Source organism: Trachurus trachurus (assembly GCF_905171665.1).
Source record: "Trachurus trachurus genome assembly, chromosome: 15".
NCBI lineage: Eukaryota > Metazoa > Chordata > Actinopteri > Carangiformes > Carangidae > Trachurus > Trachurus trachurus.
Window position 1 is genome coordinate 28,554,051 of NC_139906.1, and position 72,089 is coordinate 28,626,139.

The following is a 72,089-nucleotide window of genomic DNA, read 5'->3' on the forward strand; positions in this document are numbered from 1 at the left end:
GATGAGTTTGATGAGAGAAACCAAGAAATCCCAATAGCCTCCGTAGCGTAGCTCTGAGCAGCTCGAGGCTCTGCTCCGCTGTTCTAAAAATAGCTTGCACTGACAATTAAAGGTAACAAACCTACTGCTATGACTATAGGGATTATGGCAATGGGCCAATTTGCCAAAATGTTGAACTATCCCTTTAACAACGTCTACATCTGTTCCAAGGTAAATCAAAATTTTGTTTGAGGCAACATCTCGTCACTTTGCTGGAAAGAAATCTCTGGCTGACGTTAGCTAAAGTTAGCCTAACGTTAGCCTAACGTTAGCTCCTAGCTGATGTTGCTCATAATGTCACCTTGTTCAGTAGACTATTTTGTTCTACATGTTGTACTGTGGTAATAGTAAATCAGTGTTAGCTGTTGTCCATAGGGCTCTAGTTTGACTAGTTGTAGATGGTGATGGATAGGATCACGTTTGCACTGGGACCTGTACATTTTGGCTTGTAATTCGTCTTTCTCGACAATAAAATGATTATATCCATTCAGTGCACAGTTCAGATCATTTTGGTGACTTCTTGATGTCATCTGATCTTTCTGTCCCTAAAAATCATCAACAGCCTCCTGTGAAATGTCTCGTACTGTGAAACCTGTGGCTTAGCCATAGGTCAGTTGGTCCTTCAAAGTTGCACAGGACATATTCAAATTGTCAGTGTCCATACCAGACCACCTCAGGAGGCGGGGTCAGATCACCTGGCCAGGGCCGAGGCTGGTTGATGTTGCTGTTCACACTGTAGCTTTTCACTCAGGCTGTTTGGATTGGCTCTGATTATCCTACAGTCCCTTTAAGTCCCTGTTTCTCTCTTGTTTCAGATTGACTCCAAAGATTCTAAAGACCCTCATGATCTTTTCTCCTGCACCAGATTGTGGACAGAACATTGGGCTAAAAAGCTGGGAAGGGGCTGATCCAGTGCTAGAAGACCTGACTGAAGAGCAGAAGGTATTATAGCTTTTTCAAAGTGATCCACAGTGACATCGTGGTAACCAGTCCTATACCAAAGCTTCACTAAAGTGGGGCGTAATGGACCTGGCAGTCCCTGCTACTGACTTCAGGTTTTGAGAAGATGTAAAATAATGATGATCCAGAGGAATCAGCACAAACACTGTGTGTGTGTCTGACTGGAAAAAGGCAGCATAAGCACAATGACAGGAGTCTTACTGCGCGCACAGTGGTCTGCCACTGAGAGAAGAAAAAGTGATGGGTCTCAGATTACACAGCTCCGTTTCCAAGCCACTACTTGTGCTGCTGTTTACCATATATGGAGGAAAGCACTGTGTTCATACGATGCCATCATTGGTGTAAAGGCTCAGGGGGCCGACAGTTACAGGCCATGGGAAACCCATCAAGGCAGGACGACTAGCATCACTCAGATGTTATGTGTGTGTAATCAGAAATCTAAGCTATAGCACATAAAAAGCACACAAGCAGAGGCCAGACGCATAAAGTGGTCCATGGCTAAAACCACAAATACACACACATCCTATTCATCAGAATTAGAAAGAGATGCGTTTGCATGGCTCCACTTCATAAATCTCACTCATTGAAAAATTGGCCACATGTGCACACAGCCCTCATTTCCACTCCCACAATCAGACATAAATGGATGAAGATGTTCCGTAGTTTGGATAAAGACACTGTCTGTGACCCAGACACAGGGAAGAAACACAATACAGAAAGATGATTTCACCAATTCTCAAACTGAGGTAAAAACGCAATCACTCCTGTTTCATTCCAAGCTTCACTTACTGGGACTGGAGACATGTTAATGAGGCTCCAGACTGGTTTTAAAACTGTGATTAGTTGATATTCAAGTAGTATTAATCATTCAAATAACAACTTGCATAAAAAATAAATAAACAGAATAAAAATTATAAAAACCATTGAGCACAACTACAAAAGTCAATATTTATAAGCATGAAAAACCCATGAAGTTGGTTATATCTTATGTTAAGTTCCATGTCTTGGTTTATTTTGTATTTTCACTTCACTGCAACCTGGGTTGCTCTGGAAAACCACGTGTTCACCTTTGTCTTCCTCTCTTCCATGTCTGCTCATCATCACAGTCCTAATCCTGATGGGTCTGACATGGTTGACTATATGTGACATTATGAACCAGTTAAACCTGCTAACTCACCTTCTTAAAGGAGAATTTCCGTTTTTTTACAATTTGGACCTTATTTCTAGCATAGAATACGATCATTTACTCAACCAGATAACTTGGTGTCATTACAAGTCGCCCTGACAAAATGAGCTCCAGCCGAGAGCCGCGTATATCCATATAATGCGAGTCTACAGGGCAGCAGAATGCAGCCTCTAAATAACACATTATCTGCCATGAAACTCGTTCATTTCACCAATATTTAGTTCTGATAGGCTAGTGCTATTCCCCTCTGAGTCTGGGCTGACCTGTTATCAACATCCAGGGTCTGTAGGTTGACCTACTGACCTCTGACCTGGATGATGTCATCTCTGACCGTGGTGCGGCACGGCTTGTTGCTACTGCTAATGCTACGGTTCGTTTCTGCGTGTTTCTGACTTGTCAGAACAAAATGAGCAGCTGGATGAAGTTCATCTTCCACAGGCTTCCTCTCCTCAACCTGGACTCACTAAAGCTCCGGCTAGTTGAGATAAAAATGGACCCGAATGCCGAAGCAGAATGATTATTATCAGAATGAGCCGGGCAGCGGTCTGAGATGACATCATCCAGGTCAGAGGTCAGTAGGTCAACCTACAGACCCCGGATGTTGATAACAGCTAACCCTGGACTAGGACCGGGAATAGCACTAGCCTATCATAAGTAAATATTGGTGAAATGAAGGAGTTTCGTGGCAGATAATGTGTTATTTAGAGGCTGCATTCTGCTGCCCTGTAGACTCACATTATACGGATATATGCGGCTCTTGGCTGGGTCTAAGAACGACTTGTAATGACACTAAAGTTATCTGGGTGATTTGATCGTATTTTATGCTAGAAATAAGGTCCAGATTGTAAAAAAATGGAAATTCCCCTTTAATCTACAGACTTGTAATTCAGGTTGCACCATTTAGAAAAAGACCACCTCCTATAATCCCCCCTGGCAGCTTTAAAGCTACATGTCAAACACGGAGACGTTTCACAGGTGAAATCAATGAAGTAACCTTAGTGGCTGTAATTGCACAGCCACTAATGAGACCTTAGTTTCCTGTGATACACTGTCCTGGACTCTGCCAAGAGCTTGAGAGAGAGGGGGGAGGGGGAGGGGGGAGGGGGGCTTTATATAAAGCTGCAAGCAAACCCAACAGTCTACATTTATCACTCAGTATAATTATACACTCTGTGTGGTTAAGCATTCTTGTTTTAGTTTCTACTGATAATATGAACTCATTAGAAAGGTTAACCTTTCACTATGCGTTTTCCATAGTTATATTGAGATCTGCTGAAACTGTCTACTCATTCTTTCGTATACTGATTTTTTATTTCAATTTAATCCAATCTAGTTTCTACATGTATTTTATTTCATTTTTTTAATCTTAACATTTTGGATTTAATGTATATCCATGCCCCTGTAAAGCACTTTGAGTTGCATGTGTCTGAATGAGGCTAAGCCAAAGATTAACTGATAATTGTTACAATTGATGATTGGTAACCTCCACGTTTACTTGTCTTATTGTGCTAAGCAACATATTTTCAAGCATGCATCTTCCACTGACTAATGCTACTTCTGCTATTATATTATATTTTACATATATATTATATTATATTATATTATACTGCTCATTATATTAAATTATACTGCTCATTTATCTAACTTCATTTCTATTTCTATTTAATGACAATATTAGTTTGTGATGAGAAACTGGGGCAGTCTGTCCAACAGCAGCTTTCCAACGTGAAGAGAGAGAAAGAGAAGTGGCTGGGTAGTAACAGAGTTCATGCGGCCGACCCCTGATTGGCCGAGGCAGGTGAATGGCAGCCGGCTGTCCACCAATCAGCTCCCAGCACGGAGAAGACACCACTACAACAGCTGTTCCTTTGTAGCCGGGGCCGAGCCAAGAGCTGAGTGAGCACTCATTCACTCTTTTCACTGGATCCCAGCTCCCTCACTGCCCTCCCCCCTACCCCCCACACCACCACCACCACCACCCAACCTCCCCCCGCCTCCCCTCCCCTCCAGAGGCTGCGCTCCGTTCGTACGCTTACTGCCACCTGTGGTGCTCTGGACGGGGACGCTCTGCTGCTCGCTATTTAAAAAGCTGCCTCTGCTGCTTTTACACACACACACACACACTGGTGGTGTGTGGGTTTATTTTGACCACTCTGCTGACACAAAAATACCAACATATCCACAAAGCCCTCCTCGCTCTTATGAATTATTGATGGATCCGTCTATATTTTGGTCTGTCAGTGAAGTGAGTGAGTAAAGCAGGGGACGTGTGTGCTACCGCCACATATGGCTCCCTGCATCGGTGGAAGAGACACGCTGCTTCCGCCATGCTGTCTTTGTTTCCCTCCTCTCTCACCGGTAAAAAGGTTTCCCCTCCATTTCCAAAACACACACACAGACTCGGGCTGCTCTGAACGGCCTCGTCCTGGTGGGAGGAAATGGAGTTAACGTACTCTTCTCAAAGGGAGAGTTCAGTTACAAAAGGGTTTCTATGACTAATGTGTCTGATATCTTTAGGATTTTTGGTATGACACATCTGTGCAGCACATCCTCATAGATAGATCCTCATACTTTTGCGATGCGTTCTGTTGTTTAAGTCTGTTTTAATCGGTGCTGCTGACACTTTACAGCAAAAAAGGCTCTGGGTTTGAACACATGGTTGTTGATGCTGCTGCTGTGTGGAGTTTGCATGTTCTCGCTGTGTCTGTGTGGGTTTTCTACAGGCGCTGAAACCCACAGCGCTGTCTGCAAACAAATGTGTGAGTGGATGTTTGTTTTTCTGTGATACGTGTCCAGGATGTGTCCCGAGGGGAACTCCAGGGGATCAGGGAGCAGACGCATTAAGAAACGTGCATTTACATAAATGCTGGTATTTATGAACACAGAATTTGGGAGTATGAATCAGTCCTTCCAGAAAAATGTAGAGTTCTTTTGTGATTGTTGTGGGCAAAAATCCTTTTAAAAGATTTCTTTATAACGTGATGGAATATGCAGAGTGTTGATGCAATTTTATGTGTTGAAATTGTGGGAACTTGGAAAAACTGCGTGAGCTGGCAAAAAATGCAATGCGATGAAAAAGAAAAAAAAAGTGATTCCCCCAACACCCTGTCCTCACTAGGCTAATACCTTAAAGGGACAACGAGGAGTTTTGGAAAGCAAAGTGTTTTCATACTACATTTACCATGAGTCTCCGCGCACACTGTGAAATTCTGCAACATGTGGACTTCACCGAACCGAGGCGGCCATGTTGCATCGCCATTTTTTTCGTTGAGTGGCAGCGTGACCGTAGGTAACCATAGAAACTCAGCGGAGCTGTGGGCTCGGCCTGTTAAAACTGTCACCACTGTGTAGTGTGAGGAAGGACGGAGGCACTGGTGTTGCATTCAGGTGCAGTCAGGCAGACGGCCGTCGGCAAACCAACCGGATGTCATTTTACTCCACGAGAGAAAGACGGTAAAACGTGGGTCAGGTGAACAATACGACATCACCATGACAACATATTGTCACACCTGTATTGTTTTGTCTCGTGCTGGCGGACCACTTGTTTACATAGAGGCTTGTTTATCCTGTTACATGCAGCGTCTGTTGTCTGTCTGACGTCTGCCCGGTTTCACGTGAATGCAACATCAAGAATACGTTCCGATATGCAACCGCACCGCTAGATGGAGGGAATTCCTACATACTGGGGCTTTAACAAGTGTGGGTAAACGTAGATTCATCCACATTAATATGATACTTTTTTATTGTCGCGGAATTTTTGGTTCTGCCGGTGGAGAAACTCCTCGTTGTCCCTTTAATGTAAAAAAAAAAAAAGAGTAATTTCTAATCACAGAAAGTGAATATTTAAAGGGGAACTATGCAAGTCCAGTTGCTTTTCCTCTGTGTTGCTAACCCTCCTCCTGGTCATGTCATGTGCATTTGTTTTCAACAAAAAAGTGATGGATAACATTACAAATCATATACACATTATGATGTCTATATTTGTGTAGTCTTATCTGTCATAAACAAGAGACTACAGGTGATGGGGCTCATTTGTGTCGTGGTGCTGCAGAGACGAGAGCTGGGACACCGGGTTGGAGGCTCTGATCTTAGAAGGTTGGTTTTCAGCCAAGAGATGAAGACAGAGAGCCCCCATTCTCCCTGGAACTAGTTACAAGTCATTGATTTAACCATCACAATTACTCTGCAGCTGTTTAATTAAAGTAAAAACGTAGCATAGTTAAGGTAAAAAATCTTGTATAGTTCCTCTGTAAGATAAGACAAACACACCTGCCACCTCTCCAGCATGTTGCTACCACTGTACCACACAGGGACGACAGACTGAGCTACTGTCCAGAAAATGTTTAAAACACAATCACCGATCAGAGCTTCTCATTAAAGATGTGTCTAGTCTGTGCCTGTCCTAAGTGTGTGTGTCCTCATCAGAACATAAAGTTGACTGGCAATGTGGAGTGGATCAGATTGTGTTTGCAGGTTTACCGATGTTGACCAAAACTGCACACAGCTGACATGTTGTTGTGTTGTGGTGGCCTGCTATGCACCAGTGCAGTGAACAAAGTGGGAGAAGGGAACACACTACACTACACAGCACAGAGAGCTTCTCTCAGCTACACACACCACAGGAGTGACCACAGGTTTTAAGGTGATCAGCCAGCTTCTATGCTACACTTTGCGTCATCTTTACTGTTGTGATGAAGCATGTACACATGCATTGTCCAGTTTCAGTCAGATTAAGGCGAATACCTACAGAGGAAAAACAGTTTCTGGTCCCATTAACTGGGTGTTTTAGTCAGATCTGGAGAAGTCCGGCCTTAGCTAGACTAACGCATTTACATGCACTTTATTCATCTAGTTATAGTAGGATTAAGGCCATAATTCCTTTTTTTCCAACTGTCATGTAAACGTACTGAGTGACCAGATGCTACAGATCCATTTGACCCGTCTGCACAGCAGCCAGCTGGAGGCAAAACACACTCCGTTTAAATTGTTCTCATTTAAACGGAGTGTGTTTTTGTTTGAAAAAAAAAAAAAGCTACTTACACACAAATTTTGGTGTATATATATATATATATATATATATACAATTTTTGTAATCTTTACTGCCATTTACCATGTGTTTCAGCTGATCTCACAGCAGCAGTACACCTGCCCATACCACACTCAGTGTTTCTGCAGCTGCTGGGCAGATGGTCAACAGGCTCTGCACACTGTCCCTCAACATGTAGATATGCTCCTTGACTAGTCACTATACAAACTCACTACACCACTTTAAAGGGATAGTAGCATTTTTTTAAAAGTGGGGTTGTATGATCTACAAATAGCCCCTAAGTACTTTAATTGCAGTAGAAGACTCTCTGCACTCCTCCCGTTAGCAACGCCAGCCCATAGCCCTGCCCAGAGATTTACAACATACAGTGTTGTGAACAGACCCAAAGAAACGGCCTATTTTCGCGGCCTAAAAGAGGTTTTACCTGAGAAAAAAAAATACACAGTTCCATTGTTCACTATAATATAATTTTTTCCAGTCCTTCAAAGTGCAGGAAAAACACTGTTTTTATTTGGACCTAACCAACTCACGTATCCCTCCGCCCAGGTTTAGTGCCCGCTGATCAGCAGTGGTTAGGTCCAAATAAAAACTGCGTTTTTCCTGCACTTTGAGGGGCAGAAAAAAATTATATAATAGCGAACAATGGAACTGTGTATATTTTTCAGGTAAAACCTCTTTTAGGCCGTGAAAATAGGCCGTTTCTTTGGGTCTGTTCACAACACTGTATGTTGTAAATCTCTGGGCAGGGCTATGGGCTGGCATTGCTAACGGGAGGAGTGCAGAGAGTCTTCTACTGCAATTAAAGTACTTATTTGTAGATCATACAACCCCACTTTTAAAAAAAAATGCTACTATCCCTTTAACTCATGAACCATCATCAAAAAAAGAAAAGAAAAGGAAAATGTTATGATAACTCTGGGGAAGTCAACTGTGGAATCACCTTAAGCATTTGCATTTAAAAACCAAATCAATGCATGTAATGTGACGGTTGCCATCGGTAGTGACAAACCTGCAAAGAGTTGAGAAGTGAGTCAGGTCTGGCTGTATCTGTAGCATCAGACCAGCCAAAAAAAAACAACATATTTGATAACCTTATAAATACAATTTCTCAGCATTCCCATTTCATAGTGTGATATACAATGGGAAACTAATTAATTAATTCAGAAATATCAATGCACATCTCTGACATGATATATCTGATATTAAAGGGATAGTTCACCCAAAATTGAAATTTCATTATCTACTCACCCTCATGTCAACTAAGGGCTGGGTGAAGTTTCAGAGTCCTCCGTGGCTTCTCTGAGTTACAGGGGGTCTCGGCGTAGCAGTGCATGTCCATATAACGGTTGCAAATGGATACCACTTTTCTTCGTAACAAAAAGACACACCAAAAAACATCCAAATACCTCCATGCTGCTCGTATGTAATGTCCGTCTTGTATTGAAGCCCCGAAATACGAAATTGTCCCGAAAAAAATTAAATACCTCTATATTTCAAGCTTGTTTTGTAGCGGAAGCTTCTCGAAGCTCCTCTTCCCGGTTCGTCAAATTTGGACAAACCGGGAAGAGGACAGACCCTGGTTCGTCCAAATTTGACAAACTGGGAAGAGGAGCTTCTGCTACAAACAAGCTTGAAATATAGACTTATTAAATTTTTTCCGGGACAATTTCGCATTTCGGGGCTTCAATACAAGACGGACATTACTTACGAGCAGCATGGAGGTATTTGGATGTTTTTTGGTGTGTCTTTTTGTTACGAAGACAGTTGGTATCCATTTGCAACCGTTATATGGACATGCACTGCTACGCCGAGACCCCCTGTAACTCACAGAAGCCACGGAGGACTCTGAAACTTCTCCCAGCCCTTAGTCCACATGAGGGTGAATAGATAATGAGTGAAATTTCAATTTTGGGTGAACTATCCCTTTAAAGGGGAACTATGCAAGTCCTGTCTCTTGTCCTCCGTTTTGCTAACCCTCCTCCTGGCCATGTGCATTTGACCCAAGTGTCCTGAAGCTGTGACATGAAAAAGTTGTTTGTAAAAAATGAATTAGATCTGTGTTTTTAGACTTGTTGTAGCAGAGGCTCCCAGTGGCTCTGTTGATGTTTGCGCGCATGCGCGAGGTTTGCTGTGAGATGTTCATTCATTGTTGTTAGAGTGCCTATTATTAAACCATGGATAACATCTCGCAGTGAATCTCCCACATGTGCACAAACATCAACAGAGCCAGTAAGGACCAGCAGTATGGAGGTGTCTGGATGTTTCATAGTGTGTGTTTTGGACGATTCAAAAGTGAGCACTATTCACTACTTTTATGAAAATCCGTTGCCAGCCGAACCCCCCCCCCCAGAACTCCAAAAGTGTTTTGAAGACTACGAAAGTTCTTTCAACCCTTCATTGGCATGACGGTGAGTAGAAAATTGGTGAATTATTGATTTTGGGTGAAGTATCCCTTTAAGGTAAAACTGCAGCATAGTTGAGGTAGAAATCCTGTATAGTTCCTCTTTAAGTTGAGTCTAGAAGTTAAAGGTATCGGGTGTAATCAAGTCAGCAAAGTTACATCAGCCGCCTTGTGACCTTTTCAACTGGTTAAGTTACATGGTGTACATACACTACTGTCATGTTACTGTATCATTGAGGTGTGTTGATTGTGATACTACATAACTTTAGCTGATACTTGCACAACTTCAGTGGTGTTAACACTATAGACCAGGGGTCATCAACTATATTTGTTGAAGGGCCAGAATCTTTCTCAACAGACACCTTGGGGGACGGACATTCAAATAGGCCGAGATTGAAATGAAATTCACCTTTTTTCCTAATAATTTATTTGTTTATATTCTATTTTACCTGTAAGCTCATAATTGTCATTGATACATATCTTTGATGTTTGGTATGATATAAAATGTAAAAATGACAGCTGGACTTTCAGATACTCCCACAAGCTGGAGCTTTACACTGCTGACTTGCCCTGTGATTTTCAGCCTAAATATGAAAGGAGGCTGACAATCGGTTCTGATGATACAAGTCAGTAGTCCTGAGTAGTCAGTACTGTTTCTCTTCTATAATACACATTCTACATCTCGGAGGCGACGTTTTTACACACACAGGCAGAGCTCAGTGGGAAACAGTAGGCGGGACACAACACCGGAGGGAGAGGCAGGTCCGCGCAGCTGTGCGCCACGGACGTGCACAAAAAAACAACCGAGTGGCATCAAACACGCGCTGCTACCGCATCGTTTTTGGGCGTGCATGACACGCATCTATGCTGAATGGGTTTGAGTGCGCAAAAGACGCTACATCTGAACGGTGCACACCCGGTTTAACCAAGGCGGCGGCCAAAACCACCCAGGCAGCTGGCCTCTGCAGACAGGCAGGGAAACCCTGCAGTCCAGCAGCTCCCTAAACTTTCATGCATGGTGCTTTGGGTACCGCGGCTTTTCCTTATCCCAGCGCATTGACTTACAGGAGCACACAAACAGAGACCGAGAAATATAATAAAATAGCTACTTGTAAACTATTAGAACTCAGTCGCTGGCCGGAATGGCCATAGACTGTATATAAACGAGTTTAACACTGACATTTCTGCTAACTGCTACCTTCACATGCGCTAGCTTCGTATTAACATAACAGTGTTTCCAGTGTGGGCATGTCTCTTCCCAGTTAATCAGTTTGGTCAAGAGAAAATTAATCTGACTGTGTGTGATGGATGTGAGTGGGAAACTGTATGCCAACACCTTAGCCATCATCACAACACCCTTCCCCTCCGCCAGCTATTCATGGAATCAGCACAGGCCTCTTCATGAACACCTGCCATTACTACGTCTTCTCATTATCTTTATTCCACCCACTATGTTATCCAATGTAATGACTTGGGCCAAACTCACCAATGCCAATAATAAATGATACTTAATATTCTGCACATCTGAATGAAAGTTGTACTTGACTTCTCAGGTAAATCCTCCAGATGGTGGGAGGACTGTGATGCCCTGGAACAGTCATTTCCCTCTTTATTACTGCAGCCTGTGTAGGATAAGGACACAGCTCTCCCTCCTCCCACAGCACAACACCAACTGTACATGGGAACTAACACACACACACACACACTCACACACACACACACCACCAAAGTATACTCATTCCCTTGCCCTGAGCGACTGAGTTTTTCGTTCTTGCGCCGCTGAGTGTTTCCATGTTCTAAAATCGACAAAATGTACCCGAGTGGCCATCTCCGACTCAAAACAAATTTAAAAGTGCACAGAGGACTAGACAGTGACTGACTGGTAAAGTCCTTGGTGTGCACGGAGAGATTTTCCTCAATGTTTAGTCAGTGGGACAGTTTTAAATATTGCAGGAAGGCTAAAACGCAAAGCTGTGCCATGAGGAGCTGCAGGCGACAGCTGGGGTAAACCTCAAGCCTTTGCCCTGTCAGCTACTACCCACTTCAGAAAGGAGACGCGCCGCACATGACACGGGTTTACAAGCAACACGTCAGAAAGTGTCGTCATTCAACTGCCCCACCTCTACACTTTTTTTCCTGCTCTCATTGCCTTCCCTACCAGTGGATGGTTTGGATTTTTCTGCCCCTTTCCCCACTGTCCTCCTGGAATTCCACTTCCCTCAATTTGAACCACCTTTGATGAAATTTCAAACAACGTATTATTACAAATAGTTTCAGTTTTTTCGAATTTTGTGTGATTTGATGTGTGGGAGACAAAGCACAGACAGGTGAGAAGACCTTTGCTGCAAATCATCACTCAAGGTGATGGTCCTTTAAAGGGATAGTTCAACATTTTGGCAAATTGACCCATTGCCATAATTCCTATAGTTTTAGGAGTAGGTTCGTTACCTTTAATTGGATTTGAACTTGTCAACAAGAGCGCTTTGGAGTTGTTGGATTGTGTATTTGATGAGTTTGATGAGGGAAACCAAGAAATTCCATTAGCCTCAGTAGCATAGCTCTGAGTAGCTGGCGGCTCTGCTCCACCGTTCTAAAAATAGCTTGCACCTACAATTAAAGGTAACAAACCTACTCCTAAAACTACAGGGATTATAGCAATAGCAATTTTCCAAAATGTTGAACTATCCCTTTAAACTAAAGAGGAACCTCCAGGATAAAGCTTCATGTGAAGAGGAGACTTGTTGACAGAGATATGCTGTACTTCTGGTGCGTCATGATTTCAGATGTCAATAAACTTGTCACTATTCTTATCATCAGCTTCTAGCAGGCTACAGAAAGGGAGCGGGCGTACAGGAAGTTGCTCCTTTCAGGTTCATCTCCTCTGTTTCTCTACATGCCTGCTCTCTCTCCATCCTCATCTTTGTTCACTTTCTCCCTTTTTATCAGTGAGTAAATGTTGTTTGTGGCAGCAGCAACAACACGCCTGACAGCCTGTAGATAACCCTGGTCTGTGAGGGCCGGCTGAAGGGCCCCGACTCATTTGGACACACGTCCCACCACCCCAACGCAGGTTTGACGGACATTATTATCCTCTAAGTGTGAACGGGCTAAGAGAAATCCCTTTAAAAAGTACAAGCTCGGTGACAGCAGGGGGTCTGATCCCAGTTAGTTATATAAGACATGCAGCAGGTCTTAGTCATCTGGTGAGACTTGAGGGGATGGACTGCGGCTACATCTACACTGCTATGTTAAAGACATCTCTTTTCCAACTTTCCTCCATCCAAACAACTCAAAAACTTAAACTGTTGGTCTTTGCTGTGATGGTGTGGAGTGTGGACTGAGATTTCTGATACAGAGCTAAAATGCTCAACTATATTGGAGATTGTTTTTTGTTTTAAAACTGTAAATGTCCAAAGGCCCTTACACACCTAACCGGGGGACGTATTTTTTGTGCGGGTAATTCGCAAATCGCTATTTTTTTTTCAAACTCTGGTTTTGATCATGAGTACTTTCACACAGACAGTGAATGTAACGCAGGGGAAGGCTGACATCGGATTTTCTTTCAGAGCGCTGGTCAGTTTTTTCTGAGCTTTCGTCCACTCATCAACCAGTCATGTTGCATGGAACGGAGGTACGTCACAGCCCTACACAACACCATGACAACAATGGGGGACCTATTAATCACCTGTGTCTCTCACCACCCTGTGTTGTTTGACAAGGGAAACAAACAATACAAAGAAAAAACTAAATAAAGGACAACGTGTGGCAAAGCATTGCCGAACAGCTCGGCTGTCAGGATAGTGAGTTGTTTCTTAGCAGTAGGTTTGTTACCTTTAATTGACGGTGCAAGCTATTTTTAGAACGGCGGAGCAGAGCCACGAGCTGCTCAGAGCTACGCTACGGAGGCTCATGGAATTTCTTGAGCCGTTTTCCCACTAAAATTAGCGGGTCGACGCGGGTTTTTTAAACGCGGGTCGACCCGCTAACAATCGGCATTTGGCCCCTTTCCCATTGACCAAAATGAGCCGAGTCTGACCCCCCGCTGAGGGATCAGACAGAGCATAAACCAGTCGCCCCGCTCTCATCCGCGGTGCAAGAGACACACAGTCATGCCACAGCCGCCCGCCGCGGAGTGTCCGTCCGCCGAGGCAGACTCTCTGGCTGGCTGACCTGGAGCACCAGGACCGCGGAGGACAGAGAGTCTGCTGCGGCCGGATGACGGACGTCCGCGGCACAACACAACACATCAGTTAAACAGACTGTCGCTTCTTTTCTTTTCTTTTTTTCTATCGTTTTTGGTCAGTGTTCTCTGATGTTTTGATCCCAGTCTCGGATGAGAGCAGAGCGGAGCAGAGCTTTGTTTTGGTACGTGACATGAGACGCGACCGGCGCGATGACGTAGCGTCACGTAACGTTCAGTGTCATCACGTAAATTAGCGGGTTGACGCGGGTCCGGCGTTCCCACTGCAAGCCGAGCCGAGCCGATTAAAGGCGATTTTAACCCGCGTCGCTTGCCGAGTCGTTTGACCCGCGTTGACGCGGGTCAACGCGGCTCGGTGCGCCTTTCCCACTGCCACCAAAAGCCGATTGTTAGCGGGTTTAAACGGGTTTTTTGGCCAGTGGGAAAGGGGTATTGGTTTCCCTCATCAAACACACAATCCAACAACTCCACAACGCTCTGGTGGACAAGTTGTGACCTGCACATTCACCACGCTATGAGATAATAACAGAACGTTATGAGATGGAGTTGTTTTCGAGGCAACTGCAGAGACTGCTTGATGAAAAACTGCCCCCGACAGGAACGTGCAGCGGTTTTGCATGAATTTACTCTGAAAACAACTCTAATGTTCCGTTATTATCTCCTAGAGTGAATGTGCAGGTCACAACTTGTCCACCAGAGCGTTGTGGAGTTGTTGGATTGTGTAGGCTATTTGATGAGTTTGATGAGGGAAACCAGGAAATCCCATTAGCCTCCGTAGCGTAGCTCTGAGCAGCTCGCGGCTCTGCTCCACCGTTCTAAAAATAGCTTGCACCAACAATTAAAGGTAACAAACCTACTGCTAAAATTATAGGGATTATGGCAATGGGCCAATTTGCCAAAATCTTCAACTATCCCTTTAAGTTATCAAGTGAGACTGATAGTGACATGCATTGTGTATATCCAGAAGAAGTGAAGAACTGTGAACATTAAAGTTGGGCAACAGTACGATATATTGTGACACTATAAGCAAGAATATATAGCGATTTTTTTTCCATGTTTGACTGTGCTAAGTTAGCTAACATCTGAGCATGCGATGAGCCACAGACCTGAGTCAATGGATGAATGACTGCTACCAACCAGCAGTCAGAGTTTTAAATGCAACACAAAAATGAACCAACGCCGTGAATGTTTGCATGTTAAATTGTTAATCGATACAGTGCTTTTGGATATCGATACAGTATTGTAAAACGAAATAGCATAATATTTCCGTATCGATATGTTCTTACATCCCTGATGTGTGGACTTTAGTACCTGCAGAGGGAATTCACTAATGTGATTGTAGCAGTCAACCTTTATTTGGCACTTCAGTTGTGCAAAACAAAAAATTCTGGGGCTGATGATGGGCCAATGAATTATCTAGTTAATTAATCTGTTGTTCAGTCAGGTGTATTTTTTGTCTCATCGACTGTTCAAAATCCAAAAGTATTCAGTTTGCAAAGATGTAGAGCAGACAAAAAGTAGGAGTTGGTTTTTTTGTAAATATGCAGATTTGCCTTGAATGAATGAATGAATGAATGAATGAATGAATGAATGAATGAATGAATGAATGACCCTTTGTTACATGTTTTGTCATAAGATGCCTGCTGTGACATCACTGCAGTGTCATTTCCTCCAAAAAACTCAAGACCCCACTTCAAGATCATTAACACTACGTGGTGTGATTGGCCTGTTTAAGGAAATGATTGTTTCTAATGTCATGTTTTCATTCTCCATAAGAGGCAGAACAGCTCTGTCTTAGCTGTTGTTGGACTACTGGTGTGTTCTCTGTTGAACAATAGCTTTCATTACACTTTTACACTTCACCATACGGGCGAGTGCGGGCTGACATAAAGTGCGAGAGAAAAGTTAATAGAACAAATTATATTTAGCTGCTAGTATCTTTCACTAAGGCTCTGCTTCATGGTGGGTTTTAGTAAACAAGAACATGGAGGAGTCTCTGGAGAATAGAGAGGAGCATAACACACACACACACACACAGACTGAAGGGAAACACATCCACCTGTAGCCTGTGTGACTTCTACATTGCCGGTATCCACACATCCATTAAATTACAAGACATTCGCAGCAGCAGCACTCTATCAAAAAGGTTGTGACTGGGGCAGCAGTTTGTTGTGACTAACTTGCAAAAAGTAATCTGTGTCTTCAGTGACTAATATATGCAAGTCCTGCTTTGGAACACATGCACAGTGCTGAAGAGACCCGACCCGGCTCAGTGGACCAGATGGACTGGAGGACATGTTCACTGATAGTAGCTATACAGCCACAACCTTCCTCACTAACTAACAAAGATGTTTCTTTACCCAACTTGTGTCTCTTATAATAACACAGAATGGGTTTCCCAGCAACAGGTAAAACTACTATTGTCCTTAACTAACTCCAGCAGAGCCTTTTCACATTCACTATGAAGATTAATGGAGATGTCAAAGTGTTCAGAATGAGTTATGTGTACGTGTGTGTGTGTGTGTGTGTGTGTGTGTGTGTGTGTGTGTGTGTGTGTGTGTGTGTGTGTGTGTGTGTGTGTGTGTGTGTGTGTGTGTGTGTGTGTGTGAGTTCATGTGTCCTTCTCCAACCTTTAATCTTGACAGTAGGGGAGTTGGGTCCGGCGGACTGCTTCCTCCATCCCCTCCAGTTCTGGCAGAGGCTCTCGGCCTCTGAGATGAAGGAGCACAGAGAGTCTTCCTCGAACCGGTCCGAGTCTTCGAAAGAGAACCTCTCCCCGTCCTCCCACTCGGCGAACATCAGTTCCATTACATCCACTTTTTAACTCGCCTCAGAGCCCAGAGGACTGCGACGTGAGGCCACGGCCTTTCCACAACAACACAACAACAAAAAGTCTTTCAAAAAAAAAAAAAAAAAAAGCAAGTGGAGACCGGGTGAAGAGTGTGTCCAGTCCACCACTCGGGGAGAATCAAGAGTCTCAAGACTGGGGGAGGGGAGGCAACGAGCAACCAAAACACAGCTGAGAGGCTTACCGCTGGGCCCTCACACACTGCTACATAATACACACTCTGACGAGGCGATGGGCTGAAGGAAGGGTTTTCACAACCACCAAGTGTCCCCACGTAACTTCCCCCTTGGTTTTAGGTGCGGTTGTTAAATATTCAATCAACTTGGGATCGATTTAACAACTCAGTCCACGCTGCGGGGCCGAGTTGTGGCTCCCTACCAACGTGAACGTGAAGGGTCCTCTCTCCTCTCCTGTGTTTGACCGCACTGCCGAGCCCGACTCACCGGGATCAGCTCGGTTTACTGCCAAACACACCGAGGGGGAGCAGCGTGGAAAAACCTGAAATGTCCCTCTGAGTGAGGGCGAACACGGCACGACGCTGAAGTGGGAGGAGAGGAGAGGAGGGGGGCGATGCGATTAGATCTTTAAGTCATGAAGTTGTTTTCCTTCATCCCGACGTCCTCCTCTTTTCAGCCAATCAGCTGGACTGCGCTGGATATTAAGATTATCTATTGTTGCATTACACCAGTCCCAGTTACAGTGTTTAATCTCCCTCGGCAGCTGAATGTTTTTTGAGGTTAAAAACCCACGTAGCGTTGACGCCGCTGCCAATTTTGTCCTCTTTGTTCTACATTTACCGAGCTGCTTGTAATGTTATTATGCTGGGCAGCTAATGCAAATAACATGTACCCGACGTTAGCCGAGCGGCTAATTGTGCTAATAACAGCATACTGCGCTACCACACGCAGCTGTCATCCGCCGAAGACGACTATATTGAGGTTGAATTTGGTTTCCAAACCCGAAGCCAGGGGTTGTTTAGCTCGGTTTAGCTCGGCTTCAGTCCGGTCCCACTGCCTGACATTAGCTACATGTGCTAGCAGCGGAGAGCTAACCTCAGTCGGCTAACTTCAGCTAGCTTGAGGAGCTGTTTGTTTACATTTACCGCTGACGCCAAACACCGGCGGACTGCGCGCTCATTTAAATCGCATACCTCCCGGACTTTTGCATTTACACATGTCACAGACGGTGGATATGTCGATATTAATCCTCGCAGTGTTTTCCGCTCTTTGTATCGGGAGTCTTGTCTCTGCCGTTAAAAGCTCGTTTATTCCTCCGTCGGCTCCAGAGCAACAACCTCCGACCGGTCCTCCAGGTGTGTCCCTCTCCGGCTGACACCGGCTGTCCTGCCGTCTTTACTCTCGTCTCTTGCCTCCGACTGACACCGGGATCCCCCAGATGATACCCCCGTCACCCGCTTCGCCCAAGCTCTATCGGAGTGTATCAGTCTGCCGGGGGAAGATGGCTCACCTCTCTCTCGACTCCTCCTCCATCAGCTGATCACCGCTTCCGGCTGCCAGCTCCGCACAGGCAGCGGCTCCGGTGTTGTTCAGCTCGGATGAAGAGCTCAGGAACACCGGAGAGGAGAGGAGAGGAGAGGTGAGGTGCCGGAGAACCGGACACGCCGGGACACACGGTCCTGTTTTAGACCTGATGGTGATCTGTTATTGCCTTATTCGAGTGTGTCTCTGCAACTCTACGACCACTTTGTTTTGACCCTCCAAAAATGAATAAAATAACCTCTGTGAATTGACTGAACGGAAATGTGTAGCCAGCCTATATCTTCCTGTAAGTGACATATGGCAACATCTTCCTTGACATAGGGCCAAATGTAAAAACTTATTTGGCCCTGTGCTATATCAAGGTGTTGCCATATATCTCTATTATACGGATATGTAGGCTATTGTGATAATAGCCTACATAAACATCCACATATGAAGATACAATTTGGCATGGTATGGAATTACATTAGGCCTACAATATTTAACACTATGTGCTTGTTTTACTAAATGCAAATTCATTTGAGCCACATATAAACAATACATATTTTTCTTGTCAGTTTTAAACAGGTTTATCTTTCATGTTTACCTTTATTTACCCAATTTATATGATTGAAATGTTAATTAATATATACCTATACCTACCTACCTAATATATACCTGTTGCTGGGCTTGGGTATGGATAGATGAGCACTTGACACATAAAGGTACATAATCTATATGTACCTGTAAATCAAATAGGCTACATACATTTTTATTAAAAACAAATCTCCTAAAAATCTGTATGACACATATATACTGTAGGCTATATAATGACATATGTCACATAAATGTGAATATTATAAATTAGTAAAACTACTTAAAAATAAAACTATGATATGATATACATACATGATATATATGTTGACGTATGTATTATACATACATAAACATACATGCTCTTAATATATATCCCCACATAAAATTATTTCAGTTTCTAACAGGTTTCATATTTATTATGACACATGTACGTGTAGGTAGATATGAAAATTCTATGTAGCCTATGTATAACTTTATACATGAACTAATTGTTCCTACCAAATTTCCTTTCTGCAAAATTAATTTATTATATGTATTTATTGTTTATTTATACAATTCATTTTTTTTCTCCATTTTTTATTTTAAAATGATTTTTCATCAAAACACATTCCAAAGTCGCTCATTCATCCAGCTGTTTGTTGTCCGTCTTTATCTAGTTATCCCTGTAGCCTAATGGGTTGACAACAAGTCCACCCAACTGCTCTTGAAAATCATTCAACTCCTTGATTTTGATCTTCAATAAGATTTCAGAAATTCTTTAAAAAAAACAAGACAGAATCTCTCATTTTATCTGTTGAGAACTTTTCTAACTTTTTGATAACTGAGTGGCTCCAACAACAGGCTGATCGGCCACAACTATCATCGCCTGTGTGGTTTGCAATGCTATTAAACCTGTTGAAAAGGCTTACTATCCAGCTAACAACAGTGGTGGGTATACCTCCACCAAAAACGTCAATGTGCCAATAAGTTATCCAAAGGACGTCCACTTGTCTGTGTCTCTGTTCAACCCGCTGATGACACTCTGTGACACTCTGAGCTCAGTGGACACTTCCCTCTGACAACATCCCATCATCTGAAGCCTCCACATGTCCAGGTACTGTTGATGGATTGTTATACAGGAGTGTTCTTGGTCTGATGATGTCAGAATGTGAACAGCAGGATGAAGAGGACTGTTTTAATACAAACTGTCATTGAAGCAGAACATTAAGTGGTCAATTCATGGATCAGATAGGCTACTTGTGATGTTTGTGGGTCATCACCTTGTTAGAGAACAGCGTGTTGTGTTATAAAAACTGAAACATTGAACAGTTGGACATGAGCATTCAAACGTTTAGAGAAGGTCAAATTAAGTTCACCTGTAAAGGTTATAGTGTATTATAGTGCATTCTGAAATTCAATCTGGAAGCCAAATATCCCAATTTTTTTGTGAGTTATTTTTTAATGATATTCCAGACTACAATGCTGGTCTCACGCCAAAAATCCTCACCCTGTTTTTTGTATTAAGCTGTTTGAGATTGAGCTATATAAAGAGAAAGCCAGACGATGTATAACTGAAGCATCAGGATATATGCCCTCAGAGTAAATCAGCTGTTGGGTGTTTGATTATTGACTGATGTTTGATTTGCTGGAGGCAAGAGCCTCAGCTATCACTACTGTCACCGATATTGTTGTTAAATGTAGGTTTTAAAACACTCAAGGTTTTTTTTTTTTTTTTTTTACATGTAATGCACAGAAGTTAAGCCATTGTTATTATTGTTTTTGACTTTGCTGCTGGAACACAGTTTTATATGAGGGAATGAATGAATAAGGACAGGTCTTGTTTTTAGTCTTCAGTTAAAAAAAGGTAGTTTATTAAGACAAAACCAGGAAATATGGAAATGATTCTGCTATTGCTGATTATGTACAATTTATCATTTAAATTGTGTTTGCTATATTTTCAATTCCAATCCTGAATGGACAGATTACATTAGGAATGATCAACATATGAAAAGATTATGTTGTGTTGGAGTCCAACATGGTTCCCTGTTTTATGTTGGTAGTTTCAGTGCTGTTACCCTAATGTGTTATTGTCAGTACAGCTTTGCTTCGTTTCTGTATTATTGTGGTTGAATAAGGAAAGGAATAATAAATATATTGTTGAAAGAAAATCTCCCTGTATTCTGTTGTATTCAGTCCATGTCTATTTTTAATGCAAATGCAATATTCGCTCAATTAGTTTCAGATTAAGAGCTTTCTGCTAATTTAGGCAGCAATCCCTGTGTAAGGCTTTGGGAGTGTTAAGTGCCATTAAGAGCCATTAAGAACAACTGAACAATGAGGGAGAACAAAGTACAGCCATCAGAATAATAAGTGAGTCAACCAATGAGAAAGTGAATTCAGCAGAGAGACACATGAAGAGAGGAGCTGAGAGTTACATACATTAGACTGAAATTACCATGTCAACCTTTGATGAGTATTTTTATTCCTCAGGCAGAGCCATGTTGTTTTCCTGGGGACTCTCGGTCACATTTGCATGGACATGATATCTTGACAGAATTTCTTCAAGTTTGGTACAAACATTCACCAGGAGTAAAGAGTGAACTTATTATACTTCGGTGGCCAAAGGTTAAGGTTGTGGTGATCTCACAAAATGTGTTTTTGGCCTTCTGAACACAATCTCCAAAACCTCTTCAAGAGAAATTCATCACATTTGGCACAAAACAAAAGTTTAAGGTTATGGTGACCTTACAAAACTTGGTTTTGGCCTAACATCTCCTTAATGTCTTGAGTAAGTCTATTGAAATTTGTGAAAAACATTCAATTGGACTCAAGGATGAACTTATTACAATGTGGTGTCAGAGGTCAAGCTCACTCTGGTCTAACAAGACAGTTGTTACCTTGTGAATGTGATATCTGTAGAACTCCTCCATCCTAACATGGCCCTTCACATATAGTCTGGTTATACTTTATATGTATATAGATAATGGATATATAACCTGATGAAAACGTATCAGTTTTGAAGAGCATGTATAGGGTTGTCAAGAAATGAATGAATGGTCTTGAGAGATTTAATGAATGGATTCAAAGGGCTTCAATAGGGACAATTAAGCTGGGCTGTGTTATTGATACATACTGTACATCAAATGTCGGTGCAGCATGGTTACCTACAGCAACGTTATCGTATCTCTAGTGTCATAGTGGAATGTGACCATGTTCAATTGAACACAATTTAAATAAATACGTCTTAACAAAGTCAACATTGATGGTTTCTTCAAAATAAATTACAATAAAAAAATGCATTGGCCAAAGAGCACGAAACACTGAAAAAAAATATACATTGTTGTAAACACCAGTTGCTCATACACACTGTGACAACACATAAAAGATAAAATACTGTTAAACGATATGTACAAGCCCCGTGACAAACTGCCTGCTATATATACAACATGCTCTATCCACTTTCTACTGAGGCCCTGCACACATATCTGCTGCAGCAGACTGAAATCAGATTAACCTGCTGTTCTTTTGCATGTCTGTGCAGTATGTACATTATTACAAACATAAATCCTTCCTTCTGAAATGATAAAGCAGAACCCCCCTCCAGGCCCCTCACCAGTGGTACAGTAACACAAATGACCACAAACTGTGACCTTGAGGGGCCACACCAGGGAACCACAGCTTATTGTGGACTTGAACTTTTAACACCTTTTTACTGTATAGCACAGTAGTTGACAGTAATGTTATCTAGACCTGTAATTAGTTTAATATTTCATTTAGCAAACATTCGGCAACAACAATGTCATTAAAGGTTAGAATAACAATGATGAACAAATGGTTAGAGCTGCTGACTGAATCCTCTCTTCAAAGGTTTTACTTCTTCCGCCTCAGGTTCATTCACGTTCTCATTCACAGGTGACAATGTGATTGTAATACGTGCAGTTTAGTGCAATGTCATTCAATGTCAACTTTTTACATGACTGGCTGAGTGCATCACTATCTAATCGTGTCTTATAGTAACAGGCCCACCTGACTCCTATTGGTCAGATCCTGTTGCCTCAGCTTTCTGTTGGATGGCTTCTGCTCTGCTTAGAGGACAGTACATAAATAAATGTTGCTAATGGAAATGTATGTATGCACACTGGGCTCAGGCAGGTTTTTTTTTCTCCTTGTCCACTTTGGATCAGGTCCAAGTTCTGGAGCCGTGAACATGTGCATTTCCATGTGGCCTCCCAGCAGGAACTGCTGCTCTGCCAAACAGCATAGTAACAATCTGCACCCTCAAGCTGCCGCTCCTCCACATTAACAGCTTTCCACAGGCAACCACTGGAAGGTGAGTAATGTGAAGCAGAACAATCTGATAGGCCAGTTTGTATTGCAAAATATAGGCACTTTCCCGTGCTTTTGTATTGGCTGATCAGTTTTAAAGGGATAGTTCACCCAAAATTGGCCCTCATGTGGACTAAGGGCTGGGAGAAGTTTCAGAGTCCTCCGTGGCTTCTCTGAGTTACAGGGGGTCTCGGCGTAGCAGTGCATGTCCATATAACGGTTGCAAATGGATACCAACTGTCTTCGTAACAAAAAGACACACCAAAAAACATCCAAATACCTCCATGCTGCTCGTATGTAATGTCCCTCTTGTATTGAAGCCCCGAAATGCGAAATTGTCCCGGAAAAAAATTAAATAAGTCTCTTTCAAGCTTGTTTTGTAGTGGAAGGTCCTCGAAGCTCCTCTTCCCGGTTCGTCAAATTTGGACGAACTGGGAAGAGGACAGACCCTGGTTCGTCCAAATTTGACAAACCGGGAAGAGGAGCTTCCGCTACAAACAAGCTTGAAATATAGACTTATTTAATTTTTACAATTTCGCATTTCGGGGCTTCAATACAAGACAGACATTACATACGAGCAGCATGGAGGTATTTGGATGTTTTTTGGTGTGTCTTTTTGTTACGAAGACAGTTGGTATCCATTTGCAACCGTTATATAGACATGCACTGCTACACCGAGACCCCCTGTAACTCAGAGAAGCCACGGAGGACTCTGAAACTTCTCCCAGCCCTTAGTCGAGTAGATAATGAGTGAAATTTCAATTTGGGGTGAACTATCCCTTTAAAACAATGCAGAAGGTGAGGAATGAACTGGTTAGATGAAGAGGAACAAGAAACAGGCACATATATGTATAGCAGTTTGAGCAAATGTATGTTTTACCAGTTGCAGTGTGTCCTCACTGGCTTGGATCATGGTCCCTTGAAGTGTGACACAGCACAGGTGTCTGCTGCTGTATGATGATGAGTTCACACTGTGAAACTATTATACAGTGTTATTTACATGCTGTCTGAGATGATATGGGGAAAGATGAAACAGATGATGTGAAGAGCTCAGAGTAAAGAAGTCCAGGAGGCTTCATTCTCTCCAGCGGTCGTCAGGTCTTGTAGGGTTTGTTGATGACCTTGTCGATCCACCGCAGGAACCTGCTGACGCGGGTGTACACGCCGGGGAAGGAGGGATTACCGCAGCCGTGACCCCAGGAGATGACTCCCGTCAGCACCCAGCGGCCCCCCTCCCCCTGACAGACCAGCGGACCCCCGCTGTCGCCCTGGCAACTGTCCACGCGGTGGCGCTCAGACAGGCTCCCGGCACACAGCATGCGGCTGGTGAAGCGATCGCCGTATCGCTTCTTACACTTCCAGGCTGGAAGCAGAGGGACCCAGGCCTGCAGCAGGGTCCGGGAGTACTCCATGTCTGGACAGAAGGACAACACATGTCTTTTAGTGTCTCATAGAAAGACACCGTCCAGAGAGCTGTTAGGCTGATGCTACTTTAACACAGGGAGGAGGATGCATTGAAAACCTTCATGCTGCTGTAAATTAGAACATGTGTAGTTTACAGGGTTGATAAATGTGACAGAGAAATGGTCAACACTGCTCAAAATGTGAAGGGGGATGCTGTATCAATGTATTATGAGGGGAAGCTATGGTGCTTATTTTGATATGTCTTTGCAATTTTTTTTTTAAAGGTAGGCTATTTATTTATTTCATTTTGATTATATATTTACTTAACCGATTGTCTTTTTCCTCTCTGTTTTCTTTTTTTTGCTCTTTGGGGCGGTGGATGGGTGGGTGGATATGAGGTTGAGGCGGGGAAGGTATTTATTTATCTATTTATTTCTTGAATGAATTTGGAGCTGTATAAGATACTCCCTGCCTTGAACTTTTTTCTCTTCGAAACTAAATGTATAACCCCATCAAAAAACAAAAAACTCTCAATAAAAAGATATATATATATATGTATAAAACACTGCTTAAAATGAATCTGAAAATTTGAGAATAAAATCATAATATTATGAGAATAATGTTACAATATGAAAATAAAGTCAGGTGTTTTAGAGGCTAAATAGCAGAAGCTTTGAAATGAGGAATATGAAGAGCTACTTTAGCAGAGGCTTCACCATTCTTCATTATCATCTTCGTCATCATCATCATCATCATCATCATCATCATCATCATCATCATCATCATCATCATCATCATCATCATCATCATCATCATCAAAAGAAACAAAGTTTGTTCTGTTTGTAACTAGACAAACAGCAGCTCCCAGGAGCATGCCTTTTATTATGACTTTTATGTAACCCATTAATTTACAGGCCATTAATTACATGATGATGTCAAGAAACAGCCAATAAATTACAATTAATTGCGTTATAATGTCTAGAAATAGCCTAGAAATAATGGTCAATTTCATAGTAATGACAAGACATAGCCAAGAAATAACGATTGATTGCGTATAGCCCAGAAATAACGATCAATTGCAAGGACTTAGTGGAGAAAAATTGTGGCCTTTCCCTAAGCATAAAAAGCATAAAAAAAGCATAAAAGCATAAAAAGCATGTGTAATCTTTTGCCTTTGTGAAAAACATGATATTACTCTGAAATTGACGGTTATTTCTAGACTATTTCTAGACATTGCTACACAATGAATTGTTATTTCTTGGCCATTTCTTGACATTATCGTGTAATTAACGGCCTGTAAATTAAAGGGTTACTGACCTTTTCTGGAAATAGTGTTTTATTTTGAAAATTATGACTTTATTCTCGAAATTTCTAATTTCTTTGTTTTCCTCTGTGTTGCCCTAATACTTTGTCACAGATAAAACCTGCTGCACTGGATGGACAGAAATGAAAAATGTGTTTTTCTCATTGTGATCCAAGCAGCAGCGTTACCTGTGATGCCCCAGCCGGTGATCACGCAGGCAGCCGGCCTCTTCTCCCACCTGTTCCCCGGCTCCGGCAGACACACTGAGCCCGTGTGAGGGTTGAAGGCCACACAGTTACCATCGGTGCCTTTGAGCCTCAGCAGGGCGATGTCATACTCCCAGCCCTGGCTGTGATACTTCCTGTGGATGACGATGCTTTCGGGGGACAGGGTGCGTTCAAAGTCATCCTGTTCCTCGGTGTGGTAGTCGCCTAGGCGCAGGACGTAGCGCGTTGGGTCCCTGCCAAATCTGGAGGAGCAAAGAGAGAGGGGAAATGATGTTAATATACCTATCTTTTAATGTGAATTACAGAAACAGAAACAGGTGATAGTGCAGATGAGGAGGGCTTTGGTTTGGTAACACCAGGCACTGTTAGGCCAGTTCATATGTCACAGTCTAAAAGATAAATACAAGGGAAGAGATAGGATCTTTAAGTACTTTAAGTACCATTTGAGTGACTTAGTTAGAAAAAGGATTTTGACTTCTTCATTTTCTTTCTCTCTATTTGCCTCATGATAAGTTGTATTTATCGAGGTAGTAGAGGTGTACGCTGCCAATGTGTTGGTGTGGGACGGCCCCTCGGGGTGGGGGGGTGGGTGGGAGGTAGGAATGTTTTCTTTGTTTTCATTTTTATTTTTATGATTATGTGTGTGAATGTTGTTTGTCATTTGGTCTGTTATGATTATGAATGAGAATGTTGGAAAAAATATATATAAATCTGAAAAAAAGAAAAAGGATTTTGACTTTCATACCTGGTTTTTATGTTCATTCATTTAGCTGGAAATATCTCAGTTTCATGAGTGAATTTAAGATTTCATCTTAAATATACAGAACATTTTGATTAATTATTACATTGAGGAAACGAAAGAGAACATTTCAGGATAAAATCATGATAGTAAAAGATAAAAAGTCACTTTGTGATTTCAGAAGAAAAAACTAAAACACACATGGGAATAAAGTCTTAATTCTAGTCTAGTTAGGGTTATATGGAAAATGTAGTTCGAAACAGCAGCTGCCAGAAGCAGCTGAGGCTGCACTGACTGTCCTTTCACATGATTTATTGATTACTTGCAATATTGCTGTGAATTATTTAATTTGACAGTAATGTGAAAGCACAAATATTAGGATTTTATTTTCTAAAATATGAGTAAATTCTTATAATGATATGATTTTATTCATGAAAATTGCAGATTTCTTTTCTCTTCAGTGTGGTGCTGAGGGACTGTGTGACATCAGTAATGTTTGTGTGTTGCAGCATGTGACCAGTAGAGGGCGCTGTCTCCTACCTCTTGAAGCAGTGAGCAGCCGTCACCACCCAGCAGGGGTTGATGAGGGATCCTCCACACAGAGGGTGGGTTCCTTTAGACTGAGACCTGAGCCACAGAGACACCTGCCAGGGCCACTCACCTCTGAAACCACACACACACACACACAGACACACACACACTACATTAATTACAATAACATGTGTGCTGGTGTTCCATGGCTGCACCGGGGCTAAAGAGACTCACTATGGCAAGCCATTTTAAAAGCCAGACTGGATATGTGTTGTAGATATCCGCAACTAAATTCTTCCTATCCACAATTGTCATTTCAGATATCCACAACTACGTTCTTCCTAGGACAAATGACGTAACTTTTGCCATTCATGTGTATGGGGTTTGTCATTACAGATATCTACAATTCAGTTGCGGATATCCGCTATGTGAATTACAGATATCTGTAACTGAATTATGACTAGTACTAATTCCAGTTTGAGATATCTACAATTTGATTCTGACTAGTCATAATTCCAGTTCAAGATATCTTTAATTCACCTCAATTAAAGATATCTACATGTCCCTTTTCGGATATCTTAAATTAAGTTTTGACTATAGGCGAAATGACGTTGTAGATATCTGTAACTGGAATTCGTACTAGTCGTAATTCAGTTACAGATATCCGCAATTAACATAGCGGATATCCGCAACTGAATTGTAGATATCTGTAATGACAAACCCCATGGTGACATGAATGGCAAAAGTGACGTCATTTGTCCTAGGAAGAACGTAGTTGTGGATATCTGAAATGACAATTGTGGATAGGAAGAATGTAGTTGCGGATATCTGAAATGTTCTTTTGACTCTGCAAAACTGAATTACAGATATCTTGAATAAAAAATCCAACTATTCAAAATGTAATTACAACTAGTCAGAAAGACGTTGTTGATATCTACAATGTTAATTCCGGATAGTCAAACTTAGCTTTTAAATGTTAAATCCGCTTGCCATAGTATGGACTCACAGTCCTCAGCAGCTACCGACCTCAGTGACTTGTCTCCTCCTATGATCCTGCGTCGGCGACGTTGATTATTGAGCCTGAGGCCGCAGGTCTGCAGGGCCGTGGCGCTGTCTCTCATGGGATCCAGGGTGTAATCGCAGATGACGCCGGCGTCCTCGCTGTGGCGACAGTCGTGCCCGTCTTGATCCACGGCCGTGCACTGGCCTAAGGCCGTCTCTGTGCCGGAGCATCGGACGTTATCCAGGTGGATGGGACCCTGGCCCTCACCGAAGTACGCCATGGATCGAGCTTTGGCCCTGCCACTGAGAGGAAAACACAGAGACACACAACAGCATTCATATTTCAGAACTAGACAACAACATTAGAGCTGCAACAATTAATCGATTGTTAAATTAATCGTCAACAATGTTGATAATTGAGTAATCGGTTTGAGTAGTTTTTTTTCAAAGGGATAGTTCAACATTTTGGCAAATTGGCCCATTGCCATAATCCCTATAGTTTTAGGAGAAGGTTTGTTACCTTTATTTGTCGGTGCAAGCTATTTTTAGAACGGCAGAGCAGAGCCGCAAGCTGCTCAGAGCTACGCTACGGAGGCTATTGGGATTTCTTGGTTTCCCTCATCAAACTCATCAAATACACAATCCAACAACTCCAAAACGCTCTGGTGGACAAGTTGTGACCTGCACATTCACCACGCTATGAGATAATAACACAACGTTACCAGACAGAGTTGTTTTCGAGGCAAATGCAGAGACTGCTTGCCGAAAAACTGCCCTCGACGGGAACACGCATCAGCGGTTTTGCATGAATTTACCTCTAAAACAACTCCGTCTCTTAACGTTCCGTTATTTTCTCATAGCGTGGTGAATGTGCAGGTCACAACTTGTCCACGATAGCATTTTGGAGTTGTTGGATTGTGTATTTGATGAGTGAAACCAAGAAATCCCATTAGCCTACGTAGTGTAGCTCTGAGCAGTTTGCGGCTCTGCTCTGCTGTTCTAAGAACAGCTTGCACCGACAAATAAAGGTAATGAACCGACTGCTATGACTATAGGGATTATGGCAATGGGCCAATTTGCTAAAATGTTGAACTATCCCTTTAAGAAAAAAAGTCAAAATTCTCTGATTTCAGCTTCTTAAATGTGAATACGTCTGGTTTCTTTGTTCCTTTATGACAATAAACTGAGTATGTCTTTGGTTTGTGGACAAAACAGGACTTTTGAGGACATCATCTTGTGGTTTGAGAAACACCGATCAACATTTTTTAACATTTTATTGACCAAACACTGGACTGAGAGGATCCTGAGTGGATTTCCATCTTGGACACTCTTGAGTGTTTGTCTGGAAAATATCTAGTGAGAAATCATACTAACGTAAATCCCAGCTGTTTGCAGACTATGGCTGCGTTGACATCGTTCCAGCCGTCGTCACACACACTCCCCCACTGGCTGTTCATGTAGACCTCCACCCTCCCCTCCTTCCTGCTCTCTCCAGCAACCAAACGCACCAGAGGACCTGTGGACAAACATCACGGAGAAAAAAAACGTCCATTACCGTGTCGATCCTGAGAGTTTTTCAGCTGCCGGTGAACTTTCTACACATGGATCATGTCTCTTTGACTCACCAGCAGGAGGCAACAGGCCGGGTATCTCGTTGGCGTCTCCTCCCCTCTGGCAGCGGACGCCTACGTCCTCACTGTGGGAGCAGTCGTGTTTGCCCCACTCCGAGTGGACGCAGTCCAGTAAACTGGTCTCCCGTCCCTGACACTGCACCTCGTCCAGCAGGATGGTCCCTCGGCCCTCTTCATACACCCCGTCAGGAGCCACCTCCGCTCGGCCCCTGCACACACACAACACAAGGAAACATGCCATTTCTGTGAGGCCTGGAGTTCGGATTATCTTCCATAAAACAAACCGCTAATACCAGAGCAGTGGTGTAGTCAGGTCCTACATGACTGTATGTGGAATAACTATGTAGGTTGAAGTGAGGAAACAATCTTCATTTCCTCACTTGAACCTGCATTAACTAAATGGTAAATCAAAACACAAAGTGTGTCACATATGAAATGTACGGCATGTGAGCAGTTCTGCAAATACAGTCACGTGAAAAAATTAAGACACCCGATGAAAGCCTGTGTGTTTTTTGGGGGGTTATTTTTTTTTACACATTTGGACATATGGATATTTAATATCAATTTTGACAAAACTGGGAGATTTGAGTAATATAAGTAAACAATTAAAACTAAAGAAAATACAAAGGAAAAAGTTAGGAACCCCCACATTTATTCCCACTTAAAAATCACACACAGGTGAATCACATCAGGTGCATATGATCTGAACATTGTTACTCAGCTTTCTGAAGGAGGGTTTAAACCTTTAGTTTGAACATTTAGTTTGGTGAGCTCCTGACTGTTGAAGTTGGAGTGAACACCGTGGTGAGAAAGAGCTGTCTGGGGCCTTCAGAGAGAAAACTGTAGCAGCTTATCAGTCTGGTAAAGTATTTAAAAAACTATTTGAAACCAGCCATTTCACGCTCTGGGAAATAGTCTACAAATGGAAGAGGACATTCACAACAACTGTCCAACATGTCCAGGTCTGGCCGTCTGAGCAAGTTCACCTCAAAAGCAGACTGCAAGATGCTAAAAGAAGTCTCCAAAAAACCTAAAATGTCCTCAGGGGACCTATAGCATGCTCTTACTACTGTTGAGATGAAAGTGTATGCCTCTAAATCAGAAAAAAGACTGTACAAGTTTAACTTGCATGGGAGGACTGCAAGGAGGAAACCTTGCAGTCGGGGCTGTTTTCGAGGTAAATTCATGCAAAGCCGCTGATGCACGTTCCTGTTGGGGGCAAGCAGTCTCTTTTCAGCACAACACCGGCTTTGCATTTACTTCGAAAACAACTCTGTCTCGTAACATTCCATTATTATCTCATAGCGTGGTGAATGTGCAGGTCACAACGTGTCCACCAGAGTGTTTTGGAGTTGTTGGATTGTGTATTTGATGAGTTTGATGAGGGAAACCAGGAAATGTTGTTAGCCTAGTAGCGTAGCTCTGAGCAGCTCACTTCTCTGCTCCGCCGCTCTAAAAATAGCTTGCAACAAAAATTAAAGGTAACAAACCTACTCTACTAACTGTAGGGATTATGGCAATGGGCCAATTTGCCAAAATGTTCAAATATCCCTTTAACTATATCAGATCCTTATTTGAAAATTAGCACATGTGCTAAACACAGCCAAGCAAAGCATCTGGTCTGTTCATTGGAACAGTCTCAATGTATTTGTGATGTCCATATCAAATAAATAAACATAACATAACATTAGAGCTGTGAGCAGAGCAATGATTAGTTCGAAGTGCGATTCAATCACAAGTGGACACTGAAACGCACATGGAGACGCATTTTAAATCCTGGTGTAAAGAGACGCACATATGTCTGACCACTTGTGATCGGATAATTGTAGGTTAATGTATAACTGGGTGGGGCCTTAGATTCTCTTGCATGGTTTCTTAGGGTCAGATAAGGAGCTCAACTGCCTCACGGGACCTCAGAGAGAGTGGGTAGGAATGCAGGGAGGGGGGAGTACAACTGCAGCTCTTTAGCGTTGGAGCTAGTTGAGGTGGTTTGGGTAATAATCCAGGCCTATAAACACACTGAAGGGTTTATATTTAAGTATAGTCAGGGATTAGATGGATGATCTGGACTATACTTCACTGTCACCACAACCAGGACCACAACAGTATACAGAAAAAAGACAGAAAACTGGAAGAGCTGCCAACCAGGTCAGGACTCACTCACGCATCGTGAGAACAGCCGAAAAAATCACCAGTGCCCCTCTCCCCTCCCTCCATGACATATATCACACCCGTCTCCTCCGCAAAGCCCTTTGCATCGCCGGTGACCCCACCCACCCATCACACAGCCTTTTCAGCCTGCTGCCATCAGGGAGGAGACTGCGGAGTCTCCGAGCCAAGACCAGCAGGCTGGAGAAAAGCTTCTTCCACCAGGCAGTCAAGATGCTGAACTCTCTCCCTACACTGCCCCCCCTCCCCGCTCTGGCCCCTGCCCACACAACCTGAACACTGAACTACATGCACACATTCACTACATACACATTCATCTTATTCCAGTACAGTACAGTACTAAAAAAATAAAAAAAGACAATACTTGCACTACTGTCTTTTTGCACTTGACTGCTGCTGCTACTGCTATTGTGCCTTCTATGTATTTATTTTTATTATTTATTTTTATTACTTGTTTGGCTTAGTTTTTTATTCATATTTATTTTAGATTGGTATTTTAGATTCACATATTGCTTTATTGTTTTTTAAAATGTTTATTGTCTGTCTGTCTATTGTTTGCACCGAGGGTCTGAGAGTAACACAATTTCGATTCTCTTAGGTCCCGTACATACTGTGGAATTGACAATAAAGCTGACTTTGACTCGGATGGAGTAATGCACTGACCTGAAGCCCAGCTGTCTGCACACGACCTGGGCGTTGAGCTCGGTCCAGTTGTCGTCACACACGGTGCCCCATTCTCCGTGGTGGTAAACCTCCACACGGCCCTCCCAGTGGCTGTCTGCTCCCACCAGGCGCACTGCACCGTCTGCAACCACACAGGAAAACACTGACAGAGCTCTACACAATACATCACATTCACATATGTCTCATGTTTTAGCTCAGTTCAGATCACAATGACATATCCTGGAATACCGTCAGCCTTCCACCAGAGGACAACTAGAGGGGTTAAAGGGATAGTTCAACATTTTGGCAAATTGGCCCATTGCCATTGGGCCATTGCCATAATCCCTATAGTTTTAGGAGTAGGTTCGTTACCTTTAATTGTCGGTGCAAGCTATTTTTAGAACGGCGGAGCAGAGCCGCGAGCTGCTCAGAGCTACGCTAGGGAGGCTAATGGGATTTGCACCTGCACTGTTCACCTCCATTTGGTTTGCTGAGCAGCTCACGTCTCTGCCCCGCGGATTTCAGAACAACATGCACTGATAATTACAGGTGAACCTACTCCATACGAATGATCGCGATAGGCAAATTTGCCAAAATGTTGAACTATCCCTTTAACAAGGCAAAAAATTTGATTTTGAACAGTGTCTTTAACATACATACAGAGTGTTAACTACGTCTAAAGGACAAGGAGGACAGCAGTGTATACACAGTGGAGGTCACCTACGTCAAACTGGAACAATTTCCATAGAGGACACAACAACAGCAGAACAAAAGATGAGGCTGTCCTTCATAACACACCAATACAAATACAAACACTGATAGGCAACACAATGCTAACATGAGTCAGCGTGTGTGTACTGTATGTGTGTGTGTGTGTGTTGTTTGCTGGCTCTGACCTGTGTGTGGGTTGCAGGACACTCCTGCATCTCTCATGTGGTCACAGTTGTGTTGCTTCCAGTTGTTGTGAGGACACTCCTCCAGAGAGAGCTCATTGCCTGTGCACTGGACCCTGTTCAACAGGATGGGACCAACACCAGGACCAAAGTGGGACCAGCGCCAAGCTTTGGCCACGCCCCTGTTGGTCAGATCAAACACAAGCTCAGTCACACACAACACAGTCATATTTTCATTGATAACATGAAGATGAATGCTATTATTTGTGCCAATGAGCATGTTACATGTTATTCACAATATTGTATGTTGTTGTTGTTGTAGCTGGTGGTTCTACTTTCAGATCATTAAAGGGATACACCAACATTTTATTTTTTCGTGTCTTGCCTCACTCCTGAATCCATGACTAGCAGATAGACACCATCCTTTCGACTGTGCGTGCAGTAACAAGGGAGATATGGGCAGAGCTGGAGCACCTCTAATTAGCTTAGCTCAAACGCTGGAAGTGTATAGGTAGTGTTAGCCTGTCTCCACCTAAAGTCATCAGAGAAACTCTTCAGCAACTCTAAATGGAAAACGGCGGGCCGATCTTTGTCTCAGAGCTGACAAAACTCTCCGGTAAGGCATCTTGAGTGCAAATTCTATCGTCATGGTTTTCTGTATGTAAAGGGCAACAGGTGTTTTATTTTGTGAAAGTAACCGGAAGTGCGTTGGTCACAACGGCTAGCTTGAGTAGCACCGAATTCGTCCGAACAAAATTGTAAACAGCTGGGGTCTCATTTATAACCGTTGCGTACGCACAAAACGGGGCTGAAAGTGGCGTACGTGACTTTTCACGCCAAGGTTGTGATCTATAAAAAACTAACTTGACGGGAGAATGTGCGCAGCTCTAAGCAAACTCTGACCCATGCGTACGCATGGTTTGGAGGAAAAGGGGAATTGGCGACACAGACGGTGTGGTGGTGAACTGAAGTCAGACTCAGGAAATGTAGAGTGAGAAGAACGATTATGTTTTTATTATCGGCCGTCACACATTTAATTTCAACCCGTATGCCTTAGATCCATGTTGCCACGGTGATTTAATTCAACAGCGCCCTTATTTTGCATCGGACTGGTGTTTCAGAAACACCTTCTTAGAATCTAACTTAAAATTCAAAATCAAAAGTCCTTCTCTATATTTAATCACCACCGTCTCTCCCTCATATTGTCCACTCCCAGAGCGCAGGAGGAGGAGAGGACGGCGCGGCTGCATGGGATAAATACATGGTGTAAATAACTATATGTTCCTATGATACTGTGAACGTATGATCGAGAGTCAATTAAATCTCAAACCCTGGGGGAAAAAATCCAGTAATCGTTCCCACAATTGTTACATTCTGTTTTCTTGTTATCAAGAGAAGTGTCATGTTTGATCATTCCTCAGAATGTAACTGATTCTGCTAATTATTCAAAGTTTTATCGATCAGTCTAATTACTGTAAATAATACAGCGGTGCCCCGTGCGCAATGCTGCACCACGGCACCGCTGGAGGAGAAAGGAGGGAGAGGGAGACCATGATGACTGGTTAATAACTCGTTTCAGATTAAAACTGTTGTCATTGTTGTAACTATGTGCCGAACCGGGTCCAGCATGTGAGAGGGCAGCGCACTGAAACAACACCGCGTGCGCTCTGAGCCGCTGACGCCGTTAACAGCTGCAGCAACACGTCACGTCGCCACTTTCACACCTGCAGCTAATTCACAACAGCGACAGAACAAGAGCACGTCAGGCTCATTGACATGCAGATCGCATTCATGTGGTGGTTTGCATTGACCATCTACGGTTAAAACAGGGCGTGTACAGGGCGGAACGTGAAGCGGATTCAGCTGCGCACACTTGTAGGAACTCTGTGATTTATAAAGGGAAGTTTGCTTGCAAGTGTGCGTACGCATGGTTTTATAAGTCTGAATATTTACTGGCGCACGCAAAACCTGGCTTTTGGGCGTACGTATACTTTTAGTAACAATCCCACTCACAGTTTTATAAATGAGACCCCTGGTATTTAGACAAATTAACGACACACTGCTGATCTAAACGGCTACTTTCTCGCCCAAAAATGTTTGAAATGTGGATAAAGTGATATATTTACAGTTTAGAGCTAAAATGAAATCAGCTTCTGACTGCTGATTTCGGCTCGGGTAGGAGGCAGGCTAACACTACCTATACACTTCCAGTGTTTGAGCTAAGCTAATTACGGGCGATACAGGCTCTATCTCCCTTGTTACTGCACGCACAGTGGAAAGGATGGTGTCTTTCTGCTTGTCACGGACTCGGGAGTGAGGCAAGACACGAAAACATTTTTTGGCGTATCCCTTTAATAATACCATAAAACACACAGGGTTATTTCTTACCCGAGGCCCAACTGTCGGCACACCACCTCAGCGTCGGTGTCGTCCCACTGGTCATCGCAAACGGTTCCCCACCTTCCGTCGCGGTACACCTCCACACGGCCCTCAAAGTCCTCCAGGCCTCCCACCAGCCTCAGAGGGATGCCTGTACCTGGGAAACAAACAGCCAAGCAGCAACTGAGCCCAAAATATGTTTACTGATCGTATCATAATGCTGTTTATGCAGACAGTTTCATAAAGAACAGGCAGATACTCTGTCCTCAACATCCTACAGTTAATCTCTCTTTATTTCTTATTTTCAGTTTTATTTTTTGGTGCAGTTTTCTCTCCCATCCTGACATACAGCGACGCAACAGTGACACGCTGCTTCCTGTTGACAAGCTAGTTAGCAGAGAGAGGAGAATATGAAAGAAATAAAATTTAAAAAATACACCAAGATGTGAAAAACGGCAATCAGGAAATGTCAGGAATCTAGAAATAATGCCAAAAGTTTGTTTACGTCCCTTGATAATTTGATTGGTTTGGATTCTGAACAAATAGAATATAATCGCAACAAAATCGTCACGCTTCATATCAGGACACCTTCATGCGAGATTTTGTCGCCTTTTCACTCGCTCACTTGCTTGCTAGACTGTACACAACAATCATTGCATTTCAACAGTAGGCTACTGTGGTCTTATCATAATGAAATTTGACTGAAACTATACGGAAGAGGATTAGGGCCACTGTGGAAAAAAAATGAGTTTTGTCTTTTTCCTCAGAATTCTGACTTTAAAGGGATAGTTCAACATTTTTGAAAATTGGCCCATCGCCATGATCCCCCTAGTAATAGCAGTAGGTTCGTTACCTTTAATTGTTGGTCCAAGCTGCTTTTAGATCGGGGGAGAAGAATACCGAGCGGCGCAGCTACACTACGGAGGCTAATGGAATTTCTTGGTTTTGCTCATCAAACTCAGCAAATACACAACCAAAAAACTCAAAAACGCTGTGGTGGACAAGTTGTGACCTGCACATTCACCACGCTATGAGATAATAGCGGAAAGTTGCGAGATGGAGTTGTTTTAGAGGCAAAGTCGGACTTTACACTCTAGACGGCTGCTCGGCGGAGTGATTTCAAAAGCGCCTGTTTACTGCAGATACGTCCGTATACTACGGCACTGGCTGAGGTGCGCACACTGTGTCCCTCCGACCAGTGGTTCACTGAAGAAAGTAGTTCCGAGTATTTGCTTCACTTCTCTTAACTTTCCGCTATTATCTCATAGCGTGGTGAATGTGCAGGTCACAACTTGTCCACCACAGCGTTTTTGAGTTTTTTGGTTGTGTATTTGCTGAGTTTGATGAGCAAAACCAAGAAATTCCATTAGCCTCCGTAGTGTAGCTGCGCCGCTCGGTATTCTTCTCCCCCGATCTAAAAGCAGCTTGGACCAACAATTAAAGGTAACGAACCTACTGCTATTACTAGGGGGATCATGGCGATGGGCCAATTTTCAAAAATGTTGAACTATCCCTTTAATCTCAAAATTTTGACTTTACACCCTGAATTTTGAGAAAAAAGTTTGTTTTTTGTTCTGTACAATTACACCGTATATAAAAACCCAACAAGAGACAGGGGTGAGGAAGTGGGAAAAGATATAAACTGTGTGCAACATGTCAGTTTCATGCTTTACATTGGAACTATTGTCCTGTTTTAAATGAATAGCTAAATAAAGTAAAAGTACAAAAACCAAATAAAAACGACTCCTGGCACTAACTGAGAGCCTCATTAGAGGCCGGTTAACAACAATAGGCTACTGTAACCTTACAGAGTCTGAGGTGACACGCTGGTCTCACCTTCCGGTTCAGCACAAACCGCTCCTGCTTCATTGCCATGGTTACAGTCGCCGGTGACAAACCTCCTGCTGCGGCACTCCAGCAGGGATTTCTCATTACCACGGCAACCCAGGCGCTCATAGTGGAAGACGGATCCTGGACCAAAGTAGGAATGCTGCAGGGCTGTACCAATCTCACTGCACAGACAACACACACACACACACACACACACACACACACACACACACACACACAAAGACTCTGCTTTTAAACACACAAATGCACAAACACACACAGGCTCTTCAAAGCAAACATCCCATAAGGTCAGTGATGAAGCCACAACAAAGTGCAGAGGGAACACAGAGAAAACACAGTGGGAGCTCACTGACAAGAGCAGCTGGTGACGTCCACAGTCTATAAGGTCAGTGGTGTAATCACCTTCAGTGTATTGAGCTTTAAGTCTGGGCCCAGTCCAGTCACTGTGCACTGTGCCCCCCTCACTGCCTGGAGCTGGGCTTCTAGATGATGCAAAGGATTAACAAGAGTCCTGTGGTTTTGACTCATAGATCAGATAGAACCACCACTACTGTGCTGCACAGGATCAGGATGTGTCCTGCTCTGAATGATACTGAGCTTCCAACCATTCACTGTCATACCACACAAGAGTTACATCCATGAAACATTTTATTTCAACGTGTGTCAGTGATTATATGATATGAGGTTATATATTTGTATACAGTCGCAGGCCCAAGTCAGAAATACCATTGTATTATAATTCTGGAATATGAACAATGAAAACTACAGCATCAGCATGTATTATTTATAGCTAATGTACAATTAATTTCCTGTGAAGTAATATAATGCCTTACAACCCATAATATTTTATCAGATGATCAAGTTTTCTGTATTTTCTATTTAGTCTTCAAGTCCTGTGCTGCTACATTCTACCATTGCAATTTGGGATCAGATCACAGGGAGTGCCACTGTGTTAAAGGGATAGTTCAACATTTTGGCAAATTGGCCCATTGCCACAATCCCTATAGCAGTAGGTTCGTTACCTTTAATTGTCGGTGCATGCTATTTTTAGAACGGCGGAGCAGAGCCGCGAGCTGCTCAGAGCTACGCTACGGAGGCTAATGGGATTTCTTGGTTTCCCTCATCACATACACAATCCAACAACTCCAAAACGCTCTAGTGGACAAGTTGTGACCTGCACATTCACCACACTGTGAGATAATAACGGAACGTTACCAGACAGAGTTGTTTTAGAGGGAAATGCAGAGACTGCTTGCTGAAAAACTGTCCCTGAAGGCAACGCACATCAGCGGTTTTGCATGAATTAACCTTGAAAACCACTCTTGTGTATTTGATGAGTTTGATGAGGGAAACCAAGAAATCCCATTAGCCTCCGTAGCGTAGCTCTGAGCAGCTCGCGGCTCTGCTCCGCCGTTCTAAAAATAGCTCGCACCAATTTGCTAAAATGTTGAACCATCCCTTTAACAGTGTTAATCTGCAGACCAGCATCAAATAATAATAGCAGACCAAAGTTGTGAATACAGATTGATAACCCTAACACCCACCTGCAGATGGAGTTTACAGCAGCATCTCAGACAGAAAACTACAAACCAATTCTTAAATATCTATGTGTGTGTGTGTGTGATGCACTCCTTACCCCAGCCCCAACTGTCTGCATATGACGCTGGCATCACGGTCCGTCCAGTGCGTGTCACATACTGCCCCCCACTGGCCATTCATGTAGACCTCGAGACGCCCGCTGGTGCCTGATGACCCCCCCACCAATCTGGCTGCACCTGCAGACCACACAGGAAGAATCTCCTCTAACGAACCTCTTCTCATATATGTGAAAAACAAATCACTTACACAACATTCTGTCGGCACCTTGTGTTTTAAATATGTTATAGCTCACCCTGATGGCAGTCGCAGTAGGCCCAGCTGATGGCCCCAGAGCTCTGCCTGAAGAAGCACCAGGGGTTGACCTCTTGGTCCGGGTTGCGGCACAAGTTGTGGTCTCCGAGGCCTCGGCCCGGGTACTGGCGCATGTAGTCTGGGAAGTCGGTCCACTTCAGACAGGGGGAGCCTGAGTCCGTGTGGGAAACGGAACCATTATAGAATCCCAGTTCCTCGAAGCCGCCTGAACAGGAGAGAGGAGCTGCAGACACACAACACCAGTTCACTCAATCACATTACACAACACGACACGACAAAACACTGAGCTCTATGTTACAACAAATGAAATTAAACAGACAAGACAAATCTAGTAAAGACACGTGACTGTTGCTACATCACTGATTTCATCAAATAAGTAACACACACTTCATAAATTACTTTACTCTCTTTGGAAACATGTACACAAAGTGTTAAAGGGATGCTTCACCCAAAATCAACAATTCACCAATTTTCTACTCACTGTCATGCCAATGAAGGGTTCGGAGAACTTTTGGAGTTATCAAAACACTTTAGGAGTTCCAGGGGGGGTCGGCTGGCAATGGATTTTCATATAATGGCGGTGGATAGAGCTCACTTTTGAATTGTCCAAAACACACACTATGAAACATCCAGATACCTCCATACTGCTCGTCTGTACTGACCCAAGTGTCCTGAAGCCGCCACATGAAAAAGTAGTTTGGAAAAAATTAATGTGATCTCTGTTTTTAGACTTGTTGTAGCAGTAGCTCCCAGTGGCTCTGTTGATGTTTGTGCGCATGCGCAAGATTTGCTGCAAGATGTTCTTTTGTGTTTACATCATACATCCAATGGTTTACAACGACGAATGAGGGTCAGTATGGATGAGCACTGCAGTAGGAATTTGGATGTTTCATAGTTTGTGTTTTGGACGATTCAAAAGTGAACTCTATCCGCCACCATTATATGAAAATCCGTCACCAGCCGGACCCCCCCTGGAACTCCTAAAGAGTTTTGGTAACTCTGAAAGTTCTCCAAACCCTTCCTTGGCATGACGGTGAGTAGAAAATTGGTGAATTATCGATTTTGGGTGAAGCATCCCTTTAACAGCTGTGTGGAGGGAGGATGTTTGTGTTGTACAACAACAAGGAAAAGGAAAAGTGATGTGTGTGTGTCTGTGTGTTCATCTGTGTGATGCTGTCATCTTTGTAGGTTTCAAGTTATTTGCATTTGTGTGTGTGTGTGTGTGTGTGTGTGTGTGTGTGTGTGTGTGTGTGTGTGTGTTCAGCCCTACAGGAGGGTCAGTGGTCAAATGTCAGAGAAGGTCACAGTTACCTCACAAAATGAGGTTTGAGCCTCGAGGGAAATTCTTCAAATTTGGTAAGAATGTTCACCTTGACTTGAGGACCAATTGAGCAGATGATGGCCTAGTTTTTTATTTTTAATTTTATAAATGACAAAAACTGCAATCTGAGAATAAACTGAACTGAGAATACAATTTTACACAAATCTTCCATATAAAAATCCAAGTGAAAACCAGGTTTTAATTGAAGCGCAGACGGGGACAGGAGCTGTCAGCTGTCAGCTGGGTCTCTTTAACCTCACTGACCTGCTGCTGTGTCTGTCAGGGTTTTGCATTTCAATCTGCTCATTCATCCTCTTGTTTGTGCACACATGGCCCATCTCTGCTGTCATGTCACCTAGAATCAGCTGTCCTCCCCCCCCCCCCCCCCACATCCCCCCACCTCTACGCTCACCTGCTCACCTGCTTCCCATCCCCCCATCCCCTCATTAGCTCCCTTCAATCTAACAGGGCAGTTTCCACTTGCTCATTCCCACATTGGCTTTGCACCATTTACCTTGGCTTTCCTGTTTTTGTTTTTTGCACATATATGCAGTGATATAATGTGTATGTGCACATATTGTATAGATAGATAGATAGATAGATAGATAGATAGATAGATAGATAGATAGATAGATAGATAGATAGATAGATAGATAGATAGATAGATAGATAGATAGATAGATAGATAGATAGATAGATAGATAGATAGATTGTCTGCCCCAAAGGGTAGCAGAAATTTGTCTTTGACAGGGCTCATCACTTTACATACACTCAATAAAACACAATAAGGCAATAAAAACATTTACAAAAAAGGTATTAGGATATACTATATTGGGTTGAGAATACCTGTTTTTTTTCTGATATTTAGACAAAAAAAATGTCAGTGTTGGGGGCTGGTACTGGCTGGTACCAGAGCAGACAGGTTGAGACAAACAACCATTCACATGGGAAATTTAGAGCCACCAATTAACCTGCAGGTCATTGAGCCGAAGGAAAACAGAGCACCTGTCATGAAGGGCTCAAATAATACAGTGATGTCATAAGAAATGGGTCTTGTTTTAAATATTTCACTAACTAAACATTATGGAATCAAATATTTATGAAACTGTCAGACAGACAGAGACACGGTTTTAATGCAGCTTAAGGGGGAACAAAAAGGGTGTGGGTGGGTTAAAGGGTTAAAGATCCTGACACTCTGCTGCCACACACAAATATTGAATTAGCAACTGACTCTGAAATGTCATTATAAATTTCACCCAGATCTCATGGCAGAACCTCTCTGCTTTGACCTCATGTTCCATCCATTCATCCATGGTCTCCACTGCCTATCAGTGCAGGGTCACAGGGGATGGAGCCAGACCAGCTGACACAGGGCGAGGTCGCCAGTCTCCCTTTGAACATTTTATTTGCTTTTACTCGTGTCACAAGAAATCAGAGTTTCACATTGTGGTTGTTTTCAATTCAGTAAAGGATGTGAGTGTTGACCGGTCAGTGGTTGTTTGAAGGTAAGGCGAGGCAAGGCAATTACATCTTTACAAACAGGTTGTCTCAAAGGGCTTTACATGGCATCATAACAACATCCTCTGCCCTTAGACCCTCACATCCACTGAGGAAAAACTCCCAAGAAAAAAAAAACAGGAGAAACCTTAGGGTGAGCAGTAGTAGTGAAGAAATTCTGATTGGGTTGGAGGAAAACCTTTAAAAACTATTAAAGGTACATTGTGTAGGAATTACTCCCATGTAGTGTTGTGGTTGTATATCGCAAGCAACTCAATCATATTTTTCCTGCTGCATTCACGTGAAATTGGGCAGACGGCAGACGGACGACAGCCGCTGCACGTAACGGCATAAACAAGCCTCTATGTAAACAAGTGGTCCGTCAGCACGAGGCAAAACAATACACATGACAATATGTTGTCATGGCGATGTCGTATTGTTTACCTGACCCACGTTTTACCGGCTTTCTCTCCACTTCTGTGACTAAAATGACATCTGCTTTGTTACCGACGGCCGTCTGCCCGACTGCAGGTGAATGCAGCATCAGTGTAACGCTCCATTCCTCCTCACTGCGTTACCGCGGTGACTTTTCACAGACGCCACCTCCACCTGAGCCGACAGTTCCGGTGTCTCCGCTGAGTTTCCGTGGTTTCCTACCGTCACGCTGCCACTGAACGTAAAAACATGGAGACACCACATGGCAGCCAGCACCGAGCTTACCCGCTCCATGTAGATATGAATGATATGAACGGCTAATTCAGAGCTGAAAGGAACACTTCACTTTGTTGATGGGGGGGATTACTGATTCATGAAAAACAGACTTTTGAACCAAATAATCGATTTTCGTGAACAGATAACAGGAAAAGTTACACAATATCCCTTTAAAGTTGTACTTACTACATCTGCCATTAGTACACAGTGTTGGGGGTCTTCACACAGTGTGTCTCTGCTCCATAAAGACAGAGCAAAGACACAAGGACCAGACCTCATCAGTGGTTAAAATCTGACACTATTACTGACACTTATTTGTATTCTATTTGTGATCAATTAAAGGGATAGTTCACTTTTTTTTTTGAAGTGGGGTTGTATGAGGTACAAATGGCCCCTAGGTTTAATATCTGCAGTATCCAGCTCTCTGCTCTGCCTCTTGTAGCCACACCAGCGCATGGCAGCGCATAGAGCCGGACAAAGACACAGGAGATAAATGACCCCACTTAAAAAAAACTGAACTATCCCTTTTAGGTCAGCTTGGAGAGCTTTGCCTTCACTTTGACATTAAACTCTGTCCAGGTTGAACTGTTTCTGCTCTCATCCGTCCATGGGCCATACTTCTATCTTCTACTATCCTTTACCCTGAGCGGCCGCTCTAATCTATAGGTGCCTACAGTCGAGCCTTTATGCCGCTGGTCTTTGCAGCCGTCTCTGTCTCACCACCTCAGCTTCCTGCCCCTCTCCCCTCCAGTCACGGCATGCTTTCACCCTCACCACCAGCAGCAGCCTGAGAATCCATATGTGCCTATAAGTCAGAGTCACGGTTAAAGCGGCGGAGGCCCTGAAGAATACCTGACTGTTTTTGCTCTGCGGCTTATGGCTCTGAGGTTTTAAACCACTAATGGGAAAAGTTCCACCGGCTTTATAGCTGTCAGACACTCTCACTGGGAAATGGATGAGCTGACTGTTGAGTATTTTATGCTCTGGCAGCTGCAGTTAGCAAGAACCTACATGTGCCAGTGTTGAGGAATTGACTGTATAGGGCTCTGAGTGAATCAAGCAGCTCCTTGTATGTGAACCAGTCACAGGAAGTGGTTTTATAGATCAGTTTTACAGTCGGCAGTGCTGCTGGTTGCTATTAAGTGTCTTCCCTGCATTTCAGCCACATTGTCTTGTTAAACCACCATCTGTCCGCCAGACCAGCATGTCATGTTTTACATGTACAGGTCGTGTTTAGACCAATCAGTCCAATCAGTCCAGTCTCATTACCTGAGGAAGAATTCTGATGCTGCTTGTGATCGCTCGGATTAATTGTGAACACTAGCAGACAGATAATGAAGATCCATTTGATGCATAAAGAAAAAAAAATCAACATTTTCACTGCTGCCACAGAGAAGCAGCACAATGTGAGACTCTGACCAGTACGAGTCTTTTCATGTTTGTTTTTAACACTACACTACACTACACTACTCAGACTGCAGACTGTCATTAGAGTGAATACATTACATTAGGGCAGTGTTTTTCAACCTTGGGGTCGGGACCCCATGTGGGGTCGCCTGGAATTCAAATGGGGTCCCTTGAAATGTCTAGTAAATGATCAAAACAAAACAAAACTAATTGTTATTCTTTTCAAAATTAGTATTACGGACACCACACACAGTCTTAAACACATGTATTCTACACTTTCACTTTCTCAAATATACTATATTGAGCATCTTGATCTTGATTGACAGCCAAGAGATTTGTGATGTCAATTTGGGGTCACGAGCCAAAAAAAGGTTGGGAACCACTGCATTAGGGTATAATGATAATAATGATAAGAATAAGACAGAGATTTAGAAGAAGAAGAATGTGATGATATACACATTTATGACAAAAACTGTAATAATTATAACAAAAGAGACTAAGAATTAGAATAAGAAGAAGTAGAATGTAGTGATATATAACACACACACATACAAAAACTGTAAGTATAAGACGGAGAAATAGAAGAAGAAGAAAAAGCAGAAGAATGTGATGATATAAAACACACAAACACACACATATGCAAAAACTCTTACCTGTACTCTGCACAGTATTCAAGTATCCACCTTCAGAGACCTGGAGGAAACAGAGCATCAGAGAACGGGTCAGGATTTATGAGAAGAAAAAGAAGAAGAAGGGAAACACATCATGTTTATTATGCTGCAAAAGCTTTTACACTGTTTCCCTGCAATAAATCCAACTTTCATTGGAGGCACTAAAGACCCTGCAGCTAACATTACTCCATGTTTCCTTGTTGTTCATCTTGTTGTACAACTGATGCCAGCTTTTAGCCAAACCATAGTCATGAGCTGGCTTCAGTTAGTAATGCGTGTGAGTGAGGGGTTCATTTATAAAGCTGAGTCTCCTGTCCTCACCCTCCACATGCCTGTGTCTGAGCTGTCCCTGTCAGTGCCGGGACATGTGATGAAGATGAGACACAGAAGGAGATGGAGTTTATATCTGTCTATATTTAGACCTTGGGGGACATGTTGTGGCAGCAGCAGACTAAGCAAGTTATAGTCCAGACGCTCCTGCAGGATTTTAAACTCCTGCAGGATCCCGATGCCTTCAAAGACCACATATAATCCGTCCACTGTGTCTTACAGACTTCCTCTCACATTCCTAGAAAAGCTGTGGTGAGGTGTTCAGGAACATATCGATAACCCAGATGAAGCTGGTCATTCTGCAGGAGGTTGGATGTTTTGCTGAGAAACCAAGCAGACTACAGCCGACAGATTTCATGCACAGGAGGAAGTTACAAGCTTTTTCAGAGAGCCATCTGTTTAATGTTTGCGGTTGTTTATTCCTTTAAGCTTATTTCCTACTCACAGCAGAAGCAGCTGCAGTTTTGCTGACGAAAACCTTTTTTTTTTTTACTTGGTTGTGTCTTCAGGTCTGGTCTGAACAAGGCTCAGGATTAATACAAGTACGCACTGTTCAAGGTGTGGTGGTGAACAAACACATCTGTAACCTTTGGGTGAAATGAGTCAGGCAGTTTTTTTTTGCTGAAACATTAAATTCAGAGCTCAGAGCAGACCAAAACACAGACAAAAGACAAACACCTTCAGAGACAGCTTCATCAATTTTACAGCACATGAGCTGTGTTTCAAGGAGACAGTAAAAAAAGTCATGAACTGGACTGGGGCCTGTTGTGCAACGGTGCGTAACATTTGAAGTTAAAGGGGACATATTTTGGAAATATCACTTTTTGAAGGCTCTTTCACATATGTGACCCGTTCTATCAAAATGAGTCGGAAGTCGCAATGTTCTATTTTTAGATAATCAGCTGATAACGTGGAAAACCCATAGAAAAAAAAAATGTTTTACCCTAATTTCAAAGCAATGACATTCAAAAACAATCTCCCAAAGTTTCACAGTCCAGATAATTGAGAAAAGCCACGTAAATGATGATTAAAGTTGACTTGCAACTTAAACCCTCTGAAAATGAGTGCTGCTTCGGTGCAAAACATGAAATATCTTCTGAACCGTTCATGATAGAGACGAGCTGTAAACTGCATCTGAATCGCTGGATTCTCCGCTTTCAGACGGTCATTGAATGTTGCCTCTATGACGAGAAGGGACGGGTACAGAAACAGATGCTAAACCGAGTAGCATCGACGCTAACAGAGCGTAGCATCGATGCTAACAGAGCGTAGCATCGATGCTAAACCGAACGTAGCATCAATGCTAAACCGAACGTACACGCTTGCACATGTTTTACAAAATGTCAACAAAACATGACAACTTCTGAACCGTTTATGATAGAGACGAGCTGTAAAAAGCATCTGAATTGTGAGATTCCCTGCTTTCCGAGGGTCATTGAATGTTGCATCTATGACAACATGGGACCGTATAGGGTGCGTGTAATCACGTGGTACAGGAACAGATGCCAGAGTCACTGGCAAAAACTTTAACTGCAATTTTCTCAGATTTTAGAACGGAATAAGAGAGTGAAAGATCGTAATTCAAATGGCCACATCTCGAAAACCATCAAATGTATGACTTTGACTAGGGTATCATTTTAAAGCTTATTTTCTAATCTTTCCATTGATACCAAAATCTCAACTTTGAAATTTGGGTCACTGTGACTCATTTTGATGGATCAGGTCACATATATTTGGGTGTTTGTCTTGACTTATGGCCCCAAAATGTGAAAATCAAAAAAAAAAAAAAATCTGTAATTTTCAGGCTGAAATCCATGTTATTTTAGGAGCTGTTCCCTCAGTTGTCAAACAATGATGTAACTAGGATTCGAATTTGCATAATCCCACCCCTACCTGCTACCAGTAGAAGGGGCGGGGCAAGCAGTGGTTCATTTGCATTTAAAGGGACATACACTGAAACCAGCCGTTCTGAAAAGGGCTGTTTTGAGAGGATGAAAAGAGCTGAGATGTTTGATCCTTGAGGGATTTTGACCAAAGCTTGTCACAGACATGTCTTTAAGACACCTGGGAACTGTTTTAATTTGTGGAAAGGGGGCACAATATGTCTCCTTTAAAACATTGCCTCCATTCTGAGAGAGAGAGGATGATATGCTGCAGAGGCCCATAGGTTGGATTCCAACCTGGTTAGCTCAGGACCATGCATTTATGGTACAAGCTGTACCAGGTGAGTGAGATGATCACTCTGCAGTGTCCGCTGAAACCCTTCTGTTGTGTTGCGAGTATTTGCAGTTCACGTGTCGTCTGTTTAGTCTGTTTGCTGTGTTTTCCTGGGCTGCAGTGTATTGTGCTCTCAAGGCCACCGTACTGTTTTGGTTCCTGTGCAAAAAAAGTGTAATGCATCTAATAAGACTTTAACTTACACAAACATGAAGAGCTGTTTTTAGTTTGTTGGAAATATGCATGTAGTATGACAGAGCAGGACATACAGGAGGGGTAATGAAGTCAACTCTGAGTGTTAGCGATGCTGCTAATCAAAGCAGGTTCATCAGCATGGGGCATCTGGGAGATAATGAAAGTGAGAGGCTGCTTGAGGCTGCAGGGCCACCAGAGGGCCCCCAAACTAGAAAATGAGAGTCTTGTGATCACTTCATTTAGGTAACCTGCTGAATTAACCTGTCAACGTGGCAGGACCGTTTCTTATACAGCATTTCACTGGATTCGATCAGGAGCTTGTGACAGTCAAGTCTCTGATTCCCCCTCGGAACCTGAGAGAGCTCTTCAACTGTGTGAGTCGGTGACACACTTATCTACAGTGATGGTATTGATAAAAAAAAAAGAGCGTAGACTTTGACCTGCTGATAATGTGAAGCCAACGCACACCCACCAGTGAGGAGAAGTATAGCTATTCTCTTGTTCTGCAGCACCTTATTGGACCAGTGAATGAAATAATGACTGTGCTCTTAAAGTGCTGACTCACAGCTTGAAATGATCAACCTTGAGGTAGAGCTGCACACGTATTATTAGTATTAATAAAATAAAGTTTAAATTATAAATGCAAATCTATAGCCACATTATGTATATCACTAATCATTTTTTTGATCAAAGTAAAGTGGGTCACCATTTTTTCAAAGAAAATGAAAAAAAAATCCTATTCCGACTGAAATTATGATATTATCTTCTTTTTATTTTTTATTTTTTATATCATGCAGTCAAACCTTGGGGTTGTTTACATACACACTAGGTGATTGTATTGTCCTCCAGCAGAAGAAGGGGGACATGTCCTACACTGTTGACCCATATGGGCGTGAGTGAGCATCTTAAAGCTGACAGTAAACATTTTAAAATCCATGCAGACTGCACTGTAAATGTTATAGATGTTGTGTCATCCCCACAAAGACTAAATATACCTGCGGCCCATGAATCCTCTTTAAATGCACATACACATCCCTATATGCATAGTTGCTCCGTCTGTCTGTGTTAAATGGCGCACACCCATCTTTACAGTATACGTTCATTTTCCTCTGAGTCCGGCTCATCTGATGCAACAAAGACCAACTCAAAGACCTGATCCAGAAATGTTTCGGTGTGTTTATGCAGAGCTCAGGCTGCTTGGCACTAACAGTGGATGAGTCAGAGTGCGACAATCAGCTCCTGGAGCTTCACAAACAAAACTGTGAGGTCTGATTCCACCTCAACAGCAGATTATGTTTATTTTCAGGTAAACACTCCTTAATGTGTTGTTGTCTGTGGCTAAATAAAAATTCCTTATAGTGACAGGAGTTATACAGAGAGAGGCATGTGTGAACATAAGTGAGCAGGGGACTTTATCTCTATGTTAAGACTCTGCAGCATCTTGAGAAAGCAGCTCTGTGTGTGAGATGTGTGGTGTGTGTGGGTCTATGGATCAGTTTAGGTGTGTGCAGATTTCTTTCAAAAGCTTCCTGAGTGGTGGGGCTGCCTTTAGCTCCTCACTGCAGGCGACCCCGGTTCGAATCCCGCATCGGAGGGCCCTTCACTGCATGTCCATTCCCCCTCTCTGCCTCCCCATTTCCTGTCTCTCTCGACTGCGCTATCAATTAAAGGCAATAAAAAGCCCCAAAAATATACTTTAAAAAAAAGGAGAAAAAAAGCTTCCTGAGTGGTGATTAAAGTCACATCAAACCGATCAATACCGACATACAGCTTTGTACCTATAGGTTGATTTCCAACAGGCCTGATGGTGATGAACTCTGGTGAACTTATTGCCTCTGGAAATCAACAGCTGTTACTGAACACTTCTCTGTGATTGTGTTTACCTTCTGTTTTGAATCATACGGCTGAAGAGTTATTCAGAGGAAACCTCCTACAGAGTGTTGTTGTGAAATGTCAGAGCCCCGAGGTGTCACACTTCTCCACTTCACTTATAGCCCACGGCGCTCAATCACATGTGCGCACAAAAATCCTACCGTGACACGCAACCGTGACAAAGCATGGTCCGACTTGGTGCTGAATGTCTGTCAGCCTGTAAATAAAACATCCAGGCGGTGTGTGTGTGTGTGTTGGGCAGCAGCCTCTTACCTCCACACAGACGCACAGCAGCAGCAGCAGGCGGCAGGGCGCGAGCCCGGGAACGGCTTTCCTCCGGTCCATCCTGCCGAAGGAACCATCTCCTCCACACCTTCCACACACATGCACACACACACTTACACTTTCACCTCCTCCTCCACCCGCTCTCTGATAGTCTGTTATCAACTTACTAACTAACTAACTAACTAACTACCAAACAGAGCGGGGAAACGCGCACTCACACACCGCGCGCAGCTCCGCTCCAGACATCCAGCCCGCTGCCCGAGCTAAAAATGACGCTGTTGTCGAGCCAGAGACATAACTCTCTCTCTCTCTCTCTCTCTCTCTCTCTCTCTCTCTCTCTCTCTCTCTCTCTCACACACACACACACACACACACACACACACACACACACACACACACACACACACACACACACACACACACACACACACACACACACACACACACGTAAGCCTACTTCCCCAAACTTAAATTTAAACCAACTACCTTTACAAAAAACGTAAACTTAAACTGAACCTCAATTAAATATTCTAATTTTAATCTAAATTAAATCTAAACCTGAATTTAAACCTAAACCTAAAACCCTAACCTAGCCCTAACCACTAAAGACACACACACACACATGCTCACTAGTATTAGCTGACTTACTTTAAAGGGATAGTTCAACATTTTGGCAAATTGAGCCAACAACTCCAAAACGCTCTGGTGGACAAGTTGTGATCTGCACATTCACCACGCTATGAGATAATAACGGAACGTTACGTGAGAGAGTTGTTTTAGAGGCAAATGCAGAGACTGCTTGATGAAAAACTGCCCCCAATGGTAACGTGCATCCGGGGTTTGGCATGAATTTGCCTCAGAAACAACTTGTAACGTATCTCTCTGAATGTGCAGGTCGCAACTTGTCCACCAGAGCGTTTTGGAGTTGTTGGATTGTGTATTTGATGAGTTTGATGAGGGAAACCAAGAAATCCTATTAGCCTCCGTAGTGTAGCTCTGAGCAGCTCACGGCTCTGCTCCACCGTTCTAAAAATACATTGCACCGACAATTAAAGGTAACAAACCTACTGCTATGACTATAGCGATTATGGCAATGGGCCAATTTGCCAAAATGTTAAATATCCCTTCAAGCATAACCTAACCTAATAATCCTAAACCAATCAAAACTGCTGGTGTTGGCCAGATAGGGGGAAAATGTGTGTTGTTTCTGACTTCACCTAACCTTAAATCCTATAACACCTCTTGACAAACGATTTAAATTGGCTTTCTTGCGCACATGTATGCACATGAATGAAAAGACCCCAACGCTTCAAATGTCATTTAAAGGCATGTCAGAAAGTAGAGAGCAACTAACCAAAGCTAAACACACACACACACACACAGGCACAGACGTGTAGCTCCAGAGTTGCGTCTCCTTTAAATCAAAGGTGTCAATCCCTCGTGCTGTATCAGTGACATGTAAATTGATCTTTACACCCTCTGCCAGTCTGTGTTGTGGTGCCAGACGAACAACAGCGTCAGTCTGAACATAATTGAATGCGGCCGTGTGGCAGAGCACAGACGAGCCCTGGGGTCCTTGTAGACCTCATGGAAAGCTGTAAAGGAAAAGTTCAAATAATGAGTGTGACTGAGTAAAAGCAGTAACACACACACACTCACACATGCACACACACACACACACACACACACACACACACACACACACAGCATGTTCAACCACAACAACAGCTCTCAACTTGACTCTGACTTAAAAACACTGGTGAGTCATGACTTTAATTGGACAGATCTGATTCCTCCTCAGGCTAAACATGTCAAACAGCTCTTCATGATTCTGACAAACTACGTAGAGTCCAGTGTGTTCGTTACTGCTGTTATCACAAGTCTGATGCCCTGCCTCACCTGATATCTGCCTGCCATCCCACCCAGAAAGCTGTATAACTCCACCCTTCTGTCTGAATAGCCCTCGAAACCTCTGAGCACAAAGAGAAGCAATGAGAACGAACAATGTCCTTTTGAAACCTTCTGCTGTATTATATGGATAATGATATAGCAGTTCATTGGTTAGCCTTTTATTATTGCATGGCCTTTGAATGTTTATTTGTATGTTTCTTCAGATGTCTGTGGTCTGTGGTTTGCTCGGGTACACCTGTTGAAATGAATGTGATAAATCCTCCTTAGTGCTCTCCTCACTAGGATGTTCTACTGCTGGATAATTAATTAAAGGGATACTTCACCCAAAATCGACAATTCACCAATCATCTACTCATCAGTTATCAAAACGCTTTAGAAGTTCCAGGGGGCTGACAACGACTTTTCATATAATGGCGACGGATAGTGCTCACTTTTGAATCGTCCAAAACACACACTATGAAACATCCAAATACCTCCATGCTTAATTGGTCAATTATCGAGTATCCTTTTAACCCTTCTTTTGTGTTCAGGTCACCAGTGACCCGTTTTCAGGTTTTAAATGCATAAAAGTACCACATAGATTTGTTTATAGCATCAAGGCTTTTTGACTTTGTCAGGAACCTCTATTTAAACAAAATAAAACCTTTTTTTTTTTGCCACAAAATTATAATTAACCCTAAAACGGTTAAAATTACGACATTTGTGGTGTTAGGGTCAATTTTGACCCGGTTATAACGATAAGAACAATAATGAGAGTTAAAACTGAAATCATAAGTGCAAAACCAACCTTGGATAAAGAAGCCTAACAACGTAACCAAGAGATGAGAAACAAATGGGATGATAAATAATTGTTTTAGTTTGTTTTACAGCTGATTTAAGACTCGGGTCAAAACTGACCCTAACACAAGAGATGGAAGCAGAAAGCTGACAAGAGGAAGGTTACATTAGAGACAAGGGGTATACTGACAAAAAAAGACCCAGAGGCCCACACCAAAAAATAGATAGATGGTAGCAGAAAGCTAACACAAGACGAAGGTTAATAAATAATGATTAATCCTACACCAACATAATGTCTCAACACTGAAGGTCTAGTGGAGACAACCAGAGCAGAGCCATGGCTTCTGTCCGGACAATAAGGCCCGATGTTTTGCGCTCCGACAGGTCACTTCTGAAAGACTGATTGTTTTCTCTGCTAATCTCAATCTAAACACAGATGATCATAAAGCTCCATCTCGATTGTATTATTAGAGCCTTTCAGAGAGCCTCTTGGGGCTACAGCTCTCAGATGCTTGCTCGACTCAGAGAGATGGACGTCAGAGATAGCGACATTTTCACAGATCCCGCACAAACAGCTGAGAATTTTTTCGGAGACTCAATCTGGACAAGGCCTCTGCAGGGGCCCTACAAAAACACAGCATAGCTCCGGGCCCTGACATGGTTGTTGTTTTTTTTTTTGAAAGGCCAACAGTGATTAGCTTCATGTCTTGTTTACTGAACAGTTTGGAGGAAAAATCAAATAAACAGTCACTGAACAACAGGAGTCAGAGAATCTATCTTGGATAATGCTGGGTAGATGTAGATGAGGTGTGGTAATTTTTTTTTTTTTTTTAATTTTATTGAAGTATCTTCAAAATACAAACATTAAAGGGACATTGGTAATAGATAAATGCACAGTGCTGAATCAGCTATCTTGATCAATCAAGAACAAAAAGAAAAAGAAAAAGAAAAGAGAACGTGAGGGTCTCAGTCCACAATAGTAAATAAGTCCAGCAAAGAAAATAACTTTAGGGCATTTTTGCTTTTCATGTAATGCAAAGATTTTTTATACATTCTGAGTTCATTTATCCATCCATTGAAGTGGGGTTTCACTTTGAGGTACTTACTGTACATCTGTTGATGAAATGTTTGGGGGCAAAATAATGTGTTTAGATAACAGCCAGTTCTGAAATGAAGTCCAAAATTGTACAACATACTCGCATTCAAAAAAAGGTGTGGTAATGTTAGGGAATAATGCCTGCTTTGTGTGGATCTGTAGGTCAGCACTTGGAGTGAATGTCTGCAGCTCAACATGTTTGCAGCAGAGCCGACAACAGAGCGGTGGTGTTGCGTTCTTGGGGTTTGTGTCTGTATTTGTCCTCACCAGGAGTGGGCTCACATTTCACATGTGCAGTGCCAAGTTTAGACCTATGTCCCCTCTTGTGTAAGGATGGATATAAGAGTTATTTTATGATTAAGTGTAAAGTTGTCAGACTCAAAACTAAAGCATTAGTGGGAAACATCCTGGGTTTTAATCCTCCGAGTCAAGAAAACACTGGATCATATATTCTCCATAATGCAACTTGATAGCATGTCATTACATGCCTTTTAAATACCAACACCTCCAGTTCCTAATACAGACTCTAAAGCTGTAGCGATTACAGGAGTGACACACTATAAATTTCTCTGAGATGATGATCAGTTCAGTGTCAGTTCTGATTGGCTGAATTGTTCTCCACATTACTGATAAATCTGGCTGTGAAACCAATGCAGTGCTGATGCTGCAAGGAGACACAGAGGGAACACAAAGCACTGTTGAGACAATATGATTCTGTGATTAATAGTGTAATGGGTTTATTGTGGCAACATTCAACACTTCAAATCAAATGATGCCCACATTGGACAATTACGCACATAACGATTTATACCCAACATTCATAGCAGGAAGTAAGATTATGAAAGGGTGCAGTGGTGGACAGTAACAGAGTAAATCTACTTGAGTATCTTTACTTATTACTCTTACTTGAATACATTTCCAAGACAAATACTTTTACTTTTACCTGAGTTAATTTCTAGGAAGGCTGAAAAGTACTCGTTACTTTCAGGTCTGCTCTTTTTTTCTCTCTCTCTAAAATCCTATTGGACACAAGCTGTGTTTGTCAAAGAAGGAAACCCTAACCCCTAAAAGCAGCACATCAGTGCAGCTGCTTTCAAAGAGTTCATTCTCACTAACAAGAGTTAAAAGCTCCTTACATTCATTTAGAAAAAAATATAGTAATTAATTGATGTGAAAAATAAGAAATGTACTCTTACTTTTACTTAAAGTGAATTTAAATGCATGTACTTTGCATGTACTTTTGGATACTTAAGTACCTTTAAAAGCAAGTACTTTTTTACTCTTACTGGAGTAACATGTCGACTGAGCTACTTTTACTTGTAACAGAGTAAATTTTGACCAGTAGTATTTGTACTCTTACTCAAGTACTGGGGTCGAGTACTCTGTCCATCTCTGAAAGGGTGTATCTTGTGCCTACCTGCAATCATGCTACTCACAGAAAGTTGAGGATATATGAGAAGGATTAGTAAAGTTCATGGTACAGTGATATTATATCATGAAAGTAGGGCAATTAAATAGAAGTATGGACTGGTAATGTATTGAATGAAACAAAAGCTAACAACAGTGGTGGGTATACCACAACAAAACATGTCAATGTGTCAATAAGTTGTCATGTGGCCAAAAGACGTCCACTTCTCTGGACTGTTAGGTGTGGTCTTGTCTGATGATGTCAGAATGTGAACAGCAGGATGAAGAGGACTGTTTCAATACAAACTGTCATTGAAGCAGAACATTTAGTGGTCAATTCATGGATCAGACACTTGCGATGTTTGTGGTTCATCACCTTGTTAGAGAACAACATGTTGTGTTATAAGGACTGAAACATTGAACAGTTGAACATGTACACTCAAAGGTTTAGAGAAGGTCCAGTTAAAGGTCCAGTGTGTAATAATTGGCAAGGTTTATTGGCAAAATCGGAATATACTACCCATGAATATATTTGTAAAAGTGTATAATCACTATAAAATAAAATTTGTTTGGTTATAGCCTTATAATTATTAGTTTATACATATGGCAAGGGTCTTGTTTTAGAAAGTGTCGCCATCTTGCGCTGTCATGTTATAGGTGGAAGCTACAGCAGAGTTCTTTTCTATTTAAAGCAGAAGTGAGTGATATATTTGTGTTAATATAAGTCTTAAATAGTTATATCTTCCGACAGCAATCACTTACATAGAGTGTTTGGACTGAAACACGGGTCTCTCAGTCCCTCTGCTCTGCTCTGAGCCGAAGAGAAAACATTTATCGTATCCTACAGTTTTTATCCAATGAGGAGAGAGAACGGCATGCAGGGCTGTGTGTGCAGCCAAGGAACGCCGTGAATGTGGTGACGTAGCGACGAGGACTGTTATGGTGCGTTCAAGGAAACTCGTATTTTTCCGACCGTGAAGTGGTACCAGTTCGATCTGGTACGAGTTCACCGGTCGGAAGTTACGAGTGGCCGTTATAGTGACTTTCACCGGTAAAACAGGTCGGAAAAACACGAGTGGGTTGCCTGGAACGCTACAAAGTCGTAAGTTGTGACTTGAAGCTGTAATTTACGATTTCAAAAGCCTGCCTGGAACGCAGCATTAGCGAAAACGACCGGATCACTCACTTCTGCTTTAAGCACAAAAAATGAGTGTTAGGGTTGGATTAGACGTGTCGTTAAAATGTGGTCTCATTTATTAGACCTGCAGCTTCTCAGCCAGAGCTTTCTGTTGTCTGACCTGTTACAGTGTCACTTTACTCTACACACGCAAAGCCTCAATCATTTGGAAGTGCACCAGTAGCTGATGAGACATGTGGCTCTCAAACAAAGCACCGCAGCAGACCATCACTCTCCACATCATCAGTGGGCATAAGCAACAATTGTTGCTTTCCGCTCCAAGTTACATTTATTTATTTGTTCATTAAATCCACAGTTAAATAACTTCCTCAAAATCAGCCGCTGTAGAGCCTCCCATCCCCTCCTGTTTTTAATCAGGAAATTGAAGAGCTTTGGTGTTCGTCGACATATACTTGAAATGGCATACAGAAGCCATGTTGAAAGCATTTTACAATTTAAAGGGATAGTTCACCCAAAATTCAAATTTCACTCATTATCTACTCACCCTCATGTCGACTAAGAGCGGTCAGTGCAAATCTCACGTGATTTGCACTGACTGGCGGAGCAATTTCTCATGTAGGGGCTTCAGTACCAGAGGGACATTACAGACGAGCAGTATGGAGGTATTTGGATGTTTTTTGGTGTGTCTTTTTGGACGAAGAAAGTTGGTATCCATTGACAACCATTATATGGACAAATACTGCTGCGCGGACCCCCCTGTAACTCCGTGAAGAGACGGAGGACTCTGAAAATTCTCACAGCTCTTAGTCGACATGAGGGTGAGTAGATAATGAGTGAAATTTGAATTTTGGGTTAGGTTTTCTGTTTTAATTGCAACCTATTTGTTATTTCTTGTCCACTTGTATGGGTTTTCTGTGTGTAATGTAATTGCCACTTAGGTGGACAATAAAGTTAAATGTGAACTTCTCCATTCCTGTGTATATGCCACGGGCACCAGCAGTTACACATCTTGATGATCTGTTGCACATGAGGGCTGCTGATGTGGAAATGAACATAAAGTTTAGTGTGATGAACATGAGTGAGTGAGTGAGTGAGTGAGTGCATGCTGCAGGCTGATGTTTGAAGTTTCTTCTGTAGTCTAGACGTTTGGGAGGAAGTGATAAGCAGGGCGGGGGAATGGCTCTCTGTAATGACGGGCAGATAAACCAGGACACAGCAAAAAAAAAAACTCCACATTCTGACAATGGTGGGTGCAAACATAGCACGAGATCCTTCCTGTGCCTCAGACAAAACATGAAGCCGAATCCACACTCACATCGTCAGCACAATGTCAATATTTCTGACAGAAACAAAGTGCAAAAAAAAAAAAAAACAAGACCCGTGGGAAAGAATCGAGGCATCACAGGAACAACCTGAAGAGGTGTCAGTGTGAAATATATTTTCTGTCGGTGAAAAGATCTTTGGGGTAGGCAGCAGGCTACATGATGTGATATGTGATATATGACATGATGCTATGATAGGTTATATATAGAGGTTATATGCCTGAATCCCAGTGGAGACTCAGCTTGATTTGAGCACAGCATCACATCATGGCTTAGACCAGTATTAACAGTTGAAATACAATGGTTCACTATTTTACTCAGAAATTCCCCAATTTCAATTAATTACAATTTCCTGTTATTTTGATTTTGCTCATTTTAGCTTTTACTATGTATCAATAGCCTGAAAAATAAGGGTTGGTACATTTCTTAGTAGCTTATATTTGAAAAATGATAAATGAAAAATAATGCACTTATACTGTAGACCATATCCTGCTTTCCAGTGGTTATCATCACAGAGAGCTGCTGCAGACCCTCACAATCCTCAGAGGTCACTTAAAATCAGAGCTTCACATGTCGAACAATTCTGTATCATAATCAGCATCTTTGGCTGTATTCGAAACTGCCTGGTTGTAATGTAGTAGACTATGTCTTTTGGGGCAGTGGCCCCTAGGCTGTGGAATGCGCTCCCACCCGATCTGAGATCAGCCCAGTCTGTTGTTAGTTTCAAGGGTCAATTAAAAACACATCTATACAGACAAGCCTTTAATTGTTAGGAGTTTTTTCCCCCCCACTGCCGATTTACCACTGTACATTGTACATATCTAAAATGTTTAAGTTCCAAATGTGTTTTATAGTGTTTGTGTGATTGAAAGTCTTTTTTACATAATGTGAAGCACTCTGTGTAGGCGTACTATGATGGGTGCTATATAAATAACGTTTTACTTACTTACTATATACATTTTTCAAAAATAATACATCCACAGATCGTTTAGAGCAGTGGTTCTCAACGTGGGGTCCGGGGACCCCCAGGGGTCCTTGAGAGGGTTGAAGAGGGTGCCCAACTTTTTCTTGAAATTTTACCAATTTTTGAATTGTTTTAACTTATTTTTCTTTGAGAATATATATATATTAGATTTTTTTTAACTTATTTTTTTGAGAATTTTACCACTTTTTCTAGGTTTTTTTAAAAAACTTTTTTATTTTATTTTATTTTTTAGAAATTTTACCCTTTTTGTTTGTTTGTTTTCATAAACTTTTTTTTTTTTTTTGAGAATTTTACCACTTCTTCCTAGAAAAGGTTTTTGGAGAAATCGTACCACTTTTTTCCAGAAATTTCTCCACAATATTTCCAAAAATCCACACCATTGGCCCTAATTTGAATGTAGAAAACTTTATCCAGTCTCGGAACAAATGGTGTTTGCTTCAAAATTTTGTCTAATGGGGGTCCGTGGTCTAATTTGTGTCAATTTAGGGGTCCTTGATGTGAAAAAGTTTGAGAACCACTGGTCTAGAGGAAGAAGAAGATAAATTTTACAGAATTTTAAAAAATAGAAAATAAATAATTGTTTTATAATAAAAAATATTATAATATAATATGTATTTATAAATATGTAAATATTTACATCTGGTTACGTTGGCAACGTCGACATGAAATTATCTCTACACCAACAGCATCAGTACGAGGCAGAGCTCAGGGGGGCCAGAATGCGATAGCTCTGTGGAGAAATGACATTGTGCTAATGCTAACTATATTTAGTTTATTAAAAAGTTGTCACTTTACATCACAGACTGTGTAAAGTGTGGAACTTAAATCCATTCAGGAAGTTCCACTACAGGTGGTCCATGTAACCCTGTCTGTATGATGGACTATCTCAGCTTCCACCGCAGCCATGAGTCATTTCAGTGGTCAGTGATAATGGTAATTTCCCAGCGAGCAGCTATGAAACCCAAGAAGAATAATTCCATCACATTCACTAATAACATCTCTGCTCTGAATGAGACCACTCTGCTAAATTGGGTTGAGACAAGATGGCGTCACTTTCACCAGAGCCAATTCAGGACACAAGGAGAAAGTCACATTTTATTTACTATCATAAAACACAATGTATTGTGAAAACAAAAGCTGTAACACACAACTGGGCAGCAAATAGGTACATGTTAGATTGTGGTGTGTGCTGAAATCAGTCTTTCCAGTGGTCCGCTTCATTTATGTAAGGATTTTATATGGTATCATTGGTACAGTAGCTGAGAGCATGGTTTCATGAAGAAACCCAGTCCAACAGCCACACAGTCCAAACTGAAATATGCACACACACACACACACTGTCCTCCTAGACTTCAGTGCGCAGGTTGGGGTATCTCTTCAGCAGGGTGGTGGCTTGTTTCGGGTGCAGACGTCCTCCCTGCATGCTGGTCTGATCTGATTTATTCTTCATTGCAGCCTGTTAAAGAGGAAGATGATTTGTTACCAGAGTTTTTTTCAGTGAGTTGATGTCTTTATTAAACCATAATCTGCACATCAGGAGCAAAAAAGAGCAGCGTTGTTCACACTCTTGAGCTCAGACATGAGAAATGAGCTTTGTCAGCATTGTAGTATACTACTGTAACTCACAACTAGTTTCACTGCTGTCTCAAATAAGTGAGAGAAAAAAAACACATTCAAACATAAAATGATGAGTGAGTACAAGATACATTTAGTGAGCTCAGTACAAGGAACAAGGAAACGATGCTGAGGCTGGTGAGTCAGCAGAAATACTGAGTCCTGACACGTTGACAATCCACAGCAGCTCAGCTCTGCTGCTCTGAGCTGAGCTTTAACAACACTGCCAGGTTTCAACTTTTGTCCTGCTCTTCACTGAAATGTCACAGTAGAATGAGATATGTTGCAGGCTGTTGTACGTAACGAGGCTGTGAAGGGTTTTCTCTTTGGGTTACTTTCTAATTGACTTGTATTGGAGGAATTAGACTAGACTTCACCGTCCTTGACTTAATTAGTCCCGACCAAGATTAGACCAAACATGTTTGTTAATTAAGTTGAAGTTTACTGAATATTTTAGAAACTAACATGGACATTTTATCTCAGAATTTAAATCTAAAAATAGAATTCCCTTTCAACATGTCAGCCAGAAAGCTAATTTTACAGTCTTGGAAATCTGAAAGTGCTCCTACACAGGGTTCCTACAGCTTAAGCCAAGTTAAATTTAAGACTTTTTAAGACTTTTTTAAAGCCACTTGAAATGAAATTTAAGACCGACTTCATAATAAACACAAATGCAGAAAAAAGAAAAAAAACACCACATCAATTACATAGGGTTAGGGACCCCACTTTCCTATGTGATCCAAGGTAAAGTGACTGCTACATGAACATGGGATTGTGTCTCTTTCCAGCTGTCCTTTCAAAATAAATGCATAAAAAGTCTGGGAAAAAAAAAACACTGACTCTGGAGCTGGTGGCGGTGAGAAATTTAGCATTGACGGCCGCCACTAACCTCTCTATGTCGGAATGTTACCAATTATTTTGAGATTTGAGACTAATTACAACCATAAAATACCACTTACCAAGTGTTAACATTTTTAAGACTTTTGAAAAATTGATTTAAGACATTTTAATGCCAATTAAGGCCTTATTGTTAGATTAATGAATCCAATGCCTTTTAAGACTTTTTAAGGATCCGTAAGAACCCTGCTACATTTGAAATGTGGTTGAGAGAACTGGGAAATGTATTACACTTGGAGAAAATCAGGTATATTATATCTGCCAAACAGGAAATATTTTTTAAAGTCTGGCAACCTTTTCTCGATTTAATGTCTAAAAACTGAATTAGTGCTATTCTGCTGTTGTGCCATTTATTGTATACTCCTGTTTGTCTCATGTCAGAAGAAACTCTGTCAAAAAAACCTGTACTGTTCTGTTTAGCACCACCATCTCTTGTTAATATGTATCTATTTTTCTGTTAAAAAAGCAATAAAAATAAATACACAAAAAAAATCTAAAAATAGAAGACAAATGAACACGGGACAATCGTTAATTAATCTTAATTATGAACACTTCTTAAATCCTCGACCCTTGTCATGCCACCACAGTATCTGACAGTTCAGCACTCTAGAAGTTTATCCTGTAGGATTTCATTTAGAGGTGCTGCTGCCTCTATTAATAAACAAATACATAAAACCTGAATGAAACGAAAAACCAGCTGCTTTTCTGTGCTTTAAAGGGATACGCCAACATTTTTTTTTCGTGTCTTGCCTCACTCCCAAGTCCATGACCAGCAGATAGACACCATCCTTTCCACTGTGCGTGCAGTAACAAGGGAGATACGGGCAGAGCTGGCGCACCACTAATTAGCTTAGCTCAAATGCTGGAAGTGTATAGGTAGTGTTAGCCTGCCTCCTACCCGAGCCGAAATCAGCAGTCAGAAGCTGATTTCATTTTAGCTCTAAACTCTGTAAATATATCACTTTATCCAAATTTCAAACATTTTTAGACGAGAAAGTAGCCGTTTAGATCAGCAGTGTGTTGTTAATTTGTCTAAATACCAGCTGTTCACAATTTTGTTTGGACGAATTCTGCGCTACTCAAGCTAGCCGTTGTGACCACCGCACTTCCGGTTACTTTCACAAAATAAAACACCCGTTGCCCTTTACATACAGAAAACCATGACGATAGAATTTGTGCTTTTACTTTGAAATAGGAAGCTAACCTACCCTCGATGTAGCTTGAACCAAAATAAACCGTCTTTGCTTGAACCCTCCGGTTTGACTGATCTCGTCCCGTTACCGGCATTTGACCGCTCAAGATGCCTTACCGGAGAGTTTTGTCAGCTCTGAGACGAAGATCGGCCCGCCGGTTTCCGTTTAGAGTTGCTGAAGAGTTTCTCTGATGACTTTAGGTGGAGGCAGGCTAACACTACCTATGCACTTCCAGCGTTTGAGCTAAGCTAATTAGCAGTGCACCAGCTCTGCCCGTATCTCCCTTGTTACTGCACGCACAGTGGAAAGGATGGTGTCTATCTGCTGGTCATGGAGTGAGGCAAGACACGAAAACATTTTTTTGGCGTATCCCTTTGCTGAAAAACTTGACATGTGTATTGTTGGTCAGACAAAGCAAGATGTTTAATGACGTCACCTTGGCCTTGCGGAGGTAATGATGAGCATTTTCTACCAAACAATTACTACACAACAACAAACTAAATAATGGGTAGATGAATTTGGGGACGTGTTGACATGCTGCTGTGTGTGGAGGGGGAAACAGCACACAGCTGTGGGTGAGAGGGGAAGAGGTGATGTTGTTGTGGCTCCTCCCAGGAAACAGCCGGGACTCTGTTGTATGTTAGTTAATGACATTCTATACAGTCTGCTGCACAGTCAGCTCCACTGTCAACACACAGGGATGTTTATCATACGGAGCGTCGTCTGTCATCACCAACAGAAATAACTCACTGAGATACAACAAACAGTTGCCTTATTCTCATACACTGTGCAGATGTAAGAAAACGGACAGACTGACCCTAAATGGAGGCATTTTGCCCCTAAAATTTGAGTCGGTATAAGTAAATATTTCATCTACCTGTCTGCAACCAGTAAATTTGCCTCTTTTTTCCCCCCAACACTGGTGAAACATGGAAGAGGCAACTCAAAGAATCTGGTATCTGTCATTACAGGTGTCAGGCCAATGTGTGCGAGGATCATTAATGAAAAGGAAATGTGAATATTTGCTCTGCAAGTCGATTTAAGCCCCTACATTTTCTGCTTGTGCTCATAACATTTTAAGTTAAAGGGCCACTGTGCTCCTAGTAAAAGAAAAAGTTACTGTGTGTTCACACCAAAAGCAACTAAATTGCCTGTGGTCGCTCATCGTGCCGCCTGCCAGCTCTAGCAGGCCGTTGCACCAAGCGACCAAAGGGGCGGGACTTTCAAGCTGCGCTGCAGATGTGTCCATTCAGGCTCTCTCAATATCTCCCGCTGTGAGAATCCCAGTCCGCAATTGGCTGTCGCCGCGGTTGCGCCGCTGCTCATTTGCGTAAAGTTGAGCCTCTCTCAACTTTCGTCGCTCACCGCCTCAGGTCGCTCATCGTCACCAGCATACATTGAAAATGAATGGCAATGGGACACTAATGCACTAATGAAGGGACACTTCCTGTGAACATGTCATTTTCTAATCTGCATTCAAAAAGGCCGGCCACCTGTGGGCCTGTGTGAACGTACCTGAGCCTTCTCCACACAGCTGTAGAAAGCCTTCGTCTCCCTGGAACACAGACTGTCCACAAAGTTTTTCTGCTTCCAGCAGGCCATCAGGACGGACATCTCTGTGACACAGGTGGCCTCTGTGGACACAAAGCTTCAGGTTTACTCCAACTTGATTGGTGGAAAGACCCCAAGGTATCACAAGCCACTAAACCGCTCACCAACTTAAAGGGATATTTCAACATTTTGTCAAATTCCTCTATTGGGATAATTCCTATAGTCTTAGGAGTATTGTAGGTTAAATACCTTAAATTGTCGGTGCAAACAGTTTTTAGATCGGTGGGGCAGAGACGTGAGCTCTGCACGATGCGTGGTATTTCCGCTTTCTCCCTCATCAAACTCATCAAATACACAATCCAACAACTCCAAAACGCTCTTGTGGACAAGTTGTGACCTGCACATTCACAACGCCATGAGATAATAATGTAATATTACGAGACAGAGTTTTTTTCACTACATTCCACACACGGGTGCTGGGCGGAGTGACTTCAAAAGCGCAAGTTCATATGTCATAATGTTACATAATTATACAATTCATGCAAGTCACAACTTGTCCACCAGAGTGTTATGGAGTTGTTGGGATTGTGTATTTAGTGTGATGAGGAAAACGTGGAAATACCGCGAGCCTCCGTTGTGTTAGCTGCCGATCTAAAAATTGCTTGCACCGACAAAGACTATAGGGATTATATTATTTGCAAAAATGTTGAACTATCCCTTTAATATCGCTTACTGCATTCATGAACTGCCCTGTTAAAGAAAAGCTACCTCATGTTCAGTCACATGGCCAAATTTAACTAACTTACATCACATTAACTCAAGATGGTGCTAGTGATATAAATGACCTGACATTTGGACGCCTCACAAGACTTCCACACTAATATGGTTTAATTTTAAAACACAAGGCTTTTACTATAGCTACACTTGGCCTCCACACCACTCTTTTCAGCCCCTAAAATGGAGATGTGGAAACAGTGACGGCCCAGTTTTACTTTGAGAACTCCAGCTAGATGTTGAGAGACTTGGAAACAATGACAGTCACAGGCTTCCTGATTGGGTCTTATCAGCCATGATTACCACCAGACAGTGGTGAACATAACATGAACTAAACCATCAACTTGTTTAATCATCTGGACAATAATCACTTGGCTGAATGTGAGGAGTGATCCTTCATGAATTGTAATTGAGGTAAAAAATAAAATAAATAAAAATCCTCTATAAATCAATAATTATAGGACAATATTGGTCAGAAAGTTCATCCTCAACCATTCAGGTTTGTGTTGTTAAAAGAAAACTTAACCCACATAATACTGGATCACCTTCCTGTAAGATCAGTCAAAGGAAATGAGGTTGCTATAGTGCCAGGCATCTGAAACCAGGAAATGGGCAAATCCTGTTTATAACCGCCCACCCCACCAAGCTCTCTATTGGCTGTGTACATGAAATCCACCCCATCTCATTCCTTTGTTTAACCTGCCACACCAACACAAGCACGCTAAGGCAGCTTGTATGGTTTAGTTCTCCCTCTGGGCTGAGCCTGTGTACATGATATAGCACCGTAGTGTAGCTAGCTGCTGTGAGAATGAAACAAACTCCTCCTTCATGAAATCACATGGAGCCGAGCTACGTTGAGATGAACACAAGGCGATCCGTCATGTGTGCACATTAAACATTGTGATGTGGACTGGTTTGACATGGACAGATCTATGTCTCACAATGTCTTTTCTGTCGCCCACAGCAGTTTGGTTCTTAGCTGTCATAGATTGGACTGTGACTATGAATTCTGGGTATAATGAAATGGCTGACTGGGGAGCTACATCCACCAGCTGTGCTATCACTACTCCAGGAGAAGATATTAATCTTTTAGGAGAGTTCAACAGTAACCAGAAAAGATTGAAACAGTAAAGAAAAATGGCTGCAGTCTCTATAAGCTCTGTCCTCCATCAATGCTGTAATTATGAGTCACGTCTTCCTGTTGTTTCTCTTGTTGTGTTGCCACTGGTCAGCACAGGTGTAAATAATTGTTATGATGGAAACTTTGGCCCTAAGTCTAGGTTAAAGGGATAGTTCATCATTTTGGCAAATTCACCTATTGCCATAATCTCTATAGCAATAAGAGTATAGGTTCATTACCATTAATTATCGGTACATGTCGTTTTGAAATCTGCAATCCAATGATGCCAAAATGCTCCCGTGGACAAGTTGTGTCCTGCACATTCGCCACACTATAAAATAATCATGTAGGCCTATAATTATCTAACATTACGATGCATGAAGCATAAGCTGAACTACCTGTGCTTTTGAAATCACTCCACCCAGCAACCATGTTTGTAATGTAGTTCCATCTGTTGCCTCAAAAACACCTCTCTCTCATAATGTTACATGTTTATCTCATAGCATGGTGAATGTGCAGGTCACTACTTGTCCACAGGAGTGTTTTGGAGTTGTTGGATTGTGTATTTGATGAGTTTGATGAGGCAAAGGCGGAAATACCACGCATCATGCAGAGCTCACGTCTCTGCCCCGCCGATCTAAAAACAGTTTGCACAGTTTTGGAGTTGTTGGATTGTTGTGTATTTGGTGAGTTTTGAGGGACAGGGGACCTGTACCATTCACCTCCATTGTGTTCACTAAGCAGCTCACGTCTCTGCCCCGCTGATCCCAAAACAAGATACACTGATAATCAAAAGTAATGAACCTACCCCTATGACTATAGAGATTATGGCGATAGGCGAATTTGCACAGATGTTTAGACTATCCCTTTAACCTGAGGGTAAAGTGACAGTTTTTTTTTGGCTAGTAGGTCTAGCCTATATTTGATTAGACTGGTGACATTCCTACAAACAGCCGGGGTCTCTGAGTACACTGGTCTGCCCCTCGTTGCCTTCCTACCTCCTTTCTTCAGTTTGCGGTTGGCTACGGCGTCTTTGAGAGCCAGAACCCTGTTGGGTTTCAGCACCGGTCTGCCGTCCTGTTTGCTGAGCAGCCTGCTGACCTTCTCCTGGAACACGACGCCTCCCTGCGCCGCCATGTCGCCTCCTGCACCGTCACCCGCTCCTCACGACGTGTGTCTGAGCTCGGCCTCGGCCTCGGCGGCCAGCGGAGCGGAGGGAAGAGCTGGGAATGGGAGCGACCAGAGAGGAAGAAACCGACAGTCGTCACTTGGAAACCTCGCTCCTTCACCGAGCTCCTCAGGACAGCGCCATGTTTCGCCGCAAAACGCAATGTGCTGTCGTAAAACCAACTTTTTTTTTTTTTTTTTAAACTTTATTAACATTTATGTACAGAACAATACTGTTGTGCCAGGGGGGTAAATATATATATATATATATATATATATATATATATGAAGAGTTCATTTGCAAAAGCAGATAACTCTGCAGCAGAATCTTCATTTCTTTTTTTCTTTTTACATAAGGTGATATCAGTCAAACCAAAGTTGAGTGACTTTGAGATGTAACAAAACAGACATAGGCTATCTCAAAAAAATAAAGTTTTATTGAAAACAACACTATGCAAAGAATAATTACAAAGCCTCAGCTCATTTTTTTCAAAATGGCACATCTGCTTTTGCAAATGAACTCTTCATATATATATATATATATATATATATATATATATATATATATATATATATATATATATATATATACAAAGAGTTTATGCTTACCATGTATATAAAAAAAACGTATACCTATATACTTCAAAAAAATTGAAGTAAAGAAGATCATATTAAATAAATAAATACTAATCTAAAATAAAATTGGTTTTTAACGCTTTTGGTAGGCCTATTTCAAGTCCTTTGGTGTCGGTGCCATACTGAAAAAGCTCTTTCAAAAAAAGTGCAAAGTTTTTTTTTCCGTCAGTCCATTTTCTTTTGTGTATGTGAAATTTTCCTAAAAGAAAAACAAGTTGTACAAAAAAATTTAATCATTATCCAATTGGTTATCATCAAAATAAAGAAAAATGTCCTTTTCATGTAGATGTATTGGATGACCAGTTTTTCTTTCAAGAAAGTTTTGTACATTCAACCAAAAGATTTGAGAATATAAACAATGAAAAAATTAATGTACAATGGATTCGTAAAACCAACATGCAGGCTGCTTCCTCCAGCCACTGCTGCGTTCAGGTGCTGTCGTAATCCTCAGGCCCAGTTAAGTGCAGTTCATGGGAAATCGATATTGGAACATGCTACGCCTGCACCACTGCTATTGTTGTGAACTTGTGATCAACAATTATATTCAGAAATATATTTGGATATATATTTGTAGGTTTATATAGACATATAAAAAAATATATACTATCCTTACATAGCCTACTTAGTTCCCATAAATTCCCAAATCTCTTCTGATGATGATTATGGCTTACATTTATTGAAGACTTAAAATTCAGTATCTAAAAAGAAATTGAATATCACAAAAGACCAATTTAAAAACAACAACATTTTTTTTTCATATGGAAATGTTGGCCTTCTGAAAATGTCCATCTGTATGCACGCAACACTTGCTTGGATCTATTTGACTTGAACTAGCTACTGGAAATGGACTTATGATTGATTGAGATGCACCATTTCATTTGAATATGGGGCTAGCCAACAGCACAGGGCAAACATGTATTCCTTAGCTCATGCCTTTGCAGGCTGAGAGTTTGTTTTAACAGACATTCATCAATTTGACATAAAGCACATGTCGACAAGGAATGTAAAATGAACAGATTGCTGTTCAGAAGTAATTAAAATAAATACAAAAAATAGAAGATATATTTTAAAAATCAAGCCAAAAGGAAAGAGTGTGATTTTGAAGGAAGGAAGCTGTCATATATTTCATATCCCTCCACATTGTTGGTATGTGTTATCAGTGACAGTGATAAAGAAGGTTTCCCTTGATCCTCTGCGTTCTTCTGGCTCTTGGCCTATGGCTACATGACATTCAAGGAGAATGCAGGGCAAGCCGTAACATCAGCCTCTGTCTGAGGGCATGTTCAGCACGGCTGCAGCGTCAGCGTGTATTAGAGTTGGTGCCATGTTAAATGAGTTCAGGCTCACCTTTATAACACCAGCCCTCACAGGATACAACACACCCACACTCCGCACACACACCGTGGTGATCACATTTCTGTTGTTTCCAGTTGAGACAGATATGTAGGCTAAAGTCACAACACCTCTCTGCTCCAATATGTAAATCAGCAGCTCCCAACTTGTGACCATTTCAAACTATTTATGATGGAGTAGACTGAAATTAAATGATTCTTGTTTCAGTAAGAAGGCAGTATTGACAGTCTCCAGTGGTGTGCACACACTGATGGGATAGGGTATAATAGAAACAAGGCTCTTCCATGCAGTATTAATTAACAGCCAATATTCTTCATTGGACATTCTTATTGGTTTATTGAACAGCTTCTGAAACAACTCAGGGATTTGTTGGCCTCACAGTCCAATCAGCTTGTTTATTTCCATCCAGCAGTTATACAGCAGCAAGATCATTCATCTGGAATGTGTCTTTGTGTCAGTGATAGTGTCAACGGATGAATGTGTCTTTCTGTCTACTGAGGGACAATAGCTGCTCTTCAGCTGCCAAATGTTAGCCTACCTGCTCTCTGACTGTTTGCTGCTGACCATTTAGTGGACAGCAGGTTGGGCAACGGTGAGCGTATAACTCCCTACACAGCTTTGTAAAGATTCAGATTCAGCTTATGATTTTCTGTATGATCACTGGATTTGCTTGCTTTACATGTCCTCTGAGAAAGTGTATATTTTTTCAATTGGAAACAGTTTGCGTTCAACCTTCTGTCCTTTCGAGAGATTCCAGGTGGCACATTCCTGCCGCTGCTCTGTGTCTCTGCACGTTCTTCACCTGGAGGAAATCTGTTGTACAGTACACAGCTGTCTGTGCACCGGCGGAAAATGTGGGCTTGATTCTGTGCCAGGATCAGCTCATCCACAGTGATTTGACACCTCTGTCCTAGATTCACATCCAGGCTCTAGGACAGGTAGAAATGAAGATCATGTCATTCTTTTAATTTAAAAATAAATAATTTTATTCATATGACTCAAAAAAAAAAACACGAGACAAGTGAAGTAATGATATTTACAGCATTTATGCAGTTAATTATTTGCATATATGTTGATACGGGCGAAAACTCAACAAACCTTACAGAAATGTCCGACCCCATGCCAGATTGGGGCACAATAAGCGTTTAAATTTTAAAACTTTGAAAATTCCTACCAAACCAACGGTATATGCTACAGTTTTGCAACTTTCACCAAAATGTAGCCTCAATACTGCTGAAACTTTTGTTCACTTAAACTCATTACAAATTATGAAGTCCATCACTCTGTTTTTTTTCAATAACTATAAAACTTATTAAACCCATCTCCTCCCACAATTTTTACTCAATTGTCAGATGAAGAGCATCTCCAGACCGTCCTCCACAAAACTTGTTTCTTAGATTTTTGATTTATCAAAGATTCAACCTACAGTGCATGGAAACGTTTGACTGTAAATGTAGCCGATGTCGATCTGGCCCTCTGCGTTGTGTTTCTCACGGCCTGCCCTAGGTGGGGTTCGATCCCACGACCTCCCACACCGGAGGCGACGATGCTAACCTCTTCGCCAAGAGGTTGACAACCACTTGGCAGGTTGGTTAGCACGTCTTTTATGGGTGGAGTGAGTGCACATCCGTTACATAAACAGTACTGTAAACATATAGCCTACTATCCAATTCTTGCTAAATTTTTATTTTATTTTTTATTTATTATTTTATGCAGGGACAGCACACAATTAAAGTAATTGTACCAGAGTTAGCTGACAGCTAATTTACGACATGACAATAGACATGACAACAGACAGACATGACAACAGACAGGACAACAGACATGACAACAGACAGGACAGGCAGACAGAAGAAACAACGACCATCAGTACACACATAACATAAAATTCCATCAATGTGATCAGAGTACAGGCCCGTCAATCATAGGTGGTTACACTTTTGTGTTTCTTTTAGCCAGAGCTTTAGGCTGGACTTAAATTTTACTAGGCTTCCTGAGTCTCTTATTGTATGTGTGTTGGTATAGAGTTCCACCTCCCTATTACTTTAATAGAGAAACATACATACAATTTCAATCTTCCTGAAAAAAAAATAGAGAATATTTTGGAGTCATGGTTGATGAAGTTTGGTAAATATCAGAATTTTATCTCAAAAACTGAATTTTCTAGAACATTTTTAAATTCTACTCTCATGGGAACAACTGCAGTCAATCTAAGAGTGGCATTTTTAAACATCACATTTTCTCTTATGAAGAACAACACTTATCATTTAAAACAAATCACCAACATTTCCATGCTGTCTAGATGCAATTTATTTATTATCAGATTTTTGTTTAGATTTCAGAATTTCTGACATTTTGACAATTTTTGAAATCTGCCGACACCTGCAGCCTGGCTTTGACTCCCTGAGTCTATTCGAGAAGACACATGTTGTCGTCAGGATTTCAGTTCCGTTTTCTCTCTTGTCACTTCCTGTTTTATTTTGAAGTCCACGTCTTACCCCTGTCTTCCTGTCAAGTTTCCCCCATGTGTGATGATTACATGCCTTTGTCCTTTGTGTTTCACCTGTGTGTCATTACCTCCCTGTGTAGCCTTGTATAAACCATGCTCCTCATCCCTTCTGTGCCAGATCGTCTTGTCCCATGTCAACGTTCCAGCACTGTGTGAGTTTCCCAGTGTTGGACTTGATTCTGTTCCTTCTTGTCTGCCTTTGACCCTTTTTTTGTGAATATACGGACTGTGATTAAGCAATACCCATGTGTCGCTCTGCATTCCTGTGTCCTCCGTCCCTGGTGATCATGACATCTACAAGTTCAAATATAGGCCTACCTGACTCTTCTGCATCTTTAAAAACAGCCACATTACCTCTCTATAAATCA

The 72,089-nt window shown here is 42.1% G+C and overlaps 3 protein-coding genes across 4 annotated transcripts in view; all 3 read right to left on the bottom strand.

Annotated features, from left to right (window-relative positions):
* Positions 1 to 18,120, bottom strand: part of zswim8 (zinc finger, SWIM-type containing 8) — a 54,657-nt gene extending 36,537 nt beyond the window's left edge. For both annotated transcript variants that reach the window (XM_083987957.1, XM_083987956.1), the window contains exon 1: positions 16,465 to 18,120. In XM_083987957.1, coding sequence (XP_083844083.1) covers positions 16,465 to 16,642 — 178 coding nt within the window. In that variant the 5' untranslated portion in view covers positions 16,643 to 18,120. The remainder of the gene's footprint in view (positions 1 to 16,464) is intronic.
* A 6,036-nt stretch (positions 18,121 to 24,156) lies between these two features.
* Positions 24,157 to 50,365, bottom strand: LOC310998030 (neurotrypsin; the record flags this gene model as incomplete). Its single annotated transcript, XM_083987914.1, has 14 exons — positions 50,260 to 50,365; positions 45,355 to 45,394; positions 39,746 to 39,988; positions 39,491 to 39,629; positions 37,840 to 38,015; positions 36,013 to 36,160; positions 33,628 to 33,806; positions 32,732 to 32,873; positions 29,894 to 30,108; positions 29,643 to 29,784; positions 28,293 to 28,571; positions 27,276 to 27,398; positions 25,958 to 26,238; positions 24,157 to 24,476 (listed from the first exon to the last, which is right to left on the bottom strand). Exons 1-14 carry the CDS (start codon positions 50,329 to 50,331, stop codon positions 24,157 to 24,159), a joined length of 2,499 nt encoding a protein of 832 aa, XP_083844040.1. The 5' UTR covers positions 50,332 to 50,365.
* Positions 50,366 to 59,989: 9,624 nt separating this feature from the next.
* Positions 59,990 to 67,377, bottom strand: chchd1 (coiled-coil-helix-coiled-coil-helix domain containing 1). The gene is made up of 3 exons (XM_083988086.1): positions 67,055 to 67,377; positions 64,127 to 64,245; positions 59,990 to 60,363 (listed from the first exon to the last, which is right to left on the bottom strand). The coding sequence occupies exons 1-3, from the start codon at positions 67,191 to 67,193 to the stop codon at positions 60,253 to 60,255; spliced, it is 369 nt and encodes a 122-aa protein (XP_083844212.1). The 5' UTR covers positions 67,194 to 67,377; the 3' UTR covers positions 59,990 to 60,252.
* Positions 67,378 to 72,089: the final 4,712 nt, after the last annotated feature.

Coding starts and splice junctions, on each gene's coding strand:
- chchd1 (XM_083988086.1), bottom strand. CDS start 67,193: ATGGCGGCGCAGGGAGGCGTCGTGTTCCAGGAGAAGGTCAGCAGGCTG. Junction 64,246..67,054: donor CCGCAAACTGAAGAAAGGAG/GTAGGAAGGCAA, acceptor TTGTGTCCACAG/AGGCCACCTGTGTCACAGAG. Junction 60,364..64,126: donor GCTGTGTGGAGAAGGCTCAG/GTACGTTCACAC, acceptor CCTCTTTAACAG/GCTGCAATGAAGAATAAATC.